General features: G+C 42.7%; 1 protein-coding gene, 1 long non-coding RNA gene and 2 pseudogenes across 9 annotated transcripts; 2 read left to right on the forward strand and 2 right to left on the reverse strand.

Moving 5' to 3' along the window:
- The first annotated feature begins 3,791 nt into the window (after nt 1-3,791).
- LOC116529418 lies at nt 3,792-4,383 on the forward strand (annotated as a pseudogene). Its single transcript, XR_004259498.1, has one exon. The product of XR_004259498.1 is annotated as a U6 snRNA-associated Sm-like protein LSm6 pseudogene (transcript).
- Nucleotides 4,384-11,161: 6,778 nt separating this feature from the next.
- On the reverse strand, nt 11,162-20,410 carry PDP1 (pyruvate dehyrogenase phosphatase catalytic subunit 1). 7 transcript variants are annotated; one of them, XM_032249137.1, is made up of 3 exons: nt 20,146-20,311; nt 19,281-19,315; nt 11,162-15,243 (listed from the first exon to the last, which is right to left on the reverse strand). In XM_032249137.1, the coding sequence occupies exons 2-3, from the start codon at nt 19,309-19,311 to the stop codon at nt 13,586-13,588; spliced, it is 1,689 nt and encodes a 562-aa protein (XP_032105028.1). In that variant the 5' UTR covers nt 19,312-19,315; nt 20,146-20,311; the 3' UTR covers nt 11,162-13,585. The 7 variants fall into 7 exon arrangements, with proteins under 7 accessions (XP_032105028.1, XP_032104999.1, XP_032105005.1 ...); XM_032249108.1 differs by lacking the exon at nt 20,146-20,311 and adding an exon at nt 20,008-20,113; XM_032249114.1 differs by lacking the exon at nt 20,146-20,311 and adding an exon at nt 19,867-19,883.
- A 1,514-nt stretch (nt 20,411-21,924) lies between these two features.
- On the reverse strand, nt 21,925-23,134 carry LOC116530780 (annotated as a pseudogene).
- A 7,213-nt stretch (nt 23,135-30,347) lies between these two features.
- On the forward strand, nt 30,348-41,802 carry LOC116530787. The gene is made up of 2 exons (XR_004260128.1): nt 30,348-31,162; nt 41,327-41,802. It is a non-coding gene; the product is annotated as an uncharacterized LOC116530787 (long non-coding RNA).
- The last annotated feature ends 30,287 nt before the right edge of the window (nt 41,803-72,089 follow it).

Consider the following 72,089-nt stretch of genomic DNA (forward strand, 5'->3'; position numbering starts at 1 on the left):
ATGATAGAAATAAAGCCTAAAATTTCGTTTTTAAATAGGCTGAGAATAATCAATCACAGTGCACCTGGAAATTAAAATAACATTTATGCCCAAATCTAGATTTTACTTTTGGCAATCAAAAAGATGAATTCTTATGCCTATCTTTTTAACATAAAAATCTCCATTGCTGGAAATGTTTACAATTTAAACTTATTTACTTCAGATTTGCTTCTCCTGGAAAAAAAAATAACAACTAATACTAAAACTATTTTAAAAAGTAGAAAATTACTGGATCATACCTTTAAGAAATTGTAGGGAGGGAATATCCATTAGGAAAAATGTTAATAAAACTGAAAAGTCTTTCAATTTTGTGGGCGTGTTCTGCAGCCCAATTAGATCTCAGGGTTTAGAATACCTTGGACATAATTATATAGCTCCATCTTAGAAAGATGACTCAATTTTCTTTTTTTCTTTCTTTCTTTTTTTTTTTTTTTTTTTATTGAGTCTCTTTCTGTCATCTAGGCTGGAGTACAATGGCGAAATCTCAGCTCACTGCACTCTGCCTTCCAGGTTCAAGCAATTCTCCTGCATCAGCCTCCTGAGTAGCTGGTATTACAGGTGTGCACCACCAGGCCCGGCTAATTTTTGTATTTTTAGTAGAGACGGGGTTTTACCATGTTGACCAGGCTGGTCTCAAACTCCTGACCTCAGGTGATCTGCCCGCCTTGGCCTCTGAAAGTGCTGGGATTACAGGTGTGAGCCACCGCACCTGGCCTCAATTTGCTATTTTATAGGGGACTTTGCCAACAATGATAAGATGTTTCGCTTAACAAGCAAAAAATAAAAACTGCATTCAACCAGATAAGGACATAACCAATCATATTCTTCCACTATCAGCCCTCACCAGAGGACTCTAGTCATAAAAAGATCAGGCCTTCAGCAGCTCCAAATGGCCAGCTTAACTGACACGGTCTTGCTGTCACTCATGATAAGAACTTGGAATCTGCCACTGAAGCCTCTGCCACATTAAAGACTCTTCCTTGAAAGTTCTACCAACCGCCCTACCGAGACCAGGAGATTATCTACATCTTCCTAGCGCTCCCTGGACTGGTTAACAAGTCCTGTTCTTTTTCAGTCCTAGTTCTCCTATTTCTTTTCTCTTGATGTTAAATTACTTGATGATTGTGGGATGTTTAATCTATTACATTTATATATTGATTAGGGGTACTATTATGTATGGTCTACAATGTTGAGTGACTTGTGAAGTGGCTTGAGCCTTGCCCACAGCTCCGACTCATGAATGAACAAGTAAGTACTAATCACCTCTTTGGGAACTCCATGCCTTAGCTTGTGGCTTTTGTGATTGAAATAGCATCAATAAAAGTCTTACACTGAGGGAAGACACAAATGTCTGTGAACCTGGTTATCTCTAACCTTGCACCGCTCATGAAACTCAGGCACTGGGCTAAGTGCCAAGGAATAAAGAGGGGGAAAAAAAAAATCTAGCACCTGTGACCACAGGTGCTTCTAATCTGTGACTATGATCTATGACTACAGAAAGCTGAATTAGCTTCAACTCCATTCCCCATTACCAGATATTTCCAGGACAGGAAGTCTAGAAAGCTCATTAAATGAGTAATTAACACTAGATTTAAAAAGATTAAGACTCTTTTTTCTTTCATGGAAAACTTTCTCTCAGTGGAGGCCTTTGAAATTGAATAGATGCCCCTATTTCTGGGATGCAGTTCATCCTACGCAACTTGTTACTTTTAGGTTGTATCTTCCCAGCACTGATTTTAATTTGCCTTTCAAAGAAAGTAAAAAAAAAAAAAAAAAAAAACCCGAATGACTCAAATAATTGTCATACATATAATGTGATGAAACAAGTTAAATCGGGGGTGGTGACGATAGGTAACCTAGTAGCTGGGGAGATGAAGAAGGAAAAATGAGGAAGCTCGGAGTCCATTCCCATGCGGTAGAAACTACAGTGTGCTTTAGTTTCCCAAATTATCAGGGAGAGGGAACATATCCCTGTAACCAGGCAACAGATGACGCACTCACATCCCACCCAACCCCCACTCCCGCCTACCCCACCCCATTTATAGGCACAGAACCCATAATGGGAAACATCAAAGGGGACATAAGGAGCCTTGAATGTTAAGGAGCCTGGGGAATAAAGGGAAAGGTTGACTCGCCGTGACTGACTGACCGGCTTGTGGGAATCTGTGAGGTATTGCCTGGATCCGGCCGGAAATAACTGGAAGACACCAGTAGAAAGACAGCTAATTTGGCAGGGTGTGGTGGCTCATGCCTATAATCCCAGCACTTTGGGAGGCCGAGGTGGGTGGATCACTTGAGGTGGAGAGTTAGAGACCAGCCTGACCAACATGGAGAAATCCAGTCTCTACTAAAAATACAAAAAAATTAGCCAAGCGTGGTGACATATGCCTGTAATCCCAGCTATTTGGGAGGCTGAGGCAGGAGAAGCACTTGAACCCGGGAGGCAGAGGTTACAGTGAGCCAAGATTGTGCCGTTGCACTCCAGCCTGGGCAACAAGAACAAAACTCCATCTCAAAAAAAAGACAGAGAGAGCAAGCTAATTTGCAGCACTCAAGTTCAGATCACACTTCAGGTATAAAAATGACACAAGAGAAAATGTGCTCAACGCCTTTGGTTGTCACAATGAAACACCATTTTATACCCACTAGAGTGGCTGAAATAATACGAAGACCATCTAGTGTTAGTGAGGATGTGATGCAATGGTCACTCTCATATATTGCTGATGGTGTTGTAAAATGGCTCACACATTTGGGAGAACTGTAGTTTTTTTAAAGGTCCACATACATCTACCCTATGACCCAGCAATTCCATTCTTAGGTATTCAGCCAAGAGAAATGAAAACATATGCCCACAAAATGACGTATGCAAGAGTATTATAGCAGCCTTTTTCATAATAGCCAACAACTGGGCAACCCAAATGTTATCCAGAAGTGAGTGGATAAACAAAGTGTAGTACAGTCAAACAATGGAATATTACTCAACAAAAGGAAAAAATTATTAATATTCACATGTATACATCTCAAAAACATGATGCTGATATAAGATTCCATGTATATGAAATCTACTTTTTTTTTAGTCGGAGTCTCACACTGTAGCCCAGGCTGGAGTGCAGTGGCGTGATCTCGGTTCACTGCAACCTCTGCCTCCCGGCAGAGTGATTCTCCTGCCTCAGTCTCCCAAGCAGCTGGGATTACAGTTGCCCACCACCACGCCCGGCTAATTTTTTTTTTTCATTTTTTTTTAATAGAGAGGGGGTTTCACTATGTTTGCCAGGCTGGTCTCGAACTCCTGACCTCGTGATCCACCCACCTCCGCCTCTCGAAGTGTTGGGATTACAAGCATGAGCCACCACGCCTGTGATGAAATCTAATTTCTACGGTGATAAAAATCAGCATGTGTTTGCAGTTTCAGGAGAAGTGAACTGACTGGAAAAGAGCACAAGGGAACTTTCTGGGACCATGAAAATGTCCTGGATACTCAGGGCACAGTGGCTGTGAGAGAGTCCTGCTCTATTAGGAGCAGTAAATAAAAAATAAAAAAATAAAATGTCTTATATATGATTTTGATGGTGATTATATAGGTGTATAACATCATTGGAACATATCGATCCTCTAAGATCTGGGCTTTTTTATTGCATATTAATCTTAACTCAATTTTAAAAATTATAATGGAGGAGGCCGGGCTTATGGGGCACCTTGGGTGAGGGTTCTGGATCCAGCTGGCAAGATGAGGAACCTGGGGCCATGAGAGGTGAAATGATGAGTTATCCAAGTCACACAGCTAATTAAGTAGCAGAGCTAGGATTAGAATTCAGGTTTCCTGCCTCCCAAGATTGTTAAAATGAGTCTTTGGAAGCAAACCCCTAGTGACTTCTTAAATCACTGGACAACCAGTTGTGGTAAAATTATTCTGGAATGGATTATGGAGAGGTCCTGGCTTGCCTGATGAATATAGCCCTGGAGCAGACAGAAGAAGATGTAAGTGGACAACTGAAGAATAAGTATGGGGATGCACTTATCCAAGGAAGCAATGGGTTGTACATCAGTACGCAGAAGAGAAGGATGTGAAGAAACCAAGAGAGCAACACTTTTCATAGTTGGATATATTTTTTAATGATTTTTTTCTAATTTTTGCTTCTTTTGTGATGTAATTTGTCCTGTTTTTAAAATAGTTGGTGATTTTTCACTGACATGTAAGATAAATGTATACAATTGTGGATTTAATTGTGAAGCATTCTTTCACTTTTAAGTTTCAGTCATTTTTCTTTTACCTCTTTGACAGTGTACAGAATGCTAAAAGAATTTTTAAAAAGACAAAATGCATCTCTTCCTACAAGATTATTTTTTAAAAAAATTAGAATGACCTATGACCTTACTTTATAGTCACAGGCCAGAGAGGCCTGATGTTTACATTATATATCATTTATTTACTAACCATACTATTAGTTCCTGTAACAAAATGCTCCTTTCACCTAAAAATGATTTTGAACACTGTTAAACAGATGTTTTCAAATATTGAATTTTAATGTGTATATATACCTGCTGAGAATCTCAAGGATTAGTAACAGTAAATTAGCAGAAATTACCCAAAGTGAAAGTGATTTACCGGGGATCATGGGTTGGCTTGTCAGCTGCTCCTCCCCGAGTGGAATTCCCTTTCACTGACAATCTAGAAAACTGGAGCAGCTTTTTTTAAAAAACATAAATAAGACCATAAGGCCAGGCACCATGTAATCTAGCACTTTGGGAGGCAGAAGGATCACATGAGGTCGGGAGTTCAAGACCAGCCTGGTCAACATGGTGAAACTCTGTCTCTACAAAAATACAAAAATTATCTGGGCGTGGCGGCACACACTGTAATCCCAGCTACTTGGCGGGGGTGGGGTTAGGGTGAGGCATGAGAATCGCTTGAACCTGGGAGATGGAGGTTGCAATGAGATTGCAAGATTGCACCACTGTGCTCCAGCCTAGAGTATATTTAAAAAAATAAATAAAATAAAAATAAAGACCACATTATACAATTTGACCTCTTCCGCTAAATACGTCTCCAAGTTTTTTCATGAGAGTACATGTAGATCTACCTCCACTTCTTTGAACCTAGGTGGCCTTTAAACATGTGACTTATTTGGTCATCGCACATCTTGTTTACCAGATAATACCAAGCTGGAGACACAGTCAAATAATCAGTGTCTGTGTGACCAAACTGTAAAATTCTAAAGAGTGTAACAAATTAACTCAAATCTTAGCATCTAAAACAACAGTTATTTCTTAAACAGTTTCTGCGGGTTTAGAACCTGAGAGCAGCTTTTCTAGCTCCAGGTCTTTCATGAGGTCACAGTCATGCTGTCAACTAGGGGTGCAGCCATGAAGATGACACTTGAACTGCAAAATCTGCTTCCAAGTTCACTCATGTGATTGCTGGAAGGATTCAGTCTCTTTCTCCATGGGCCTCTCTAGAAGCCTGCACACAGCATGGCTCTTCCCAGTCAGTGATCCAAGAGCAAAACAGTGTCCAAGACAGAAGCTGCAGTGTCTTTTATAATCTAATCTCAGGAAGGCCATCCCATTGCATCTGCTATACTCTACTGGTCACATAAACCAATCCCGGAGTGTACTGACTACACAGGATGTAAATACCAGGAGTCAGGGGTCACTGGGAGCCATCCTGAAGGCTGGTTACCAGATATTCCTAATACCTAAAACTGTGAAGCAGTCCAATAAACACTTGCTAGATTGGACTGAACCAATCTGTGACTGGTAATTCAATCCAGCCATCATGGTCCAAGACTTTGATGGATGGCTGGTTAGGTTACCCGAGTTCAATAGCTTTTAAGTTGCCCAGTACCTGAATAGTGTTCAGTAAGTGTACTACAGTAGCCAAGGAACTGAGAGAAATGAAAATATGAGTATGCTTTGAACTAAACACCAGGTTACTAAATTTGACTGCAGACACATGAATGACTAATGGCAATATGCAAATCACACAGATGTTCTCTTGTTGAACCACCAACCCCTCCTCACTTAAATTAGTCTAGGCTCCTACCTGTGAGTGGCTAGAAGCCAGATCTCAGCCTGGCACAGGTCCAGCTGACCTTCCTTTGTCCTTCTTCCTCCAACCCTGCTCCCACCAACTCTTGCATCTATGTTTGTCTTGGCTGGCCTTTGCGTTCTCAAGCAGTCCTGTCTCTAAAGGTATGCTGGCTACAAAAGTGCTCCAGAGTGACTGTGTATTTGCTTCAGGCTCTTCTGTGCTATTCCTACCCTTCCACCTCATCACCCACCATGGCTCCCCGCCAGTGCATGTTCTACCCATACGAAAGGCACTCAGAGCTCTTCAAACACAGTGTTTTCACGTGTCTGTGCCTTAACACGAGTTCTGCCTTCTTCCGAGAAAGTCATTCCTGGATTTTCTTCTCTTTTTTTTGAGATACAGTTTTGCTGTGTCACCCAGGCTGGAATGCAATGGCGCAATCTCTGCTCACTGCAACCTCTGCCTCCTGGGTTCAAGCAATTCTCCTGCCTCAGCCTCCCAAGTAGCTGGGATTCCAAGTTTGTGCCACCAGGCCCAGCTAATTTTTTGTATTTTTAGTAGAGATGGGGTTTCACCATGTTGGCCAGGCTGGTCTCGAACTCCTGACCTCAGGTGATCCACCTGCCTTGCCCTCTCAAAGTGCTGGGATTACAGGCATGAGCCACTGCGCCTGGCCCCTGAATTCTTTTCTGCCTGGCAAATCCCTTTTCCCCTTTCAAATCTCTGCTCAAGCACTGTCCCTTCTAATGAAACTTCCCTGACTCTCTAGGGCCTGCCTTGTCACTATGGCACAGTAGGACAGACTTAGTCACTCTTTTTTTGGATTATTGTTGAAATTTTGCACTTAACTTCTGAACCATCCTTAATTAGCAAAGGGTAATTATTATTTTATTCAATAGTAATTTTCCCTCCAAACTATGAGCTCCTTGAAGGCAGACCCTACCTTTTAACCACCTTTCACTTCTAACACCTATCCTCAGTGCCTGGACTATACTGACAAATAAATACTTCAACAAGTGAAACGGGGAACTAAGAAACATGTACCTGTGTACTGCAATGTACTGCTAAGTGAGAAACATCTGGTTCTAACCTGTAAAACCACAATTCTGTTTTTTCTGCACCCAGCTCACTCCTTCCATGTGTTGGGGGCTCCATTCCCTCTGTGCTAGGTTAACTGCTGGGCTATGTCAATCTTCATCTCTGCTTCTCAAAGAATCACTTGCTTATTGGCCACTTAGGCCTCAGGCTTTCTCGATTCCAAAGGAATCATTCTGGTAACATAGAGAGGCCAGGCAGCGTGCTGTGGTGATTAAACATACAGACTTTGAAATGCACAGACATGAATTTGTTTGGTGCGTGATGCTGGACGAGTTACCTAGCCTTTGTGGTGGGTAAAATAGGGGATATAATACTTTCGCTTGCTTTGAAGCTTATATTGGTCAGGTCTCAGCAGGAAACTGACTTTACCCTAGATGTTTCAAATGAATGGATTTCTTACAGAGGTTTGAACAAGGTAAAGGAACAAACAAAGGGTGGTGGGGCAACTGGAGACTAGCAACAGTGGGAAGTCATTATCCTCCCTAAGGCCGAAAGGACAAGAAAAGGAAATAATGGTACCTGAGCCCACTGAGGCCTGGAATCAGCTAAGGCTGGAGATGCAGCCCACCGCATGGATGGAATAAGGAAGAAATATCCCAGCCTCTCTTTCATCCCACCCTCTGATCATCTGCTGGGGTTACCTGCTGGTTGAACTAAAATGGCAATCAGGATGCAAAAGAGCCCTGGGAGCTACAGCCTGCAGGGTCTGGCTTCCGAGTCCACAGAGCAGGGCAGAGACAGCCAGAGAAGGGGTTGAAGGGCCAGGCACTAGCAGGCACAAGGATAAAATGAGAAAATGTATATGGTATACTTTTCACAGAACCTGGCACACAGTAAGTACACAAGAAACAGTAGTTGTGGTTACTGTATTACTATGGCTGCAACAAAGTGTGTTTTCTGGTTACACCCAGGGCCACAGGGCTCTGACTTCACGGTCAGCAAGGCCCTGCCTTAACAACCATCATTCTCTGAGGTCTGCTCAGTCTCACAGCTGTTTCTCCTGACACCAAGGCCTTAATGATCCCATCTCTGTTTTCGTCAGGCTAAATTAGGCTATTTATCTACAGGTTTGGAGCAAAGAAAAATACTTTCTAAGCAAAGTTCTCTGAAGAAAACTATCCTTCTGGGTACCACAGATCCCTTTCCATATGGTCAAAGACTCTCCTTTTTGCTTACCTAATGGACCAGGACTAAATGGCCATGATAATGTCAACTGCTGCTGCCCTATCATAAAATATGTGTGCACATAAGGGTTTAAAAAAAAATTTGAGACGGAGTCTCACTCTGCCACCCAGGCTAGAGTGCTGTGGCATGATCCTGGCTCACTGCAACCTCCACCTCCCAAGTTCAAGTGATTCTCCTGTCTCAGCCTCCTGAGTATCTGGGATTACAGGTGCATGCCACCACACCCAGCTAATTTTTTTGTATTTTTAGTAGAGATGGGATTTTGCCATGTTGGCCAGGTGGTCATGAACTCCTGACCTCAGGTGATCTACCCGCCTCGGCCTACCAAAGTGCTGGGATTACAGGGGTGAGCCAACACGGCCGGCCAAAAATGATTTTTAAAGTCCTTTGCCTTGCTACCATTTAGCTCACTGCTGTCTTTCCTGTGCTTTACTCTCATCCCTGTCACGGGTACAAAGTATTAGGATCTCAGGCTCCCTGACCCCATTACTGCCTCTCTAATCACTACAGCAATTGCCAATGCCATTCTTTCCCTTCCTTCACTTTTCTTTTGCCTAGCTTAGGTCTCGTCACATTTCCCATTCTTCTCAGCATTCATGCCAGAAGGCTGGTCTCTGAGGCAACACTGCCAGCAAATAAAACAGTTCCTGTCCTTCAAAAAGACAATCTGGTTCATCGCCACAGATTAAAATCTTTAGTTGGCTCTTATTGGCGGCTTGTTGCTAGTGCCCAGGGTTTGAAGTTTCTGAAAGGCTGAATGTGATCACTAACCTCACACTTGAGTAAAGTTTGATTGTGCACTTTGGTTGAGCATGTGCTACAAACAGGAAGTCAGTAAACTGGATATGTTTTAGAAAAGCAGAGAACTCATGAGTTTGGGCAGGAACTTGGATGGAAAACTGTCTCCTCCACCCACCTTTGGGTAGGGGTAGTAGTTAAGATGAATCAGGATGAAATATCCAGTCCTTTTGGAGCTGGGTACCTGATACAAACAGCAGCTACAGTTCCTGGTGGACCCTTAAAGGAAACTTCTCTCAATCTGCACATAGAGAGTCGAGGGTTGGATAGGGACCATATATGAACCTAAATATTGGCTAAATGAGCCTAAATTGTGTGGACCGTAATATACATGCACTGGATAACCATTTCTAATGCCATACGGAGTACACAAATTTCATCATTTCTATTATATTCAATTTGAAGACTTGTAATTTGAGGGCTATTTAGAAAACAATGCTATGCAGTGTGATTCAATCCAGGGTTATAAATTATATTGTCATAAGAACTTAATCCGTAACAGGATTAGCTTGGCTTTTAGAGTACATTCTGAAAGGAAAAAAGGAAATGATTTTCATACCGTAACAAGCCAATTCTGATGCCATTAAGACGTCTTCATTTATTCAGCTTGTTTGTGTAGTAAAGGCACCACTGCATCAATTTTAACAGAATCTAGCTTTTGAAGGTCTGAAAAACTGTACAATAAATAGCAACTGTTTTATTATTCATGAAAAAAGTCAGAATTAAATATGTCAACCTACGGAGAGGATAACAGTTACCTAGATCTTCTTGCTATACCCAAGGACAAACTAACAACCCATATTGAGGTTATGTGTTTGACTAGTGAAGACAGAATCTCATTCTAGGAAGTGTTAACCTTGTTTAATAAAAGCAGGAATACTCAAGTCAGTCACTCCATCCCCGTCAGCACTTCATCTTCCTTCCTCATCCCTAATCAGAGCAATGGCCAATGCAGTGATAAACCCAAACCATCAAAAGCCAAGTTATATGAGCTGTGATCACACCACTACACTCCAGCCTGGGTGACACAGTGAGACTCTGTGTCTTAAATTCTCAACAGGAGAGGTACAGAGAGGCCAACAGCAAAGGGTCATGCCTTAATCCTACCAAACTTTTCACCATGAAAAATTCCCACCATTTGTTTAAGAGCATTAAAAAAAGGCTCCTACCAATAAAGCTTTAAACGTAAAACTTACCTGTAATCATTATTTGCAAGGTACACCTTAACCAAATATTATTTCTGAGAACTGTTTATCTAAAACTATCTTTATAGGGCACAGAGGGAGACTGAAAACGTCCATCAATAGACAATGGATAAACTGTGATACATTCCAACACTGGAATGCTATTCAGTAATAAGGAACAGATTAAGAATACATTCAACAACATAAGTGAATCTCCCAAATTGAGCAAAAGTGAAACATAAAAAAGTACATATATGGGCCAGGAACAGACTGTAATCCCAGCACTTTGGGAGGCTGGGGGCAGATGACTTGAGGTCAGGAGTTCGAGACCAGCCTGGCTAACATAGTGAAATCCTGTCTCTACTAAAAATACAAAAAGTAGCCAGGTATGGCAGTGCATGCTTGTAATCCCAGCTACTCAGGAGGCTAAGGTGGGAGGATTGCTCAAGCCCAGGAAGCAGAAGCTGCAGTAAGCCCAGATCATGCCACTGCACTCCAGCCAGGGCAACAGAGCAAGACACTATTTTCTTTTTTTTTTAAGTACATGATTTATATAAATTTCTAGAAGCAAAATTATGGAGAGAGAAGTGGAACGATAGTTATGAGGGGAGGGATTAATTGGAAAGGGGCACGGGAAATTTTCTGAAGTTTCTTTATTGGGGTGTTACCAAATGTTACATCGCAAATTTTAAATCTGTGCATTTTGTTTAAATTATACCCAATTTTTACAAATTTGAAGTACTATGTATCTACTGGATCCTAAAGTTAATCTACCATGCATAGGAAGCATCTAATGAATCTTGTTATTAAAAACAAACACAGGACATTCAGAAAGCAGATATGAAGCTTTAATTCACCGTGAACATTTCTCCAACCATTCTGTACATTCAACTTGCATGTCTTCACACACATACACCTTTTATAAGACAGTTGTCTTACCAAGTGCTCTGTACCACACCAACATTCCATTTTACTAGTTAAGGGTGTATTATATATCATGAACCACTGATTAAATAGAAATACAGAAGTTAAATACATGTTAGAAAGTTTAAATTTTAAAAAAATTTAAGGCTAAATACCATGAAAGTTTACATGTATTCTTTAATTCTAGACACCATATCACAGTGACAGCCACTTACCATAAAATCACAATTGCTTTTAGATGACAGTACATTCAGATTTCTAATACCCAATTATTTCATTTCCACAATGTCAACTCCATGCTGCATTTTCATTTTTACAGACAGCAGACCAGCTTTCAGACTGCAGACCAAGTTTCTTGTTTAATAATATTATCTTAATCATGACCACAGGAAACCAATTTTATATTCCCTGTACTACACAGAGATGAGACAGTATTTGGTGTATAATACGGAGCTCTTCAGGGATGGTGTTCAAGAATATTTGAATAGTAGCTGAAAATAGGGTTTGCTAGAGCAGTCCACATATTTCATCGAAAGAAAAAGGCCCAGTCAAAACATTTAGAAATAAATATATAGTACAGCCTTTCCCAGTCCCAAATATTGCCCAGGAAAAAAGTTACAAGCTGACTTAAAAAAATAAAATAAAATAAAAAATAAAAACAAAAACACTTCAAAAAATAAACATTATATTTCAAGCAGCAATCTTCCTGAGTCTATTTTCAATTGAAACAAATTCTGCAGCCAATACTACAGTGATTCAGTATCCACAGTCCAGGAGTCGTCCTTGAACATCTAGTTCATATCCCACAAAAATGTGAAAAGACTCCTAAACACCCAAGTTATTATACAATGGAAAGCTGATATTGGCTTGTATTAAAATCCAGGTGAATATCAAACATAATCACAGCCATTTTTTTAACCATGATGCTAGAATAAGTGATGAAAATATATGCACAGCTGTATACAGGTCACTATTAAACACAGGAACAAAATGCCATTTGATGCATATCAAATAAGCTCCCAAAAAGCCAATTCAAATATATTTATTTTCATTTATGTTGATACAGTATTAGAAGGGACTGAATATAATTATGGAGACTGCTGCAAACAATGTTTGACACCACTAAGTGTTCTATTAAGCATCAGGCATGCACGGCAGCTACCTTTTAAAGTTTCTCATGTATATATCTTAACACATATATCTTAAGCTACAATATGTTTAAAGCATTTAGTCAATTTAAACCCAAATATTTTAATTGATCTATGTCTAAATGGAGAAAAACAAAAACTTTCTCTTGTCTTAACACCCGATGGTAACATTAAATCTTACTCCCAACATTGATATTTAAACTTACTTTATATGTCATCTTTAAAATTTCAAAAATGATGAAAATTCTTATCACTACTAAATAAGAAGTACAATTCCCCAGCAGCAGTCTACCCCACACACACTTACAGCATGCCAAGCCTTTGGAGATTACATAAGAGTGGTGTGCTGGTGGCTACAGATGACAATAATTGAAGAGATCAGTCTCTTCTTTTTATTCTGGATCTCCTTATTTCAAACTAAAGCTTTTCATTAATACAAATAAAAAATCTTTTTTTCTTTATTTAACTTCAATAGAAGAGTAGATAAAACTAAAAACCCTTATTGTCTTCAAGTGTGTGGCAAAATAGAAAATGTTTCAATTACATTAGGAATCGGGTGGATAACAGAGTATAGTTATTCCACTTAAGATGCATTCCAGTCAAATAATCACAAAAACAAATTCAGATTGCTTGGATCTTGGTCATTTATGGCTTAAAGTATTGGATTTGAAAACCACTTCAGGCTAAAATAAATGTATATGAATAATGCATAGACTGTGTACCTAGAAAATCATGCAATAAATATATGTTCTCATGTACACTGGAATCTCAGTGAAGAAAGGGGTCTGCGGGTGTGAATAGTACTGTTTCTTCACTTTAACCAAGAGGCTACACATAGTAAGATAATTGCTTTTGGCCTATTCAAGATCTTATTTGCCAGGTCATCCTAATTTTCTCAAGTTGGTAAAAGAAGCAAATGTTTCAAAACACCTGTGATAAGGAGTGACTTGCTTCAAGTGCAGGTGCCATGAAATCTGAGTTAGGCAGAACCAGACTCTCATGACCCTGCCACCCTGCTGCAAAGTCAATGTGGAGTACTTGACTAGCTAGGGTATCAAATGAGTAAACACTTAGAATGACCATGACCAACTGGAAATGTTTATTATAGTAGTATCTTTTTAAAAAATCTGCCCTTTAAATATCTATCATTTGAGAATTGCCAGTAAAAGAGCCACTCACTATTCTTGGTTTTGATACGCCCCTACAACATGAGAATTGAACTGAACTACAATGATTGTGATGTCATCTCTGTACATTCGAGCAAGCTCTTCAGGAAGACTAAGCATTTTGGAGAGACGCTCATGATCAACAGTCCCAAACTCGTTGTTGCCCACAGCGTGGCGAATGAGATGGGTTGCTGCATTCTGATCCTCAAATACCGAGGACATTTTGGTTCTCCTTTCTGTTAAAAGGCCATGCATCTGTCCCAGAGTCACCTTGTAGCCACCAACAGCTATTGGCTGTTGGTGATGCATGCCAGTTAGGTACTCACCCACAATCCTAACCACATCCTGCCTATGCATAGTCTCCCACAACCCATCAGTAGCCAACACCAGAAACTTATCCTGCGGCCTTAATCGGTGGTAAGTTACCTCTGGCTCGGCAGTGAGATAAGGAGGTGTGTGATAATTAGGAGGGATGAACTTGGTATATTCGTTGTCATTGAGCTGGTCTGGGCCAGATTCTATCACTCGCTTTTGAAGGTCAATGCTCCATTTGAACTTTACATCTCCAAAAGCCCTAAATGGCATCAGCAAGCCAAGCAGCCGATCCTGTTTTACCACACTCTTGGCCTCACTCTTTGGGTGTTCCAATTTCAGCCGTTCTAGTTCTCTTTCATTCTGAGCATTGTGGTCATTAGACAGCGTGACTGCTGACCACGAACCGTCCTCTTCCTGCACACCCAGCATGGCTCTGCTATCGCCAGTATTGGCCACATGAAGGTCAACACCATCCACATGGGCCACACAAGCAGTGGCCCCAGAAAATGCCACTCGAAGCACCAGGTAGTTGAGGAAGGAGTTGGGATCACCAACTTGAGCCTCCAAGGAGATGTCATTGTCAAGCCTCTTGAAAGCATTAATTAGAGCCTCCTTAACATCAATATCAGTTGACTCACCAGTGTTGAGGTCTATAAGCTCTTGCCAGTAAGTCCTCAAGCTGTTGAAGTACAATTTGGATGCCTCCTTACTAAAGTAATCATTAGGGTGCTTGTGCCACTGGAGAATGGGCAGCAGTGCCCGGCCACTCTCCACTGCATTTTCAATCTCTAGCAAAGTCTCATGGGGTAACAAAGAGACAGCAATATAATAAAAGAGTCTTTCACTGACTGCCTGGGAACAAGCACAGCCTGCATGGCCATCAAAAACCCCCAAAAGCATCCCTCTGGTCTGTAGGCAGGTTGCTGCACTTCTCCGATCCTCGATGGGTGCATTTGCAGGCAGCTGATTGCTGTCAAATCCAAGGATAGAACTGACATTTTTCCCATCAAATTCTGGCACTTTGAAACTGTATTCATTAGCTTTAAGGATGCTATTGACTTGCGGAGGTGTGAGGTAAAATTTCTGTGGTGTGGAAGCATATTTCCTTCCTTGGGTGTACTGCCACCAGTTCTCCTTTGGCCTGCAAAAGGTAGCATATGCTGGATGAGGTGTGTATCTCAGTCGACTCTGAGGAATGTAGGGTGAGGAACAACAGAGATGTTTGTGGTGGCAGTAACATGCAGTGCCATAGATCCTGCTCAGTTCACAGTTACGGATGAGAGGAAAGAACAGTTGAGTTGGTGCTGGCATGGCATCAGAGAACAGTGGCAGGCTGGAACTTCCGACTGGGATTCCTAGACAACAAATTAGACAGATGTACACAAAGAAAAGAGTTACATTGCAGATTAATCTAGCTTTGCTAACAAATATTAACCAAATCAATCTACATGCTAAGCCTTTGCTAGAAGGTACTACATTTTATTCATGCATCATGTACTATTTCTACAGGGTGTATTCTGGTAGGTACAACTCCCAATCATTCGTGGATCCAGGACTGAACTCCTGGCTCCTGTACGCAAAACTTCAATTTTCTCTTTTCTTTGTTCTTCTTTGTACAGTACAAACTGTGCAGAATGTACAACAGATTTGGCTGGGAAAAGCTGAGGAGATGTAGGTTATATAACATTATGCAGTAGCAGTCTACCTGACCAATCATCCTTCTCCCTCCCTATCCTTAAAAAATGCCTTGAAATCTCCCATTTTACACAGGGCCTTCTTCCATTTATGAAGATCCTTTACATAGATCTGTGGTCAATTTTTATCATGATTACACATGGTTATGACCAAAAGTGTTAAGATGCAGCCCAAACATATGTATATTTATGAATTACTTGTATATCATATACATATATTACTATAGTAATATGCATCGTGAGATATACTGAAAAATTTCTACATAATTAAATAAAAAAAGAAATTCCAATATTTTTTTCCTGTACCCCAGTAGATGGTCTTGCAAAACTTGCTTCTCTAGACACTATGGCAATGTGTCAGGCAAACGGGCATAGGTCTGTCACCAACTCCCAGATAATCTTGGAAAAGTCAGCTCACATCTTTGAGTCTCACTCTTCTAACCGGTAAATGACCAGAAGCGAGTAGATGCTATCTAAGGCTCTTCTAGGATTCATGTCTTTATGCTTATGGAAGTGAGGCTTTGAAATCAAATTCAGGTTTCATTTATTCACTGTTGAATTCTACCATGCCCTTCATGATAAAATAAAATAAAATAAAGAAAAGCCACAGAAGCATTTTTGTCTACTATGGAGCCAAAGTAGAATTAACCCCTAGAAAAAATGTTTTCTTGGATATGGTAATTATTCTGATTTGATCATTACACAATGCATACCAATGTATAATAAATGCACTGAAACATCACATGGAACCCCATAAATATATATTATTAAGTATCAATTGTAAATTAAAAATAAATTTTAAAAGACCAAAAATGTTTTCTCTCACATTAAAAAAAAAAAAAAAAAAAAAAAAAGTATCTATTTGCTCCAGGAAAGCAGTATAGTCAAATAATAGTCTAAGGTTTGGATTGAAAAGGTACAGCATTAGAATTACAAACTTAAAAATCGTATCACTCACTATATGACACTGAAAATAATTTCTGGGCATTTATTCAGAAACTTTAATGAAAATGTATCATTAATCTAGATAATTTATGCAAGAAAAAAAATCCCTCTTCTTCCTCAACAACATACATTTTCCCTGAATTCTTGAGATACTGCTTCAAAATAGTCATTTGGACTATAAAGAAACACACTTTGGAAATTCTTTAAATAAACAAATGCAACAAACAGAAAGGAACATGGAAAATAAAATCATCTGAGTTAATAGCAACTATTCCTCCCCAGGGCTAAACTCATTAAGAAGCAAAGGGATTAACAAATATCATAGCAAGTGTTAGTTATATGTTATTTTCATGTACCTTTTTTGAAGAGTAATTTGAGAAAAAGTGATAAATCGGGGTAGAGGGAAGCAAAGAAAACTAAACACTGAATAATCACCAATTCTTTTTTGCTTCTGTAATAAGCACTGCATAACCCAGCCACAGAGATTCTCTTTTTTGCAAGTGGTAGAAAAGATCATCATTTTAACTGCACTATCTAAGAAGGGATTTGTTTATGAAAATGAAGACAAGATCAGGTAATAGAAAGTGATGGCTATACTCTCGGAAATAAGAGTCCATAACCAAACAAGCATCCTAAAATGCACTAATGAAAAACAGAAATTCCAGAGAAACAGGAATCCATCAGAAGTAACCATTTAAATAAAAGCACTTCAAACTTCAAATGTGAAAGTCATCCAAAGGTTAAGTGTACATGGCTGAGCCAGAAGATGTGCTGGGCCACATGACAGTGGCTGCCACGCTTATAAACCATATCTCTCTTTGGGTTTGGACGCAGAAAGCATATCAACTCATTTTGTGCTTTGTATAAAAGTTTTCTATCATTAAAAATGTAAACTGATGTAATCTTAATGAAAACAATTTTTCTTCATAATTTTAGGTCTGCATTTGCTCTTTCTTTAAAACTTAAGAATCTCACAGGAAAAAAAAACAAAAATGTGCCTGTATGGAATGTAGATTGACTCAAAATAGTATTTGTGTGTGTGGGAAGGAGGACTGATAGATGCATAACAGGGTTCGATAGTCTAATTAAGGAATAACAAGTCCAGGAAACCTACACTTTCCTTAAATTCCTTTGCTTTGACTTTTTTTTTTTTTTTTTTTTTATTTGAGATGGAATTTAGCTCGTTACCCAGGCTGGAGTGCAATGTTACGATCTCAGCTCACTGCAACCTCCACCTCCTGGGTTCAAGCGATTCTCCTGCTTCAGCTTCCCAGGTAGCTGGGATTACAGGCATGTACCACCACACCCGGCTAATTTTGTGTTTTTAGTAGAGACGGGGTTTCTCCATGTTGGTCAGGATGGCCTCAAACTCCCGACCTCAGGCGATCCACCCGCCTCAGCCTCCCAAAATGCTGGGATTACAGGCATGGGCCACCACACCGGCTTGCTTTGACATCTTTTCTACTTTTGTAGTTGACTGCAAAATGAGTGAAATCTAGTGACAAAAAGCCAATGATTCACACAGCCTGTGCTCTGAAAAATACTTAAGTTCAAATATCAAACAATCCAATTCCCCATTACATTTTTCCTACAAGGCAAAAGTTATTAAGATTAAAAACAAAAATGAGAGAGTGAATTTTATTGACCGTATCTTTCAGTTACGCAGAGGCTTAGCATATGGACTGAGATTATATCCGAATGACCCAACCCCCAAGATGCCTTCAAAAGACAAAATTCCTAAGTAAGTTGGAATTTATGAAAACTGTGCTGTGATTAATGAGTGTTCTATCCTCATCGGTCCAGTATGATATATTCTCTCCATCAGATCAGATACCCTTTGGAGTCAAAGTACTTTCAAATGCTTTCGTAAACAATAAATGAGCACTGAAAAACTCTTAATATCCTTCAGAATATCCACTGATGCAATAACAACAAAACCCTCTACATCAAAACTTTTGGAGACAAACTTGTTAAATTAGTGTAGAAGGCTCTTGATCAGGCAATAAGAACAGCATTCAGGTACAACTGTTGGTAAAACAGAGCAGTGTCAAATTTTCAAGTTATTCCTGATCACAATTTTCACAGAAAAGTTCCTATTCCATGATCCAGATTCAGCCACATTATATGCAGTATCTTCGTCCCAGGCAGATTTGGCTGATTTTGCCAATGAATAATAAAGAGATGCACTGCAGCCAGAAACAGGAAAGAGACCCATCCATTCTTACTGATGTACTTAGCAGAGCCTGTGCCAAGACATTTCTTCCACTCCATCAACAGAACCATGGACCAAATTAATTAGCAAATGCTATTAAGGCACCCACTCCGGAGCCCTTTCGCTTTGCAAAGCTTCTGATGTAAATGAAAATGAAAAGCTATGCTAATCATTTAATGTGTCAGAACCCCAGTTTATGTAATCCGATTGCATTAAACACTCTACATACAGACCATCCGCGATTTTTCAACATTCTTCTGGAAATGCCTAGCCATTTCACAGCTCCTGTTATCTTTTTACATGAATGAAGATAGATACGAAGCACCATGCCAGTACTTGTTAGATTAGTTTCCTTTATCGCTATCTGAAAAACTGCACTCACAAAGGCATCAACGCTATCCCAATCCTAGAAGCCTTTGTCGCTTTTTCCAATCAATTTCATCCCTTAATACCATGCTGACCCACCTAAAACCATCCATACACAAAAAACTGTCACCATCCTTCCTGGGTACCCAACGCAGGTAGTTAAGTGAATACCTACCAATTCGTCTGGGCCCGGGACACACACACATTCTCCTGTCATCACAACACGGAGCCGACAACATCCACAACCCGCGCGGGCAGCAGCAGCGACAGCAGCACCGGCCCATTGAAAGCAAGGCAGAGATGCTCATTAGAGGAGGCGGCGGCGGGGAGGCGGGAGCGGAGGAGGGGCGAGGTCTTGCTCCAGCCCGGTGAATGGGCTGGGAGGGGGAAGAGGATGGAGGAGGGAAAAAGGGGTGGAGAGAAGGAAGCCAACCAAACCAACCCACCCCGTCGGGGAGGCGAAGCCACAGCCCAAGGCAGCGTGGCCCAGGTGCGAGCAAGAGCGCGCCCCAAGGACCAGCCCCTCCACCCAGCCGGGGCTCGAAGCCCTTGGGCGCGCACGGCAGCCCCGCCCGCTGCCCGCCCCCGACCCCCCTCCCCCCCCCGACCTCCCTCCCCCCTCGACCTCCCTTCCCCCAAGCCCCATAGGCGCCCGCTTCAGTCCGCCGGCGGGAGGCTGCCAGCAAGGCCAGCCCGGACCCGGGGTGCGTCAGGGAGACCCTCAGGCAGAGCCACAGCCCGGCAGCCTCCCCGGAGCTCACCCTGCCGCGGGCACCTCGGCGCCCTCAGTGCTGACACCCTGCGCGCACGGCCCGGAGGACCCGAGAGCTGCATGGCGGCCCCGCCCCAGCCCCCCGACGACCCCCGCGCCAGCCCCATAGCCCCGACGCCCCTGCGCGCACTCGGCGCTCCAGGGATCGTCCCGCCCTCCGCACGCCTGCGGCCGCCGCTCCACTAACACACCTGGCGCCCCCTCACAACTTTGGACGGGTGGGGATTCCGGACGGGGCGGCTCGTGGCCGGGAGCAGGGAATACTAACCGGGCACGGCAGGAGACCAGCTGGTTCTTCCCGACGAGGAGGGGGCGGCAGCGACGCCAACGCTCGGCGCTCCTTCCACGTACACCCGTGCAGCTCCGGGAGCACGGGCCCTCGCCCCCGGCCGGCCCACTCCGCGCCCCTACCCTGTGGGGCCGCCACCCTGCCCCGCCCGCACGTTCGGGCCGGAGCACTTCCCGCCTCCTGATTGGCTGCGCAGTGGCGAGTGGGCGGGGAGGTGGGTAGGGCCGCGGCCGGGGGAGGGGCGGGGGCGGAAGAGAAGAGCGCTGCCCGCCAGCTTTGTGACGTCACGGGGGTCAGACAATCCCTTCCATTCGGTGCGAGCCGCCCATTGGTTCCCCGGGCCCGCCTCACGTGACCCCTCTCTCTGGCGGGTGCGAGGTGTGGCTGCGCTGCCCTAGGGCGCGGTGGTCCTCTGGGCCGGGCGACTTTGGGGGAGCTGGTTGCGGGCCAAGGATGGGGGAAGCCTCTGGCTCGGCTCCAACGTCTTGGCGTGCGTGGGGCCCGAGGGACAGGCTGCTCCCCCGCCGTGCAGGCTTCCTGGAATTCCTAGCACCTCGGCAGGGATGCGGTGGTGTGGGTGGCCGGCCCAGCGGCCAAGCCTCCCCCGCACCTCGCGGCTGGGTGTGGGCTTCCCAGGGTAGGCTGCGGGCGCGGCTCCGAGCCCCACGGGAACCTCAACTCCCTGCAGCTCATCTTAGCCTGCGGTACAAGGCGTAGCAAAGAACCTCGAGAGTGGCTGTTCCTTCTTTCATTTGATACGTTGCAGATTTTAGGAGCATTAATTCCCATCTTTTTTTTTTTTTTTTTTTTTTTTTTTATCGTCCCAGAGAAGGAAGCAGGTGTAGACAGCAGCACGACGGAATTGTGATGAGGGAATTCTCTCTGTAGCCTAGATGTGTACTCACGTTTTCTGAGGAGTTTTCAATCAATACCGTCTCAGTTGCCCTGAATGGTTACCAGGAAAGAACAGTGGACTTGGAGTCAGAAGACCTTCATCCAAGTCGATCCCTGTTATAAGTCCCATTCCTGCTCCATGAGATTTTTTCTAATAGATTAGACTCAGATGAGATTAGATTTAAGGTGGCGTTGGTATTGGCTATGGTAAAACAGAAAACATCTCGAGGGCTCTTCAGTGATTTCCATCCATACATCCCTTTTGTGAGATAGTGGCTTCTAAAAGCTTCCTTGGAGATCGCAGGTAGAGCATTGCACTTGCCTAGTGTTCTCCAATAAGTTGACTTTATTACATATAACTTCATACTGGCCAGTCAGGTTCACAAAATGATGTGAATTACCTGATTTTTATGTAATAAAGGAAAAATGTTATATACCCAAACTGGTGCTTCATAACTCCTGGATCTTTCAAGTTGCTATATTCTCTGTTCTCCAAATAAACTAGAGGAGAATCTTTTTGCCCATCCCCAGGTTTCCCAGGGAACTTTTATGGCTAGTCTCTCTGGCCTTCATCCCAGTTTTCACAAGTCCATCTGCCTCCATCCTCTCCTTTTTGCTTCTTGAGTTTCCCATAAATTCGCAAATATTCTTCACGGTCCTTTTCCTATTATCTAATTTATGTATGTATCTGGTTTCTTCTTCATAGATGCATCCTATGCATAGATGTATAGGATAGTGTAGCCTAGTGATTAAGAGTGCATCTGGAGCCAGGCTGGCTGGGTTCCATTCCCAGCTCTGCAGCTTTTTTTTTTTTTTTTTTTTTGAATAGAAAAAAATAAAGCATTAAATTGTACAAATTACAAATCTGTTCCAAAATATACTTACATTAAATAAAATATGCATTCCAGTAAGAGATCTACAGTGAATGACTATGCATTCTGGGAAGCTTCACAACATCTAGGCAGGGCCAACATTCGTGAAAGAAGCTAAGAGATTTTGCATCCAATCACAGTTTGTAGTGGGTACCTTATTGCCAATCTGCAAGTTACACTGAACACATCATTAGCATCCCTTGGGGAGAAAACCAATTTTGTTGTGGAAAAGCGAAAGCAAGCTCTGGCCTCAATTTTGAGTTCATTACAACTTCTTAAGAATTTCACCAGTAGCCTATACAAGTTCAAAAAAGTAAACATATTAAGGTAAGCAGACAACTCTTCAGAAGCCCAAGCACATTTTCTTCCTGTATTTATGTTGAATTCTCCATCTACAATGAGCAGGCATGAAGATGGTCTTCTTCAGGGCAACATGGTCACAGGACTGGGGCAATCCAGGGGACTGAGAGCGAGCATGAGGACAGGAGAAGGGGCTACCTCCTGCTGTTTCACGTTAGAGACAAACTAACACAGTCCATGGGTCTGCAATCATCCCCTTTTATCATCTGGCATAAGGCTTGATGTAGTCATCCACTTTATTCCAGAAGTCCTCCTTGTCTCACAAATGATGTTCTACAGCTTCAATATTCAGTGGATTATCAAAATTCAAAAGATCACTAAACAAAGAGTGTAATCCCCAAACAACATCCTTTAATGTTCTTGTGGGAGCCCAGCCAGGGCTGTCAATTGAATGTTCTCTCAGTAAAGTCAGACATATTTCCCCTGTGTCTGTGATGTTGGGGTGCCAGAACTTGGTCAGGCATTTCACTTTGGGAGGCACCATGTTGTACGCATCGGGAACTTCAATTTCAAACTGAAATTTTCCACCCTGGTAGTAACCCTCATCTGCAAAAGAAACAGTACATCAGGAAGGTCTGGCGGTCAGTAGCAGTCCAGATGACGAGGCAAACAAGGTAAATTAGTTTCAAGTTCTGCAACTTCTTTAACAAGCAATTTGTCTCTCACAGAAACCCTCCAAGTGGAGTCGGATGCTGTGGCTGCCATCCGGGACCCTTTGAGACCATCGCCATGCTTCACTTTGCTTGCTGGCGTTGGCATTACTGCTGCCTTTACCCTGGGCTCCAACAGGTGAGGCGGGCCCGGTGCCCAACACCATGCCCGGCCGGGGCAGCTGCTGCGAGATGCGGCCCCTCACAGCCGCACCGGCTCCCGGAGCTCTGCAGCTTTCTATGTGGTCTTGGGCAACTCTACATGCCTCAGTTGTCTCAAATGTAAGATAAAAATTTTAAAGGTAGCTGGGCACAGTGGCTCACGCCTATAATCCCAGCACTTTGGGAGCCCGAGGGCGGGGAGGGGGGTGGATCACAAGGTCAGGAGTTCAAGACCAGCCTGGCCAAGATGCTGAAACCCCATCTCTCCTAAATACGAAACATTAGCTGGGTGTGGTGGCAGATGCCTATAATCCCAGCAACTCGGGAGGCTCAGGCAGGAGAATCAGTTGAACCCGGACCGCAGAGGCTGCAGTGAGTCGAGATCGCGCCACTGCACGCCAGCCTAGGAGACAGAGTGAGACTCTGTCTCAAAAACAAAAAGAATAGGGCTGTATTAAGAGAGTTGACATATATAGCTTGAGAATATACATAGCATGTAGTGAGTGTTGTGTGTTAGCTATTGTTGATATTATCGACATGTCCAGGTCAGTGTTTTGGATTAAGAACTCCTAGAAGGTAGAAGATCCAGGCCCCCAAGTGCATTATATTCTATAGTTAGGTACTAAGAAGCTATTAATAGAATGGAGAATCTTAGAACCTTAGGATATCAGTTTAAATTCATTTATGTGGAGGGTCTCTACTAGTAAGCCCTTACTTTGTGGACATGGAGACAACTTATCTGAAGCTATGAGTAGAATTTTAAGAGTTTCTGTTTTATGACCCAAAAATGAAGTTCATACTAGACTTCTCTGTTGTCTTATCAACTTTTTCCTGGCCAGGCTTATTCGGCTTATGCCTGTAATCCTAGCTCTTTAAAAGGCTGAGGCAGAAGAATTGCTTGAGCCCAGAGACCAGCCTGAGCAACATAGTGAGACCTCATCTCTACAAAAAAAATTTTTTTAAATTATCCGGGTGTGGTGGTGCATGCCTGTAGTGTCAGCTGTTCAGGAGGCTTGCTTGATCCCAGGAAGTCGAGGCTGCTGTAAGCAGTGATGCATCACTGCACTCCAGCCTAGGTGACTAAGCAAGTCCCTGTCACAAAAAAACAACCAAAAAAAAAGCTTTTTTTTAAATTGCATTTTAGGTTTTGGGGTACATATGAAGAACATGCAAGATTGTTGCATAGGTACACACATGGCAGTGTGACTTGCTGCCTTCCTCCCCTTCACCTATATCTGGCATTTCTCACCATGTTATCTCTCCCCAACTCCCCGCCCCCCGCTGTCCCTCCCCTATTTCCCCCCGACAGACCCCAGTGCGTGATGCTCCCCTCCCTGTGTCCATGCGTTCTCATTGTTCAACACCCACCTATGAGTGAGAACATGCGGTGTTTGATTTTCTGTTCTTGTGTCAGCTTGCTGAGAATGATGGTTTCCAGGTTCATCCATGTCCCTACAAAGGACACAAACTCTTCGTTTTTGATGGCTGCATAGTATTCCATGGTGTATATGTGCCACATTTTCCCTGTCCAGTCTATCATCGATGGGCATTTGGGTTGGTTCCAGGTCTTTGCTATTGTAAACAGTGAAAAAGCTTATTTGTTAATGGTTGTGAAATAGAGTAATAAGAATCCAACATCCAGGCCAGGCGCAGTGGCTCATACCTGTAATCTCAGCACTTTGAGAGGTAGAGGCAGGTGGATTGCTTGAGGACAGGAGTTTGAGACCAGCCTGGCCAACATGGTAAAACCCCATCTCTACTAAAAATAAAAAAATTAGCTGGGCATGGTGGCAGGCACCTGTAATCTGAGCTACTTGGGAGACTGAGGCAGGAGAATCACTTGAGAATCACCTCCACTAGGAGATGGAGGTTACAGTGAGTGAGAGTGAGACTCTGTCTCCAAAAAAAAAAAAAAGAATCCAACATCCATATCAAATGACCTCTTCAAAGCTGTTACCTCAGTAGCAACACTTATTCCACACTGACATTGCCATTATTCAGAGCACTTTTAAAATTCCCTTTTCAAATTGTTTTCAGATCTGCACAGGAAACTCCAACTTGTTTTACTATAACCAACACTTTGGTTTTATACCAGAATAGTATTGATTTCCCATCTTATTCTTCTTAGTTCTGAATGACCTGGATATTTCTTAAAAATAACACCCACTCTCAAAAAGAAACTGGTATTTGCCACCACTAAATATAGTCAAAAGAATTTTGACATAAGTATTGAATGCCAAGGTGTTTTTGAAATCAGAATAAAGCCTTCCTAAAAAGATGGCTTTGAAATAATCTCATTTACAGGTATAAGTTTTGTCCTCTGGTTGTAAAGTTGTATGGTTCAGTGATATGTACATTATAAATAAACTGTCCTTTTGCAAAGGTACCAACCGCTGGTACAACTGGAGGAGATTCTTTAGTATCTCAACCTTGATTCTCCTCTGGCCTGGCTTTGTTCCTGTTTCTAGATGGAGCTCCATTTAGCCACCCAATGGGCTTGCTTCACAAGTGCTGTTTGTTATCACATGCCCATCTGGCGGGACCAGGACAGGTCCTTGGGTTTACTGCTTTGATCCCAAACTGTTTTAGCCACCAGAGCACCTGTTGATACTTCAGCATTGGAAAGTGTTGAAAAGCAGCACTGAAACAACCCAGGATCGTTGTGGAGAAGGTAGGAGAGAGGAGGGGGCTCCAAAAATAGTATGGTATTAAGAAAGCACTGTGCAAAATCACCTGTTTACACAAATGCTTTCTGTGATATCAAGAATGCAATGACATTTCCTGAATGGGAACCTTAACATTTAGTGATCCATTTGCCCTAGGACAGACTTGAAAATGAGCAATGCTTGACCAGATTGGCCTGATGTTCTTGTGGGCAGGTGATAAGACCCTTAGGGGTATTAGAGGTTAGCTTTGACAACATGGAGATGACCCATGGAGTCTCAGTGGTGCCAGCCAAGAAGCTTAAAATAGACCTGCATGTGGGTCTGAGATACCTTCAGCCTGATGGTTACTGATTTATCGTGGCCTTTGCCAAAATCACCAGTCACAGGGAAAAGAGGCTGGTTTACCATACTCTTCTAGCACCTGTTTCCCTACAGCTCATGGCTAGGAAATCATCAGGAAATTGCTGAGTAACTAAAGAATGGCTCCCTGTTTTATTACCATCTCAGTGTCTGGGAGTTGCTTCTTTGAAATTAAGTTGTTTGGAGTTTGCAGTGCACTTTCACATTTGTCTCATTTTATATTTGAAAAGGCAATAGAATGTTCAAGGGGGAAAAAGCTTTATTTTCTTGTAAGATGAGGGACCAAAGGCTCTTGGCTGGCAGGCAGGAAGTTTCTGTGTACTAATTGAACATGACAAAGAAGACAAAATGTAGGTGTCTGAGGTTGCTTAATGATAGAATTCAAGTGCTTTACCAAGAGGATTGCATGCCTGTGGACCTGAGATTGGCACGTACTTCAGAAATTCCTGTTAGTGAGGCTATCCTCAAATACTAAAGAGGACATGTGTGGGCAAGAGGGGAGAGATGAAAGGGGGGTGTTGGTGTTATTATCTGGGGATCAGACAATTTGGCAAGATTAATTTTTTATTCAGTATAATTCTGTAGGTGGATTCCCCGAAGTACAGAGGGTACAAGGTAGGGGACAGGCTTCAGGGGAGCTGAGACATTAGGGTGTGTCTAGAGCACTTCTTACAATAGATGCCAGTCATGGTTGCCCCTGAAGCAGGTCCTGCCAATGTGCAGACTTCAGTAGGAGTCCCCAAGATGTGAACTCAGAAATACTAGTGGCTGATTTGCATACTTTTTAAAAGCTATAATTCTTTGCTTATCTTAACTACTTAGAGTATAAAGTTTTCAAGAACAGAGGACATGTCTTCTTATGCACCAATGGCCTGACATATTGTGAAAACTAACAGGGAGCAGATGCTTCCTTTCTAGTATCCTTTGCTCTAAGTGCACTGTCTCTGTATGAGGCAGGCATTATTCTTATATCCATTTCACAAGAGAAGAAAATCTCCATGAGGGTAATTTGCCCTAGGATCACGTAAGAAAGAAGTTGTGGAACCATCTACTTCAGAGTTGCACACTAACACACTATATTATAGTATAGTGGTCACTATGTGTAATAGGAGCTCACTGATGAATAAATGGACTTGTTTTAAATGAAGAGAAAAAATGACATGTTGCAACACGTGAGTGAAAATATTTCATGAATGAATAAATGAATACGTCACCTTTTATTCTATTCCTTAGGTTTCCAAAAGGGCTTATGTCAGAATTAGGATTTAATTATTCTAGCTTTGTGAAAACTAAAGTTTTATGTTTTCATTATGAGTTTGAGGGCAAACTGCATCCTTATAATTGGAGAATTTCCACCCAAGCTTATTGCGTCTGTAACCAGCAGCAAATTTTGCACAGCTAAGTGTATCACCACTGAATAGCCACTCTTGTTAGAGAGCTGCAGGGTTTGAGTATAGTTTATCAGGAGAAACAATGATAGCTTATAAAAGCATATTTTCCTTAGAAACCAGATACTATATTTGTAGGTAAATACTGTATTTAGTTTACATTCTAATATAACTATAGTTGATTATATGATATGAAGCAATTTGATTTGTTAAAAGCAGTAAGTTAATATTCAGTTTAAAATGTTACTTTTATGTTTAAATAGTATCAACTGGAAAGAGAAAAGTTCGAGGAGAGAAAAAGAAAAAAAAACCAATGAATTAAAGAGGAATGTTAATAATAGATATGGAAGGCTGGGCAAGGTGACTCACGCCTGTAATCCCAGCACTTTGAGAGGCTGAGACGGGCAGATTATCTGAGGTCAGGAGTTCGAGACCAGCCTGGCCAACATGATGAAACCCCATCTCTACTAAAAATACAAAAATTAGCTGGATGTGGTGGCGTGCCCCTGTAGTCCCAGCTGCTCAGGAGACTGAGGCAGGAGAATCACTTGAACTGGGGAGGTGGAAGTTGCAGTGATCTGAGATCACCGCACTACAGCCTGGGTAACAGAGCGAGACTTCATCTCAAAAAAAAAAAAAAAAAAAAAAAACTGAATCCAGTTTCTGCCAGGAACAACAGGCTCTGGAACCCTTATCAGAACATTCAGAGAAATACTCAGGTGCAATATCTACATTTTGATCTTATCTGTTCTAAAAGCATACTGGTTTTGTGGAATGAGTATGAGTTGGAGTGAGAGACACTTGAGTTAAAATCCTAGCTCTGCTTTTTATTTTCTGGGTTTATCCTTCAAAATGTACCCAATAACTTCAACCTTGTAAAAAATCTAATGAGTGTTGTAAGGATTAGGAATCAGCCAAATGATAACTGGCAAATAATGCCAAATATGAACATTTAAAAATGAGTTTCCTATTGCTGCTGTAACGAATGACCACAAATTCAGTAGCTTAAAATAACACACATATTATCTTTCAGTTATGAAGGTCAGAAGTCTGAAATGAGTCTCATTGGGCTAATGTCAAGGTGTCAGCAGGGCTGTTTCCTTCTGGGGGCTCATGGGGAGAATCCGTTTTCTTTCCTTTCTCAGCTTTGAGAAGCTGCCCACATCCTTGACTCATTGCTCCCTTCTCCATCGTCAATGCTAGCAAAGTAGCATCTTCCAACTGCTCTCTGACTTTGACTTCCTCCTCTGTCTTCATTTTAAAAAGATCCTGGCCGGGCGCGGTGGCTCACGCCTGTAATCCTAGCACTTTGGGTGGCCGAGGTGGGTGGATTACCTGAGGTCAGGAGTTCAAGACCAGCCTGGCCATCATGATGAAACCCCATCTTTAAAAAAATAAAAAATAAAAATAAATAAAAAGATCCTTATGATTACCTTGGACACGATGATAATCCAGGATAATCTCTTTATTTTAAAATCAGCTAACTAGCAAACTTCATTCCATGTGCATCCTTAATTCTCCTTCGACATGCAACATGGCATATTCACAGGTTCTGGGATTCTGATGTGGACATCTTTTTTTGGGAGAGAGAGGGCATTATTCTGCATACCATAGCATTTTTCTCCCTTAACATTCATGTATTTATTAATGCATTTATTAAAGGAAAATATGAATAATAAGAATATTTTTATCCTCAAGAAACCTAATATTTAGGTGGAGAGCTTAAATATGTGGAAAAAAAAAAAACATTAACCAACAGTACAAGGCAGCAAGCAACAAGTTCACCATGAGTCATTCAAATTTGTGTCACAGGCCGCACCTGGTGGCTCATGCCTGTAATCGCAGTACTTTGAGAGACCATGGAGGGAGGATTGCTTGAGCCCGGGAGTTTGAGACCAGCCTAGGCAACATAGTGAGAACTTCCCTCTAGAAAAAAATTTAAAAAATTAGCCAGGCATGGTGGCTCACATCTATAGTCCCCATTACTCAGGAGGCAGAGGTGGGAGGATCACTTGAGTCCAGGAGGTTGAGGCTATGGTAAGATGCGATAGTGCCAGCACACTCAAAAACAAACGCAAAGAAAAAAAAATAACACATTTTTGCTACAGGCTTTGCTGCTACAGAGATCACTTAGGTGTGTGAGAGAGGGAAAAAAAAGAGTCACTGGAAGTTTTGATTGTCTAAAAGCAGTAATGTAATGAGAATGCCCCCTTCCCTCTTCAAAGGTAACTGTGATTTTAGGTTGAGTTAGGAACAAAGGAGGTGATAGTCTCCCTCCATTCTGCCTTGCTGAATGCCCACCAAACTTTGAAGGGAAAAAAAAAAAAATCAACAGTGTAGCCAGAGGAGGGCTACCAGCAGGATAAAAAGTTTAGAATCAGAACATAGGAGTAGTTTAGAGATATTCATGGCATGCTCTTGAAAGACTTTAATGACAGTCATATGAAAAGACACCTAGGTTTGTCTTTGAAAACACTGGAGTTTGAAAAAACTAAGCCAGGCACAGTGGCTCACGCCTATAATCCCAGCACTTTGGAAGGCTGAGGTGGATGGATCGCTTGAGGTCAGGAGTTGAAGACCAGCCTGGCCAACATGGCAAAACCCCATCTCTACCAAAAATACAAAAATTAGCCAAGCATGGTGGTGTACACCTGTACCCCAGCTACTTAGGAGGCTGAGGCATGAGAATCACTTGAACCTGAGAGGCAAAGGTTGTAGTGGGCTGAGGTTGGCCATTGCACTCTAGCCTTGGCAACAGAGTAAGACTCTCAAAAAAAAAAAAAAAAGGAAAGAAAAAGAAAAAACTAGAATGAGTGTGTGGAAGTTAGATTTAAACTCAATATGATAACTTTAAGGTGGTTAGTTTTCTGAAAATGGAATGAGCTACCCCTTGAGATAATGAGTTTCCTGTTACTGAAGGTATTCAAATAGAATCTAGACAACAAATGACAAAGAATGTGCTCTCCAAGCACTTTGTTTGTGTCTTGAACTTTATACTCACATTATCATCATTTGCAGGCCAGTCTCCCTGTATAGATGTGACCTCTTCTGGGCTGAACCTATCATATTTATTTTTAACTTGGCTTAGGAGGTAACTAACAAATGTTGGCTAGGTGAATGGATGATGCATGGGTGAGGTTGAGAGTTGGAGAGAGTGACCATCAGAGCCCCTCCAACTCTGGGATTCTCAATTCTCTGAGCTAGGATCTGATCTAGGTTTAGTGAATTTAATTGAAATCCAGAAAGAGGGTTGGGGTGGTAGCTCATCCTAGGTAGGAATCACAGTGCAGAAAGACCCAGGAGGAGAGCAAATCTGAGGCAAGGAGCTGTGTTGGGTAAAGAGTAGGAGTTAGAGTTGGGGCAGAGTCTGGGTCTTAATTCTCGAAGGTCTTTAATTTCAAAGATGTTGGACTTCCTCATTCTGCACTTGGGACCCAGACTGACACTTGACTGAACTGTGATAAAAGAAGACAAAATTGCCCTAACAATGATATGCATCAAGGCTGATTGTCAATAACTGGACGTGATTGCCTAAATGTGGGTATGAAGAGTTAAAACGCAGAGTTAGGCGATGGCCACAAGGATGAAAAGGAGGGAACAGATAGGAAGAGATGTTACTAAAATATTAGGACTTGGCTGGCAAGGTAAATGAGAAAAGGGGAAAAGGGGGAAGGTATCAAAGAGGCCCAAAGCTTTGTGCATGGGTGGCTACGAAGATGGACATTTATGTCAAACTTTTTTATTGAGATGGAAGTAATATGGAAAAATATTCAAAACATCCAGGATTTTTCCCAAACTGTTGCCATTAAGTTCATGGCTGAGAGTAGGCTGTTCTGAATATGTATGAGGATAAAAAGTCAAGAGTATTAGCCTGTGAAGGGCAAACATTTTTAAGAGGTGAACCGTTACACTGGCAAAACCTGACACTGAATCGTAATAGTTATAGTAGCACCTTGTATGAGCCCGTTATGAGCCTGCAAGATATGAGACACTTTGTATGTATAATCCCATTTCATGCAGTTTCCCATGAGTATGAAGGCATCAGTTGTACTCCACACAGTGTCGGCTTTAGGGCAGCTCCCAAGAAAAATTCCCACCCATGTTAGTACTAGGGATAATTATAAGTCTCAGAAGTGATTGAATTCTTTTAAAAATTCTTGGACTCTGAATTGAATAAATAACTCTCTCTGTGTGTTTGAAGTGGTAGAAGAGGAGGTAAAAGGAATTACTCAAAGTTTTAGAGCCAGAATTGTGACTCAGTTATGGAATGTATGGAATACATTATTTTTTAAACCTCTTTCCTGTTTCTGTTTCATGTCTCCATCCTTGTTTTCCTGCCTCCCTTCTCATTTAATTTATGCCATCTTTTATTTTCTGTATCCCTAAAAGTAGTCATAAATTCATTCTGGAACAAAGGAGAGTAATATAAATGTATTTCTATTTATATTTGTCCTCACTTTATAGATGAGGAACAGAGGCTCAATTTACCTAACTTGCCCAAGATTAGAGTGGGTATATTATCTATTGCTGGATAACAAACCACCACCAAAATTAGCTTGAAACAACAAACATTTCTGATCTCACTCTGTTTCTGAGGGTCAAGAATCTAGGAGCAGCTCACCCAGGTGGATCTAGCTCAGGGTCTCATGCGTTTGCAGTCAAGCCGTCAGCCAGGGCTGCAGAGTCACCTGAAGGCTTGGCTGAGGCTGGGAACGTGCTTCCAGCTCACTCACATGGCTGAACATTTTCGTTTCTTTTCACATGGAGCCTTTCTATAGTCTGCTCACACCATGGCAGCTGGCTTTAGTAATCTGAGAGAAACAGACAATGAGAGAGAGACCAAGACAGAAGCTACATCTTTTACAACCTTCTTGGAAGTGACATATAATTACTTCTGTACACCGGTAAAATTTGAGAAAGAATTCCACAAAGGTATGAATTCCAGCAGAAATCACTGGAGGCCGTCTTGAAGCTGCCAGGTATAGTGAGTACATGATGCAGCGGAGCATGCATGATGCTGCTTTTGCAGAAGCGTTAGATTAGAATATGCCCAAGCTTGGTTCTCAGAGCTGTTTCCATTCCTTTCATCTTGAAAACTAGGGAAATAAACACCAGCAAATGGTGATGTTCTGGGTTTCTAGTTTTCTTCCTCCAACCCTACTTACAATTGCCAGTGCTGCTGCAATTACATCTTTACAGATGTAATTGTACCCTCACATCCCCATTTAATCACTACTAAAAGTAGGTCCAAATTTGAACCTCAAGTCCACGCTAAACAACTGAATGTTTGCATACCACTACGGAGTTAAAATAATAACTAATGGACCAGGTACAGTGGTCCATGCCTGTAATCCCAGCACTTTGCGGGGCTGAGGTAGGAAGAGGCCTTGAGCCCAGGAGTCTGAGGCTGCAATGAGCTATAATCGTACCACTGCACTCCAGCCTGGGTGGCAGAGCAAGACTCTATCTCTTAAAAAAAAGAAAAAAAAAATTCATGTCCTTTGCAGGGACATGGATCAAGCTGGAAACCATCATTCTCAGCAAACTAACACAAGAACAGAAAGCCAAACACTCCATGTTCTCACTCACAAGTGGGAGTTGAACAATTAGAACACATAGACATAGGGAGGGGAACATCACATACTGGGGCCTGTCAGAGGGTAGGGAACAAAGGGAGGGATAGCATTAGGAGAATACCTAACGTAGATGTAGGGTGACAGATGCAGCCAACCACCATGGCATGTGTATACCTATGTAACAAAGCTGCATGTTCTGCACATGTACCCCAGAACTTAAAGTACAATTTAAAAAAAAGAATAATAATATAACACAATGTATGCTGACATTCTCTGAATTTGTTAGTGTATGAAAAGATGGATTATAATTTTATTCCTTGTACTTTTTATGTTCATGGGAAATGTATGCATACAGAGGATACAAGTTTTTGGTGACTCCACCCTTCATAAGGGGAAATTGTCAATGTAACGAGAAAATCCATAAGGATATTTTTATGAAGCATATTTTTTACTGCATTGCTGAACTGTAGCCAGATTTTGTCAGGGAAATAAGAACTTGTTGTTTGCCTAGTTTCAGGGGAACTGCTGGTTCAGTGTTCAGTTTTCATTCCACAAATCTATGACTCATGAATAAATGACCTGGATAAATGAACACAGAAGGGTCGCAGCTGGCATTTACCTTACCTTTTGATGACACTTATTCTATTCTGCATCCGGAAATTCCATTTTCACTTTCAGTCTGTATAAATGGATGTCATCCTGAAGGTTTAAACACAACCCCTATTTCTTAGCCAAGACTGTTCTGAACAATGGTGTTTACTAATTAGCTCAATTTCAGTTTCAATTCTCAAGCCATTGCTATGTGCCTGTGGTATTTGAATGTTCTTTTTTTTTTTTTTTTTTTTGAGACGGAATCTTGCTCTGTCGCCAGGCTGGAGTGCAGTGGCGCAATCTCGGCTCACTGCAACCTCCGTTTCCTGGGTTCAAGCGATTCTTCCGCCTCCGCCTCCCGAGTAGCTGGGACTACAGGCGCGTGCCACCACACCCGGCTAATTTTTGTATTTTCAGTAGAGATGGGGTTTCGTCATGGCGAGAATGGTCTCGATCTCTTGACCCGCCCGCCTCGGCCTCCCATGGGATTACAGGCGTGAGCCACCGCGCCCGGCCCTTGCATGTTCTTAAAACTTTCTTTACCTCTCTGGGGCTTCCCTTCAGGGCCTGTTGTATGCCAGTTTGCAAATAAGGTGATCAGTTTTGTCTAGGGAGAGAAACTTCTCTTTACATTTGACTGAGTTATATGCAAACTAATTTGGATAAATACTTTTTGAATGCTTGTGTTTTAGGGAATTTGCTGTATTCTGCAAATGGAGAAAAGAGTAAGACACAGTCTTTATGCCTTTAAAAATTTGGCCAGGGGCAGTGGTTCACGCTTGTAAACCCAGCACTTTGGGAGGCTGAGGTGGGGCTGAACACTTGAGGTCCAAACTTTGAGATAAGCCTGGCCAACATGGTGAAACCCATCTCTACTAAAAATACAAAAAAAATTAACCTGGCGTGGTGGCGGGTGCCTATAATTCCAGCTACTTGGGAGAGGCTGAGGCAGGAGAATCACTTGAACCCAGGAGGCAGAGGTTGCAGTGAGCCAAGATCCTGCCACTGCAATCCAGCCTGGTCAACGAGCGAAACTCCGTATCAAAAAAAAAAAAAAAAAAAAAAAATTGTGGGCTAGCTGTTAGATAAACATTAACAGGAGTAATTATGAAACTATGTGATATAACAAAAGTATTCACAAAATGCTTGAGGAGAAAGAAGGGGATTTGTTCTGCCTAGTGGTAGAGTGGGAAGATTTCAGGAAAGACTTTCTCTCAGATCTGTGGTCCCCAAATGTGAATTCCAGAATAACAGAATTTTCCTTTTTTTTTTTCTTTTTAAAAATTTTATATTTTACTTACTTTAAAAATCTTTTTCTTTTTCTTCTTTTATCTTGATCCTAGGACTTTAGATAACAGAATTTTCAATGACTTGCAGCAGAATGAAAAAAGAAAAAAAAAAAAAAAGAAATGCAGTGATTTTTAAAAAAATCAAATAAATTCCATAAATTAACTTTATGATTTCCAAGAATTGTTTAGCCTGAAATTATGTTACTTCCATGCGTTTTTTTGTTATATTGCCCTTTATGAAGTCATGATGATAATATGGATTATAAAATGTTTTCTTTCACTGCAAAATGATACCACTAAGGAGTTAAAATAATAGCTAATGGACCAGGTACAGTGGTTCATGCCTGTAATCTCAGCACTTTGAGGGGCTGAGGTAGGACCATGCCTTGGAGTTTGAGGCTGCAATGAGCTATTGTCGCGCCACTGCACTCCAGCCTGGGTGACAGAGTGAGACTCCATCTCGAAAGAAAGAAAAGAAAAGAAAAAAGAAAAGAAAGAAAGAAAGAAGAGAGAGAAAAGAAGAAAAGAGAAAAGAAAAGGAAAGAAAGAAAGAAACAGAGAGAGAAAGAGAGAGACAGAGAGAGAGAGAGAAAGAAAGAAAGGAAAGGAAAGGAAATGAAAAAAATGTGTGCATGCTTCTTTTCTTTTCTTTTCTTTTTTTGAAAGGGAGTCTTGCTCTGTTGCCCAGGCTGAAGTGCAATGGCACTATCTCGGCTCACTGCAACCTCTGCCTCCGAGGTTCGAGCAATTCTCCAGCCTCGGCTTCCAGAATAGCTGGGATTACAGGTGCGCACCACCACACCTAGCTAATGTTTTGTATTTTTAGTAGAAACAGGGTTTCACCATGTTGGCCAGGCTGGTCTCGAACTCCTAACCTCAGGTGATTCACTCACCTTGGCCTCCCAAAGTGCTGGGGATTACAGGTGTGAGCACCTGGCCTGTGCTTGCTTTTTAAAACTGGTTTTGGATGCTTTTCTTGTATGTGTCTGGGGGAGTGAGTGGGAAGGTGAGTAGAAGGAAAGAAAACTTGTGCCCACAGGGGTAGAGAATGTGAACTGTAGTGTGGAAAGCAGCTGTTGTCAACACAGAAACGAAAATGATTTGGGAAGGATTTCCCCCCATAAAATCTTATACAGTTGAGGTAAAATTACGCCTGATGAATGCAAACCTTCTACTTATGTCTAGGAGTTAGGCTAAAAAATAAAAAGGACCTTTGTATATATGGGTCTTTTTTCCCTCTGATATTTTGCAAGGGGAAGAGAGAAGGAATGAGCCATTGGATCCGGGTGTCTGAGCAAGTCAGCAGTAATAGAATCTTTAACTTGGCCATGATGCAGGCCGACTGTGCCCAGTGTCCTTCGTTCATAGCAAAGCTTTTCATCGATTCACACACAAATGCCTCTCAGGAATTGAACTACATCCATACTCTTCTGGAATGTGTGATCTTTGAAGTGCAGTTCAAGGAGAACCACAAAGATGATAAAAGCACTAAATAATCAAAAAGATGCTGACGAAGAGTACAGGGATTCCTCTATCTGAACTCTGGGGCAGTAATCTAACAGGAGTTTATCTGTCCTGGGTTACTCCCCACATAAGCATTTTAAGAAATGATCAAAGATTTCCTTGAAAACTTGCCAGACAACAATAGTAAATAACAGGCTTCCATCTCTACCACGCATTGGACACACTCCTCATGCTTGTGGTGAAGCAGAGGGCTCTGAGGTCAGACCCGCTCCATCAAATCCTCACTCCACCCCTTGCTACTGTCAAGTCATAGCCTCGCTAAGCCTCCGTTTCCTACTCTCTATAATGGGAATAGTAGTTCTCATTTCACAAGGCTCTTGTAAATAGAAGTATTACACATACAGTACTCTTTGATATTTTAAGCAGTATTACTGCTGTTTCTTCTGGGAGGAGCGCTTCTTTCCTGCCCCTTCTGCCCTCTACTGTTCACTGGCTCCCTACCATCTTGGAGTCTAGAGGGTCCTGATTCATATGCACTGGTTGGTTCTTTCAGGTTCCTTGAAACAAAAGCGTCTGCACACGAACAATAAATGTGCTAACTGTCATAACGCAGATAATTCATTTTGGTTAACTGTCATATATTTAAGCAAATTGAAATTTGATACTGCACTATTTCTAGACAAAGTCATGTTGGGAAATTTTAAACAAATTGCACATTATTGTATCAACAGTGCTCAGGCTGCCCTCTCCTCATGACCGTTAGCAACTCAGCAATGAAAATATTGGGAGGAGGTGAGCTCCCCAGTGAGGACGGGTGAGTCCTTCCCGTTTCCTGCTTTGCAAAGAAAACAAGACACATGGCCTCTGGGAGAGCAGTCCTAACCTGATCTGGCTCACGGGGCTGTGCCTTGAAGCCTGTCTTGCCTGAAGTGACTAGCTGAACCGTTGGAGGTTGAGAGAGAGAAACTGAGAAGGGCTCCTTAATTGCCTTTTACACACTCCCCAGAAACAAATTTTGTAATTAAGTTAAAAGGAAGTGGAGGAGACATAAGGTGACATCTCTTGTTTAGAAGGTCTAGGGAAAGGTTGAATTGACCTAACCTTGAAGAGCACTACTTTTAGTCACTAATTCATCCAACCAATAATTATTAGACACCTAATGTGTGCCAGACACTGTTCTTGACACTGGAGATAAAACAGGACAAAGATCCTGTTCTCATGGAACTTGTGACCTAGAGGGGAAAATGATACAAAAAGAATTCCACAGGAATCCTGCAGCAGAGTCAGCCCCACGGTGGCACAGGAATGCTCTGTGGGTGGGCTTGGTGGGTTTTCCACTCCGACCACTGTATTTCAGACTCACTCAGAGACAGGTGTGCATTTTAAATGTTGTTACACTGATTACCAAAGCAGTAACTTCCATTTAAAGCAGAGAGTATTTTTGACCTCTCAAAAATGATTGACATGGCTTTGGAGATCTATTTTTGTTCTGCATTCTCAAGTTCACAGCCTTTGTGGTAGCCAGCAAGGAAGAGATCACCCTGCTGCTAGTGTCATGGAATAAGCTCTGTGTTAGCTGTGATACTTCGGCCTTGACATGCTGAGCAGCAAAACTTTGATTTACATAATGTCGTTTTATGCTTTCAGCCTTGGGGTTACCTACCTAGCATTTTGCTCTCTGATGTACTTACCTTTTTATATATATCACTTACCTTTAAAGATACACTTTACCTTTTATGCTTTCTTAAGTCTCCACACAAATTTTAATAGGGGTCAGAAAGCTTAGACAAGGCCAAAACCTGGATAATATTTTATGTGTACTGATAAAGACATGAGAATGACCTTCAGATGTCTGTAGGCTGGTGGCTTATACAAGAGGAAGGTTAGTTTTAACCTTAACCCAACCTCCACCCCTTTTAAAACACACACACACACACACACACACACACACAGAGTAAAAGGACATGTTAGGGGTTGCATTTCAGCTATGGAGAGATATCTAATATCAAGTCAATATTGTTCTTAACTCTGGATGTACTGTATTAAATGAGGGAGAACAAGTCTTCTCTCAAATATCTCACACAGATTATTGATTAATGACAAGGAAAAAGATACCTTTACAATGGGAATATCTGATAGTTACCACCATAATCAATGAATCTAACCTCAGTAATAAGGGTGATGATTGACTGACATCCTGTTCTTCCCAGTGAGATGCAATCACCTAGGTAATCGGCATCACCTAGTTAAAATACTTCCCAAAGAATATCTAATCTGAATCTAATTACAAGGAAACAAGCAGACAAATTCAGATTGTGGGACATTATGTAGGGCAACTGCCTTGGAGCCTTCAAAAATGGCAATATTGTGAAAGACAAAAAAATAGATAAGTAAAAATAAGGTGGGAGAATGCTCCAAATTAAAAGAGAAGAAAGGAAGAAAATACAAAGGACATTTAGGGGACGCTTGAAGAAATGCGAATATGATCATTTTATTAGATAATAATTTTGAACTGGTGTTAAACTCTTTGAATCTGATTGTTCTGAGAGTGTCTTTGTCTTTAAGAGATGCATGCTGAAATATTTAGTTATGAAATGTCATGAGATCTGCAACTTTCAAGTGGTTCCAGTCAAAAGTAAATACACATGGGATAGAGTACAACAGACATGGCACAATGTGAATCGGTGAATCCAGATGAAGGGAGTGTGTTCCTTGACATAGTCTCTCAATTTATCTTAGGTTGTTTTTGTTTTTTTGTTGTTTTTTTTTTTGAGACGGAATCTCTCTCTGTTGCCCAGGCTGGAGTGCAAGTGGTGTGACCTCAGCTCAATGCAACCTCTGCCTCCTGGGTTCAAGCGATTCTTCTGCCTCAGCCTCCCAAGTAGCTGGGATTACAGGCACATGCCACCATACCCAGCTAATTTTTGTATTTTTAGTAGAGATGGGGTTTCATCATATTGGCCGGGCTGGTATTGAACTCATGACCTCCTGATCCACCCACCTTGGCCTCCCAAAGTGCTGGGATTACAGGCGTGAGCCATGGCACCCTGCCATGGTTTTAGTTTTTTCCAAATAAAAAGTTGTATGTAGTAAAGGTCAGCAGACAAGAAAAGTCTATTTGAAGGAAATTATTATTATTCATATTATTATTATTTGAGATGGAGTCTTGCTCTGTCATCCAGGCTGGAATGCAGCGGCGCAATCTTGGCTCACTGCAACCTCCACGTCCCAGGTTCAAGCAATTCTTCTGCCTCAGCCTCCTGAGTAGCTGGGACTATAGGCACGTGCCACCATGCCCAGCTAATTTTTTAAATTTTTAGTAGAGACAGGGTTTCACCTTGTTAGCTAGGATAGTCTCAATCTCCTGACCTTGTGATCCTCCCACCTTTGGCCTCCCAAAGTGCTGAGATTACAGGCATGAGCCACTGTTCCTGGCCGATTGAAAGAAATTATAGAAATACCAAACAAAAATAAAAGACGGAGAAAACATACACAGACAACCGATGCATGAAGCTGCAGGGGAAGAAAGTTCTGGACAAAGGACAGAGCTCTGGAGTGGGGATGACAGGGCCTGTGCTCTCCTGTCTTCTCTGTCGTCACAGGCTGTGTGATCATGGACACTTGCCTAAGCTCCCTGTCTTCATTTCTTAGGACTGCCATCACCAAAACAATAGGTATTTATTGTCTCACAGTTCTGTCCGCCAAAAGCCCAACATGAAGGTGTCAATGACCCTTCCCTCCCTGAAACCTGTAGCTCAGGATTCTTCCTTGCATCTTCCTAGCTGCTGGTAGTTTTCCAGCAATCCCTGGCATGCCCTGGCCTGCAGCTGCAATATTCAGTCTCTTTTTCTGTCATTACATGGAGTTCTCCCTTCATGAGTTTCTGTTCCAGTGTTCCAGTGTTTCTTCTCCTCCTTTTTTTTTTAGACATAATCTCACCCTATTGCCCAGGCTGGAGTGCAGTGGCACTATCTCGGGTCACTGCAACCTCTGCCTCCCCCGGGTTCAAGCAATTCTCCTGCCTCAGCCTGCCAAGTAGCTGGGACTACAGGTGCACACCACCATGCCCAGCTAATTTTCTTTGTATTTCACTAGAAACGGGGTTTGATTGTGTTGCCCAGGCTGGTCGTGAACTCCTGAGCTCAGGCAATCCGCCCGCCTTGGCCTCCCAAGGTGGAGGGATTACAGGCATGAGCCACTGCGACAGGCCTTCTGCTCTTGTAAGGACACCAGTCATATTGTATTAGGGCCCACCCTAATGACCTCATCTTAACCTTGATTACCTCTGCAAAGATCCTATTTCCAAAGAAAGTCACATTCACTGGTACTGGGTGTTAAGACTTTAACATATCCTCTTGGAGGGCACAGTTCAACCCATAGCACTCTCCACCAGTTTCTCCAGCTCCCAAACAGGCATGGAGAATGCGGCGGAGGCGGTGAACTAAAATGAACCCTGAGGTCCCTTCAGCTGTGAGTCTGAGGTTCTGTGAATCCACCTGTTTTAAGTCCTTACATTCGTCAGCCTTGGGCTACTAAGGAGCCCAAGAGAGACTTGATGAGGAGGAGGTTCCAGGTTATTATAGAACAGATAAGCAATGTGGCCTTTGGAAAGCATGATTCATGTAAGTTCTTGGCATAGCAGGCTGTTCTATTTTGCTCGTCAGTCATCTTTTTTGTCCTCATTTTTATTTGTCTGAATTACTGTTGGTCAAAATGTTTTCTAAGCTGAACTGCCATCCTGTTATCCCATAAAATTACATAAAATGGGATGTTAGTGTTTTAAAAAATAATTATCACATCACAGACGATTTCAAATGTTGGACGCGCTGCCAGCTGGAGCAGATTAACAAGGAAAATCGAGACTCCTCTCTCTTTCTTTGTCCTTCAGGCTAAAAAAAGGCAAGATAAGAAGAGAGGACATTCTGTAATGAATAAGGGTGACTGCACCTTCAAACTGTCCCCGGCCCCTCCTGCTGGGTAAGCTGTAAGTATCTGGAGGAGAACACCCTTTGAGGTCCTCGGGGGACTTGCAAGCAGAGCAGGGGGTATAGGGAGAGCATAATGGAGATGAGAATCTGTTCACACTCTTTCCTGATGTCCCTGTGTTTTCAAAGAGAAAACTATGTCAAAACCAGGGAAGGGGAGGGGGAGGTGGAAAAGGACATTTTCCAAGAACTCCAGGCCTGCAGTTCTTAGTGCGACACCACCTGTTGTTTACAAAAATGCATCTGCCACCCTCCTGCATTTCCCTCCATGGACAACAGGTATGTAAACCAGGACAGGGTGGTGTCTTACCTGAGAAACCTCTCACTTGGGAGCAGGAAGCAAAAACCTCAGCAAAATGAAATCTTATCCCAAATTAAATACAGCAGTGTTTTTCTTGACTTTCAGAAATTTAGACAAACAATTTGTAATTTAATTATAATGTTATTATGAAAGCCCGTTCCATCACTCTGCCAACACTAGGTAAAAATGTTGGGGATTCACAACGTGTCATTATTATTCTAGTCTGTGTTTGCCATTCCTTAAGCTGTGGGAGTTATGGATATGTCAGCATCTCCATTATTGCCGCTCATATTCAAGGCCCCTGTCTTAGTCATTGACAGTTGCATCCGTACTGGATGGAAGCCTAGAGGTAATTTCCTTTAATGTTATGGCAGCTGCATTTTTTATGGCTGTGTGTGACTTTGCAAGTGATCTTAACATATTTTTATTTAAAAAATTAATTCATACATAAGTCTCAACTCTTTTTATACATATAGCTCTTACTCAAGATTAGGATATGGATCATGCAAAGCTAAAGTTTACAAACAGTGCACACGTAAGAAAGCTTGTGTACTTGGGGTACTTGGTGGCAACAGAACAAGGTATGGCCAAGAAGAAATAAGCTCCCTGTGTAAATAATCAGTCACATATCTCTGGGATTTTAAATGTAAAAGAGAGGAGAAGATAAGAAAAGTTATTAAATTATAAATTTAGATTACATGCATTACAGTTAGTGCAGACACTGGGATTTTTTCATCAAATCATATAATTTCAGAATCTGAAGAGGACCTCAGGTCTTATTTCATTAATCAATTATGGACGCTTATTCCATCAATTTCACATTCCCTCCTCTGCCCACCCAACAGTGCATGAGTTATCTGTTTCTGCCTTACAAATTAATCCAGAATTTAGTGGCTTAAAAAAGCAATTACTGAGTAGCTCATGATTCCAGGTGTTGGGAATTTGAACTGAGCTCAGCTAGGTGGTTCTTCTGTTGGTACCGCCTGGGCTCACTCATGTGGCTACAGTCAGCTGGCAGGTCAGCCAGAAGCTGACTGATCAGAGATGGCCCCACTCACAGATCTGGTGGTTGGCTATGGTACAAAAGCAGCTGTGCCCCGTGTCTGCAGCATCTAGCAGGTAACTCAGGCTACTGGCTACTGTCTTCCAAAAGAAGAAAAGAAGGCAGGTCCCATTGTAGAACTCTTTCCACGACTCTGTTTGTGTCACATTTGCCAGTGTGTCATTGGCTAGAGCAAATGACATGGCCAAGCTCATAAGCAAGGAGGTGAAGATATAAGACTAGCTCTCAGTGGAATGCAGCAATGTAAACTGAAGTTTGCACCCATTTATTTTTATTCAGAAACTAGTATCCCATCCTGATAGCCTCAGCCGGGATCTCCTTATTATTCAGTCTTGCCTCAAAAGAAACAGAAGGGAAAACAGTTATGGGTAGCCTACTTGTCCCAGCCTTGCCTCCATGAGCTAGCTGTACCCAAGCCTTGAGAAGAAGAGGCTGCAATGAAAAAAAAAAACCAAAACAGAGTTTCAGTGAAGTTTCTAGGGCAGACGTGGGGATTTAGAGGACAAAGGGAACATTCCTCATTCAAGTCTTAGAACTCAGAAGGTGCAAAGCAGCTGAACAGAGGCATGGGCTGAACCAAGCCTAGTTCTGGATCAGAGATGGCATGGGAGAGGAAATCAGCCCAGGCAGGCATCGGGGCCTTTGGCACAGGCCCTGGGAGCATGCCCAGGAGAAGCTCACAGCCTTAGCAGGTCAAGGAGGGAGAGAAGATTCATTCTCAGGTGTGCACAAGACATCATCCAATGCCTTCCAGAATGAAGTGGAGGAAATCAAGGAACTTCAGTTCTGTAGAGCAAACAAGCCTGGGGCCAGAGAATTGTTTTTTGGTGGCCACGATCTTGACTCTGTTTCTAGGTTCTGACTGTTATCCCTTGAGGAACAGGGATTAGAGCTGTTCCCTATAGATAGACCATCCTTTTTTAAGGTTTAAGCCAGGCCTCAAACTCCTGGCTCTAGGCAAACTGTATATTGTAGTTTGACTTTGACATGTCCTAGCCTGCCACATAGAATCTCTCTTTCTCTTTCTTGTTCGTATCTCCTCTATATTTTATTTACTGTCACAAAATACTCTGCTTTCCTTTATTTGACAAGTAAGTCCCCTCAGGTTTAAATTACTTTCCTGAGCTGGGAATATTTGCATGTTGATAGGAGATTTGTGATGATCTAAACTTCTTCTAGATCTAAAGAAATAAATGCTTAATAGAAACCTTCCGTTGGGACTGGTGGGAGAAGGAGGCGAGGGGGATGCTGAGCAGAGAAGCCTTCTGGAGTCCCTCAAATAGCACTGCATGGGTAGCTGTAGTCGCAAGGCTGTCCCCGCCTCCAGAAACCATGAGAACCAAAGGAAGTATGAAGAGGAGGATGTACCAATTTTGGAAGATGAAAGAAGCTAATGAACTTATATCCAATGTAAGTTATGAAAAATTTCAGAAACACAGGGTTTCAGTGGAAGAAAATATGGAAGAATTTAACACTAAACATTCATATACCCACCACCTAGATTCTATCACAGCATGTTACTGTACTTGCTTTATCACATATTTACCTATCTATTTATCCTTATCTATCAATCCATCTTACTTATTGATACATTTCAAAATGAGTAGCAGTCATCACTTCTTCCTAAATACTTCGGCATACATTTCATTAGAGTTTAATTTTATTTACAATTATTGTTAAGGTATGCATAATGATATGTACAAATTTTAAAGTGAACATCCTCTTTTTGACAAATCCATATATCTATGTAACTGCAACCCCTATCAAAATAACATAACGATCACCCCAAAATGTCTCATGACTCATCTCAATCTTCATTCTAACTAACCCAGAAAGAATCACTGTTCTAATTTTATTCACTACAGATTAGTTTTGTCTGTTATAGAACTTCATATAGTTGGAATCATACAGTGTAGACTCTGCTCATTATGCAAGACTTCTTCCACATTGCACAATTCAGAGATTTGTTTGTGTTATTGCATATGTCTCTGGTTTGCTTTTTTGTTGTTGTTGCTAAACTACATTCCAATTGTTAAAGTTGCTACAATTGGTGTATCTATTTTCCCACTGACAATATTTGGGCTATCTCCACATTTTGGCTATTGTGAATAAAGCTGCTACGAACATTTTTATATAAGTCTTTGGTGGACATACGTTGTTATTTTCTTGAGTAAATACCTAGCAATAGAATTGCTGGATCATAGGGTGGGTGTATCTATAATTTTAAAAGAAACTGCCAGGCCTTTTTCAAAAGTGGCTGTATCATTTTACAACCCACCAACAATGTATGGACGTTCCAGTGGCTCTATATCATCATCCACATTTAGCACCGGCAGTTTGTCTTATTTTAGTCATTTTGGTAGATGAATAATGTAAAAATTAGTGAACACTTAAAAATAAATTTTAAGAAAACCTTAGAAGGGCAATGAAATAAGCCATTATAGGTCTGTTTGTTTGTTTGCTTTTGCAGAGACAGAGTTCCTATGATGTTGCCCAGGCTGGTCTCACACTCCTGGCCTCTAGCATATGTGATTAAGATGGAGAATATCCCAAAGAATAATCAAAGGAAAACTCATGAGGGTAGATTAATGCTTTACTGAGAAACCTGCTCCTTTACTAAACACTACTTTTGCTGGGCACTCAGGCCTGTATTACCAATACTTTGGGAAGCTGAGGTGGGCAGATCACTTGAGTCCAGGAGTTCAAGACCAGCCTGGCCACCATGGCGAAACCCTGTCTCTGCAAAAAATACAAAAATTAGCCAGGTGTGGAGGTGTGCACCTGTAGTCCCAGCTACTTGGGAGGCTGAGGCAGGAGAATTGCTTGGGCCCAAGAGGTCAAGGCTGTAGTAAGCTGAGATGACACCACTGCACTCCAGCCTGGGTGACAGTGAGGCCCTTTGAAAAAAAAAGAAGCGACTTTGTCCTAGATCACTGTGATTGAGACATAAGAGGAATTGTAGTAGGATCACAAGAACTTGGACAGGAGAATATTCCCATGTGCCCCTAGAATCTCAATACTCAGAATCACTAGAGAAATCAAGCTACTTTAGCAATGGCATTTGTGAGTTGTTGTCAGAAAGTACATGAGTGGGATACGTGTGTGTGTGTCTAAAATGGGGGCAATAAAAAGCAGAAAGGAGATGAAGTCTCGAATAAAACAATGTATGATGTATAACATTTATTGATATGTGTTTGCTTATACATACTCTGTCTTGTAGAGAGAAGATTGGATGACTTAAATGGATACATGTAATAAAACTAGAAAACATAACTTTAAGGGTGAAACAATTTTTCCATGAGTGTTTTTTTAATGTAGCACCATATTAATGGGACAGTTGAATGACACATCCTTCTACCTACATAAAAGAAGCAGGTATCTGTTGTGTAAATTGGGTCCCTTCTGAGTTGCCACCTGGTGTGCAGCTGGTTCAGAATGAGTTCTACAAGCTCACCCAGTTTGGGTTAAGAAATAGGCTTTACTGGGGAAAGAGTAAACCTATAAAGTCAGTTACAGTGCTCTGCAAGACATGTAGTGTGAGTCCTTATTCTAACAGAGGAGCAATATCACCCTTGATTCTACCTTTTTTACAAAGCAAGCTTGAGAAAGCTGCCTTGTCAGTGAGGGGATACCTAGGCAGCTTGGTTCAGGCAGTCTAGATTTGGGGGCTTGGCTGCTTACAGGAGTATCTGGGAAAGTCAGCTGCCTAGCATCTGGGGATCTCGGGGTCCATAGGATGCTACAGTCCCACAGTGGAGAGGACACCACCAGTCTTTGAACTAGGGTGCAGCCCCTTCTGCCAGGAGAAGGAGTCTTTCATCCCTTCCAGCTCATTGTACTGGTAACCAGAGTGAGCTGCCATGGTTGTTTTCAGGCTATTTTGATCATCACACTACACTTCATGAGAAGTCTGCAGCTAGGAAGCCTAAAACTTGCTATGTGGACTTAGGAGAGTTACTTCACTTCTCTGACCTTAGTTAGAAGCTCTGGTACTTACCCTACTTTGTAGATTGTTATGGAATCAAATGAAAGTGACCAGCAGCCAAACAACTAAAAGAGGAGGCTGGCAGTATAGTCAGCAACATTTTTCAGCACTCAGCTTTTAGAATTAAACAGCAAATCATAGCCAAAGAAACAAATGTTGATCATTTGCCCAAAATACACCTTCCAAAATATATGCTAGTAGCCAATAAAAATTTAGCCTATTCTTCCAAAGCTTCTAATCCTACAGCCCATTTTAATGAAAAATTGAAGCTCACAGTTCAGTGAGCTGGAGTTATTTCAACATTCCCAGTTATCAGAAAGGCAGAATGTGGACCACCACACATGAAAGGGAGATTAGCCAAACATTTGAACCAAAAAACAATAAATAAATAAAGCTCTGACAGATATTTTCTGTTGATCACCCACCAACCAGCCCTCTTTCTCCTTGCTAATAGAACCCAAATTTTGCTTAATCTTCATGGGTTTAGGACAAGGCCACTCTAAACCTAAGGAATAATTCTTGGTTATTCTAAGCCTATCATAGCTTGTGTTGTGATTCTGGCCAAAGAGACCTGAGAGGTCTACGGGGACTTCTGGGGGAAGGGTCTCCTTGTTCTAGATAGAGGATGATGCATAAATGCCTTTAGACTTGCTGTGTGATGAGGGAATGCCTGGGCTTGTGGCACATTTTTGCAGCTCAGGAAGCTGCTGGTGCTGCTGAAGCCAGCTTTCTAAGATGTTACACTAAAAACATACAAATAATTTGGATGTAGGTGATATCACTGAACTACTGAAACTCTGACACCACCCGACTCTGGGCTCACTATTACGTAGAACAATAATCCTGATTTTTTAAGCCACTGAGTCAGGGTTTCTCTTACTTGTAACCAAATATATTTCTAAGTGACGCACTGGTTCAGGTGTGTTTATTTTTTAACCAGAAAATGTAAGTTAAAGATTTCATTCTAGTTAAATAAAGGATTTATTGTAATAGACATGAAAGAATCTTTTTAAAAAAGTTAAAGAAGTACTCTAAGATTTAATTTACTATGATTGTCGTTTTGAAAATCTGGCTCTTGATATATTGCCATTTTGGGGGGAATTATTTTAAGTACTTCTTTTTGCAATATATTGCCAAATTAATTCAGTTTGGTGAGCAACAGAAAAGTATTAAACATAGGTTAAATTGGAGCATTTTGCCAGAATCCAACTAGGTTCCACTACAGTAGAAATATATTCAATTATGCATGTTCAGAATTCTTGAGATATCCCCGATACCAATGGGTGTAGCGTAGTCTAACTCACTGAGAGGAAACCCAAAGTAAAGGTCATCTGTGTTGTATTTCATTTATTTCTTCTAGTTTAGAAGCAGCCTCAAAAGCATATATTGGAGGTGTACATAAATGGTTTACCACAAGATCTAAGATAGAGAAGGTGTCAATCATGGTAGTAGAACGTAACTGAGATAGCACGTGAGGGCATGAGCAGCATCAAGAGCCACAAGCTTTGAAACAAGTATGACTACCGCTGAGCCACAGCTTGAATGTTTTGGAAGAGGAAACTGTGGAAACAATGGAGTCCCCTGCCAGATGAAAGGGAAAGCCAAAGGCAGAAGGGGCCTATGCCCTACTTACAGTTTCGAAATCTGAGAGGAGCCCTCCTCACCAGGGAAGCCTGCAAAAGAGCAGAAAGGGCAACGTGGCATGGTCAGGCAGAGAAAGGACCTGCGCGTAATGTACAGGTGGTCCAGAGATTGCTGTGTGTCCTGCTGGGACTATACAGTAGTCTGAGTTGGCAAGAAGTGGGTTTGGGATGAGGAAAAGGCTCAGTACATAGGTTAATGATATTGGTGCACATTCAAAGGCTAGATGGGAATGGTTGTATCACCACTGAAGGTCAGTGGGACCCAGAGGATGTACATAGGCCAGTGATCCCTCTTCCGTGGATGGGTTAGGCTTCTCTAATACCTCACTAGCAAACACTGTCATTCCTGCAGCTGGGTGCATTGCTGCCCAAAACAAATTTAGAGGTTACTAAGAGAGGTGGAGGGGAGGGATACCAGAGGACAACTCCCCATCATGATGTCAACACAAGCTTCCTCTGTGCCTGATGCTTTCAGAGTAAAGGAGCAGGGAAGGAGGAAAGACCAGGGGAGGAGGAAGAATCTTAAAATACCATTTTCCTCAAATATAGTTCTGCTTCAAATACGACAGTAACCGAAACAATCACAGTTGAATGGCACTGGGGAAAAACAAAAACACCAGTTTAGAATGATAATAGCAGAATGAGATAGGCCAGTAGTCTGCCTTACACCTGCATTGTGCATTCTGGTGGCCACTAGCCACATGTGGCCATTGAGTACCTGAAATGCGTCTAGTGCAATTTAAATTTTATTTAATTTTAATTAAAACAAAAATTTAAACACTGAAACTTGATTCCAGTACTGGAAAACTTTGAAGCATGCTTGAGACAACTTAGGTTTGTGAGTCTACTTTTTTCTTTTTCCTTTTTTTTGTTTTGTTTTTGAGACTAAGTTGTTTTTGAGACTTTTGTTGCCCAGGCTGGAGCGCAATGGCACAATCTCAGCTCACGGCAACCTCCGCCTCCTGGGTTCAAGCAGTTCTCCAGCCTCAGCCTCCGGAGTAACTGGGATTACAGGCATGCACCACCACACCTGGTTAATTCTGTATTTTTAATAGAGACAAGGTTTCTCCATATTGGTCAGGCTGGTTTTGAACTCCCAACTTCAGGTGATCCGTCCTCCTCGGCCTCCCAGAGTTCTGGGATTACAGGTGAGTCTACTTTTTTCATTGTAAATTTTATGAAATCTGAATACAATATTTCAGAAGAAAATGTAGCATTCAAATTGAGATGTGCTGTAAGTATAAAATATACAAGGAATTTCACAGACTTAGCATGGGAAAAATGTAAATTACTTCATTAATAACTTTTTATATCAATTACATATTAAAATGATACCACTTGAGTATTCCTTATTTTAAAGGAATACTTTAGAAACATTCCAGAATTGTTTCAGATTTTGAATTTTCTCTGATTTTGGAATATTTACATTACCAGCTGAACATCCCTAATATGAAAACAAAAAATCAAAAATCCTCAATTGAGTGTTTCCTTTGAGTGTCATGTTGGTGCTGAGAAGATTTCAGATTTTGAAGCATTTTGAATTTTGGATTTTCAGATTAGGGATAGTCAACCTGTAATATGTTAGACACACTGGTTTTAATAAAACCTAAGATAAAATTCACATAATATAAAACTTCATATAATATAAAATTCATGGTTTAAAAATGTTAAATACAGTGGTTTTAGTATATTCACAAAGTTGTGAAACTATCACCACTCTGGAATTCCAGGACTTTTTTTTTTTTTTGAGATAGAGTGTCACTCTTGTTGACCAGGCTGGAGTGCAATGGTGCCATCTCAGCTTACCCTTATGAGTTGAAGCCATTCTGCCTCAGCCTCCCAAGTAGCTGGGATTACAGGCACCCACCACCATGCCCAGCTAATTTTGTATTTTTAGTAGAGACAGGGTTTCTCCATGTTGGTTAGGCTGGGCTCGAACTCCCAACCTCAGGTGATCAGCCTCCCAAAGTGCTGGGATTGCAAGTGTGAGCCACTGTGCCCAGCCTTTCCCCGCCACCCGCCAGGATGGAGTCTGGATCTGTCGCTCAGGCTGGAGTATGGTGGTGCGATGTCAGCTCACTGCAACCTCTGCCTCCCGGGTTTAGGTAGCTGAGATTACAGGCGCACACCACCTCGCCCGGGAATTTTTGTATTTTTAGTAGAGACGGGGTTTCTCCATGTTGGCCAGGCTGGTCTTGAACTCCTGACCTGATAATCTGCCTGCCTTAGCCTCCCAAAGTGCTGGGATTGCAGGTGTGAACCACCATCTCCGGCCTCCAGGATATTTCTACCACTCCAAAAAGAACGCTGTGCAGGTTAGCACTTACTCCAAGTTTGAGCCTGCCCTGAAACACTGGCAACCACGAGTGTACTTTCTGTCTCTATAGATTTCCCTATTTTGGATATTTCATATAAAGAGAATCATACAATATGTGAAGCATAGCCCTGACTGGACCCCCTTAAACTCCCCATCCCTTCTTATATCTAACCTATGTCTTGAGAATTTTATGCCACCACTACTATCTCTGTCATAGTAACTGAGACTAAACCTGAATTAAAATGATAAACTTATTCTGGACACTGGCTTATGCCTGTAATTACAGCGCTTTCGAAGGCTGAGGTCAGGAGTTTGAGACCATTCTGGACAACACAGCGAGAACCCAAATCTGCAAAAATTTAAAAATTAGCCGGGCATGGTGGCATGTGCCTGTAGTCCCAGCTAATCAGTAACTGAGGTGGGAAGATTGCTTGAGCCCAGGATTTCAAGGCTACAGTGAGCCCCATCTCTTTAAAAAATATATATACACATTCTTGGTCTTCCTGCTTGAAACTTTCCTCTCTCCTATCCAGCCTCCACACACATGCTGCCACCCAAAATAGCTTCAATCTTGACCTACCTTTTAGGTAGTCATATATTTAACTTCAAAATGAAGCCCAAGCTGCTTACCATGGTGTCTAGGCACTTCATGTTCTGGCCCACCATGAATCTTGCATCCTTCAGCCCCTCTGCCTTTGCTCATGTTAGTCTCACCACTTAGAAATGCCTTTTCCTACCTTCCCTACCTATGTCCCTTCCTCCAAATTCTGACTCTAATAAGGCCACCTACTCTTCTTTTTTTTTTTTTTTGAGACAGAGTCTCTGAGTGCAGTGGTACGATCTCAGCTCACTGCAGCCTCCGCCTCCCAAGCTCAAGCAATTCTCCTACCTCAGGCTCCCCAGTAGCTGGAATTATAGGCACCCACCACCACACCCAGCTAATTTTTGTATTTTTAGTAGAGACCAGGTTTCACCATGTTGGCCAGGCTGGTTTTGAACTCCTGACCTCAGATGATCCGCCCACCTTGGCCTCCCAAAATGTTGAGATTACAGGCATGAGTCACTGCGCCTGGCAGGCTACATACTCTTACATGGCCTTCTCCATTGCTACCCCATCCTCTACCCCGTATCAGAACTACTCTTTCTCTCCTTGGATGTGTCCCACAGCACAGGGTGCAGGACATAATCCAGCTTAAGTTGTGATCAGTTTAGTAGTGGTGGAAAAAACACGGGCTCTGGAGACCTGCCCCCAGGACCCTGGCTGCCTACGTGGAAACCTTTATCCCTCTCTTCCATAATTATCTGTTTACCTGCCTGTTTCTCCTTTTGTCTGTGCCCTGCCTGCAGGCCAGTCTCTGATCACCTGGTCTTCTCAGTCCCTGGCAAAGTGCACGGCCCATGACGCACCCTGCCGCTGTCTCCTGAAGGAATCGGAGTGGACCACTGAATCCCAGATGCTCTTCTTTCAAACGATGTGACCTTGGGAAAGTTACATAAACTGTCTGTTATGTAACTTGGTTTTCGTCCTTATACATTGGAGTAATAACACCTACTTGTAAACGTTACTGAGGTAATGTATGTTTAAAAGAAAAAAGCTGTAAATGGAGGAAGTGAAAATGAGGCAGAGTTTGTGTCCCGCGAGCGGTGAGGAACAATTCACAACATACCGATAATATCAATACCTAGAACTCCCTCGGTGGCTGCCCCTGCCAAGTGTTTTCTACCATTATCTCCTTCACTTCTCACAACACTTGGAGGAAGGCACTGTTGGACCTATCATATCATCATGCAAATTGTTGTACCCACCATATAGATAACAAAACTGAGACTCAGGAAGTGACACACTGGTCCGGGGGACAGAGCTGGGATTCAGAGCATGCCTCAGAGGCACTGGCATTTCCGTACCCATCTTGGGGGAGAGCTGGTAGCTGGCTCCAGGGAAGCCTCCAGCAGAAGACCTAGTCTTGGCTGTCCTCATTTGACACCTACTCTTTATAACCTGGAAGAGTGCTGGCACGGTGGGTACTGCAAAGGCCGGAGGAGGAAACCAACACAGACATCCGACAGACCTGGTGCAGAGCAGGAGAGAGGAAATGGGATTAGGTTTGGGGAAGTACCGACCAGGCTAACCACAGGGAGCTAATCCACAGCAAGGATAGAGAGGTCAGGAGAGAAATCAAAAGAAGAGAGCTGGGAGCCGAAAGCAGTGAGGCGGGGTGGCGGGCTGTAGCTGAGACGCTGCTCTGCAATGCGATGAGGCCGGGGAGGCCCCAGCTGCTCTGGGCGGCCCTGGTAGAGCCGCTGCGGTACAGAGAGGCCTTGCTCTCCTCTTCATGTTCACGGGGGTGGGAGGCCGCATTTGCGGCTCAGTGCGTGCGCGGGCCTGCGACACACACACATGCTTTGATGCTGAGCCCCATGAAACCCCCATGAATCTTTTTTACTTTCCTCCTAAGTTTGACCTATATATTTCCAGATGTCTCTAAGAGAAATTATGGGGATATTGCATTTATCAAATATGGAGTATAGATCAGAGCGGATGCGGAGGCAGCAAGGAAGAACTGAAAAAGCAGCGCTCAGCCACGCTGATGAGCTAGTCCCAAGTTCCAGGTCTCTCCTTTAGCCTGAAGCTCGCTTCCTTCTTATCCCTCTAGAAGGCAATGTTGCCTACAGGCAAGAGCCTGGGTTTATGCATGGCTCCTGCTTTCACTACCCATGTGAACTTCATTAATCTTCCTTATCTGGTTCAATGTCCTCAACTTTGAAACGAGAACAGTAGTAACACCTACCTCCTGTAGTTTCTGAGAAAATGAAACACAAAAGTGCCGCTCCTGTACAAAGTCGGTCCTTGGTAAGTGGAAATCATTATTGCCTTTAAATCTGTCCAAGGGTTTAATAGGAGCGCATTCACAATTTGTCTGCAGGCCTTTTATTCAGATGCCTTTAGATTTTGCTAAATCAGACATTGTACAGATTCACAGGTTGAAATCCATAGTGAAAAAAAGCTAGTTGAAGTGGTTTCTTCTGGAGCTGAAATAAAACAATCCTAATCTTTGGAAAGCTGGTTAAATAGGTTCAGAGCAGAGCATTTCTATGTATCACTCGGGCATTTCAGGCCTGGCAGCATCAGGAGGGTTCTCACACGTGGGTACCACGGCCAGCAAAGCTCGGTGGGGATTCTGTCTTTCCCTTTCCCAAACCTCACTGCCTGCCATGTCTCCTAAGGCTTGGTAGGATATTCAAACATGCCGCAGCTCTCTCTCCCAGCACACAGATTATGGCCATAGGTCTTCCCATGACAAGGTGAGGGGGAAATCAAGTGAGGGTTTCTGGGAGTTTTCTCTTTCCCTTTATTTGGGGGGCATAGTGCCTGCTGGGAGTAGAAGGACAGATTTGGACACCTTCAACTGGCTGATTTCTGGGAGGGGAAAAGGACATCTCTGGTCTTCTAGCCGGAAGGGCCCTCTGGGTCATCCAGTCCAGCTTCTAGAAGGCTTGAGAACCAGCATTGTATGTTTGTGGTCTCTTGTCAGAGTAAGTGATAGGAGGGCCTACTCAACACCCCCAAGACTCCTCAGCCAGTGCCCTCCCGCTACACTGCCTCTGGGAATGTAGGAGAGAGCAGCCACAGGGGATTCTTTTCCAAACCCAAGCAAGGAAAATCAGAGAGAAGCAAGTCAAATGCCATAATCTTCTCTCTGCAAAATTGACTAAGCAAAATTATGAGTAGGTCAAGAATGATCTTTCTACTGATTGATGAACTTGAAACTGTTCCTCTAGCATTTGATTTATTCAAGTAATAAAATATTTACATGCTCTGTTTTTTTCTTTACAATAAACAGATGTTTCTCCATAAAATCCTAAATAACTGCACTTTTGGATTGAGTGTCACCCTTTATGGGTGATTTTTAAATGCATATTCAAATGACTATAACTTAGCCTTTTAAAAAGTGTTTATCAATAAGGATTATAGTGGAGCCTCTTGATAGAGAATGAGGGTGACATCTTCACTCTCCTTAGTCTTTCTGCTTATTTGGCCAGTCTGCAGCCCTCTCAGACCCTTCTTTGAAAATTTTCTTTGCTTAGTTTTATCTGATGGAGATGCTGAGACTTTTTACCAGTTTCCAGGGAAACCAGTGGAGAAGGCAGAGTTGCTGCTGTTCAGACGCAGTGTTAGGAAGTGTATAGGTGCCCCAAAGAGCCAGTCAGCCCAGCATCTCGGGCATAGCATGTGCCCTTATGTGCTGTGCAATCCCAGGCAAGTCACCAACCTCTCTGAAGATCCACTTCCTTTAGCAATGGGGATATTCATAGCTGCTCTCCCCACCTTACATGGTTGTTGTGAGCATGGAATGGCCTAGGGTATGACAAAGGGATTTGTAGAGGCAACAAGCTGTACAGATGCAAGGGGTAATTATTATGCTGTTATGGCTGTCTACTCTTAACTGGAGCCCGTCTGGGGAATTCTGTCCCCCTGGGTGAAAATGTCTTTGTTTTCTAATTAAAATGGTTCAATTCCGTCAAGGTCTATAGGACAAAGCCATTGATCTTTGCTCTCACAATGGAAAAGTGGCTCTTGGAGACAAGTCTGAATTTTATCTGTGTACCCACTAGTACCAAACACATTTCTAGACATTATGTCCTTGGACTTAGAATTCCTCGCCCAAAAAAGTCCTTCCTTCCTCAGTTCTACAGAGCTATTCCACACCCACACAGAGCTGGCCAGTGTGCAGCTCATGCTCTCCTCCCACAACGCCAGACACAAGACTTGCTTGTGGTTCAAGAATAGTATCTCAGAAAAGATGCAGGAACTTGAAGGGGTGGAGCAGAGAGGACTTCACCATACTGACCACCAGTTATTCATAGAATTATAAATACTAAAGTTAGAAACTTATCTAGGCCAAACTCCTTCTTTTAAGATGAGAAAAATTATTACTCATAATAGATTCAGTAAGCAAAACAGGTTAGGCAATAGGTTAAATAATTACGTTGAGAAAACTGAGCTTTTTGATTTCTAGGCCAATGTTTTTCCCATCACATTATTAATAAGACTAACTACATCAACATCCACACCAACAGCTACTGTTTATTGAACAATGAGTATGTGTCAGGCATTGTGCTAAGCTATTCACGTATATTCACTTATTTAATTCCCACAACAAACCAGCCAGGTAAATATTATTCACATCTTACAAGTGAAGAAAATAAAACTCAGCAATAATCATTGCTTCCCAACATCAGGGCACTGATCTTCACAACCAGCCAGATCTTTATAATCAGTATAGAAAGCAAGAAGAGGAGTGTGTGTTGTGGTAACTGCTTTTGTTTGCATAGGGCATTATATCTACTTTTTTTTTTTTGAGATGGAGTTTCATTCCTGTTGCCCAGGCTGGAGTGCAATGATGATAGCTCAGCTCACTGCAACCCCCACTTTCTGGTTTCAAGAGATTCTCCTGGGTCAGTCTCCTGAGTAGCTAGAACTACAGGCATCTGCCACCATGCCCAGCTAATTTTTGTATTTTTAGTAGAGACAAGGTTTCACCATGTTGGCCAGGCTGGTCTCAAACTCCTGACCTCAGGTGACCTGCCCGCCTTGGCCTCCCAAAGTGCTGGGATTACAGGTATGAGCAACCACCCCTGGACTATGTCTACTTTCAAAAACCATTTAGAGGCTGGGTGTGGCAGCTCATGCCTGTAATCTCAGCACTTTGGGAGGCTCTTTATAGCTTTTTACAAAAAAAAAAAAAAAAAAAATTTAGAGATGTGAAATCATTCCTTACTCCAAATACCAAAGGGTCCTAGAAAATATACTCTGAGTTGAATTGTCACACAATTTCATCCTGAAGTACAGTCTGAGCCCAACTTTATACTGACAGGGGTTAACTGGAAATGAAGATGTGAGGCTTTCACGCCCTTCCGCATACCAAACTTTCATAATTCAGACATGAGATGAGTCATAAAAGAAATATGCAGGCTTTTGGCCACAATAGAAACACTCATTTCCCCAATTGCTCAGCAGCAAAACATCAAGACCAACTATTTTTATGTGCTAGGAATGTTAAAAGCTTTTTCCGGTCTTAGTGTTGCTTTTAACACAATTAAACCAACCTTTGCTGCTCCTGCTGTGGCTTCACTCTAAAGATCCTACACTCAGGCTTTTTCTCCTCTTGCCTAATGGATTGTGATGGGAAATTCACTAGGCCTAGGATCGTCAGCTGCCAAAATAAATCTGCCCGCTCTTTAAACTTGACATCATATTTTGCCAACTTCCATTAAAAAGCATAAGTCCTCTGTACTGTTTCCACAATCTGGTACAAGTTATAGAGCTTGAATTTTTAACACCCTGAACATGTATTTAATTCTAATTCCAAAGATCCAAGAACATTGTTCAGAAATTCTACCATCCCTTAAATGTTAACTTTACATTAAATTAGGCTATGAACAAATGTCCTGAAAGCACCAGAATAATTTCCTGAAATTTCTCCAATACAAAACAAAAAACAGAGGCCAGCAATCTCTGAAATTAGCCAAGGCTCTTCATGCACAAATGGAAATGAAACCGTCCCCATGGGGTTGATAAAAATTACATGCCTGATTCTGGATAGAAATATTGTTATGATTAAGCATTAGTAGGCTGCAGTCCACCCCGCTTCCTTGTTGCTAAAAGTCAAGTAGCAATAGATATTGACTGTTTGCATCCCCATTCTTCCTGTAAGCAGCATTTCTGACATCAGGCTCATAAGACTCCTTAAGAATTGGTTTGCTTCCTCATTGCTCCTCTCTTTTGATACAGGACTCGCTCCAGGTTTCATTTCCCATCCTCTGCCTGCTTCAAGCTATAAGCAAGCCTTTGTTTAAGGATCTTAAGATATTTTCCAGACCCCCAAATTCTAGCAACCAGTTTGAAGAATCCCCAGAGGAATGGAGTCAGCATGAGAATGCAGCTTCTTTCTCTCCCTTTCCCATAACTCCACCCTGCACCCTCTAAACCGTCAACCATCTCCATACTTTGGCCCACTTCAAAAGCCTTAAAAACCCTAGCCCCATGCCCCTCCGGGAGATGGAGTTGAGGCTTCCTCCAATCTCCTCATTTGGTGGCCCTTTTTCTCTGCTGCAACCCAGTGTCTCTGCCTATTGACTTGCTGTGTGCATCAGGCAATGAACGTATTACAGTTACAGAAACCGAATGAAACGCCACAAGAATAAAAGAAAAAAATCTTATGTAAGTAATTCCATAGTTGATTATTGGCTGTTACTGGAATGCAATGTCTACCATTGCTGGGGAAGAGAATCACAGTGCTCATTTAAGAAGACATTTAAAGAGGGGCATGAGCTGTGACCGGTGGGGTCTCTCTACCACTCCCGCTTTCTTTGTCTCCCCATCCTTCTATCCATGTTTTTGTATATCTGTTTATGCTCAGCATTTCGGCACTTAGGGCTTGAGTCCCTATTATATGGTAGACCCTTAAGATCCAAAATGGAAACAGCAAGACTCACTTTAGGCCATTCTTCTTTTCTAGAAAGCCTTCCCTGAAATCCCTTCCCTGCCTGGTCTAGGTTAAGCACCATGCCCGTGTGTTCCCTTCTGCTCCCACAGCCATTTGTTTGTTCATTGTCCTTGTGATATTCCTGCCCTGCCCTTGCCCAGGGCCACAGGAGAATGCACAAAGCCACTGTGGCTGTACTTCCTCTCTTGTGGTACAGGACTTGCTGCAGGCTCCATCCTCTGCTTGCTTCCATCCTTTTCTTGTCCGGAGCCTCCTAGCCTCCACCCTGTTAACAGCACTCACAGATTCTTCTTTTTTTGGGCTTTCATTTAACTTCTTCTCAGTGCAGTATTTTTGAATCAACCTCTTTAGCACCAGGCTCAACAGCCAAGGGCAACTAAAGGCCTGGTCTTGGGAACAACCCAATGGCCAGACCTAGGTCAGCCTCGTGCCCATGCTTTGGGGGAGGAGAGGACTTTTCAATAATATCTAAGTTTTCTTTCTGCAGCAGCCAGTGTCAATGCCTTCAGTCCTCCCCCTCGCCACGACCCAACACTGACTATCCTTTAGACCCTAAACTTTCAGTATCTGCATCTTCTGTGCCTGAGAATTTTTGGCCCCTTCTTTGCTCAGAAATGCTACAGCCCCAAGAGTGGCTCTCAACAAAAGCTGATGGGGAGGTGGTGTATAAATACTCCACCTCCCTCACCCCTCAGGTGGTATGATTCTGAGGAATGTGCTTCACACAGGGCTTCCCTATGCGTTAAGGTCTAGTGACTCCCTAGGGTGACCAACCTCATAACTCACACATTGTTGGCTGCCTTCCCTTCTCTGTCACTTTCCCGCTTTCCTGCCAGCAGTCCTTGCATCTCCCCAGTAAACCGCCGGTACTCAAGTCTCTATCTCAGAGTCTGCTTCTACAGGATCCCAAACTAGGACAGTTTCAAAGTATTTTCTTTGGTGGAGACTTGGAAACAGGGCCAGGACTAGGCGCTCACTCTCTGGGTGGTACAAATGCCAACTGTGCATTCACATGGCCCAGAGACTAAGTGCCTCCTTAAATGTGAGGCCTAGGTACCTCACTTACCTTACCATAGTCCAGAGGTATTCAAGTTTTTGGCTTCCTTCAGCCACACTGGAAGAAGAATTGTCTTAGAATATAGAATATAGAATGTAGAATATACTAACACTGGCCAGGTGTGGCGGCTCACTTCTGTAATCCCAGCACTTTGGGAGGCTGAGGCAGGTGGAATATACTAACACTAATAAGAGCTGATGAGCTTTTTTAAAAATTGCAGAAAAATCTCAAAATGTTTTAAGAAAATTTGCAAATTTCTTCAAGAGATTGAGACCATCCTGGCCAACATGGTGAAACCCCGTCTCTACTAAAAATACAAAAATAAGCTGGGGGTGGTGGTGTGCACCTGTAGTCCCAGCTACTCAGGAAGCTGAGTCAAGAGAATCATTTGAACCTGGGAGATGGAGGTTGTAGTGAGCCGAGATCACGCCACTGCACTTCAGCCTGATGACCGAGCAAGAGTCCATCTCAAAAAAAAAGAATATACTAACACTAATAATAGCTGATGAGCTTTTTTAAAAATTGCAGAAAAATCTCAAAGTGTTTTAAGAAAATTTGCCAATTTGTGTTGGGCCACAGGTTGGGCAAGCTTGCCCTAGTCCTGTCGGATAACTAACTCCTATTATCCACAATTGTCTCACCAGCCCTGAGTTGTTTGATCATTTTATATCCATGTGTTTGTTGTCTATATAAGTATCTTCCATTTCTAAAGGTAATCTCTGAGAGGGCTTATGCTAATTTGGATTGTTTGTAGATTACGCAGAATAGCATAGTTACGGATCAAATTGTGTCCCCCTCAATGCCCCAAATTCATATATTGAAGCCCCAACCCCCAATGTGACTGTATTTGGAGACAGGACCTTCAAAGAGGTAATTAAGTGAAGTTAAGTGAAGGCATAAGCACGGGGAGTAATCTGATGGGACCGTTGTCTTTGTAAAAGGAAGAGATTTCCCCACCCCCAACACCTGCACAAAGAAATCATGTCAGCACATAGCAAGGTGGTGGCTGTCCACCAGGCAAGAGAAGTTTCAGTTTGAAACCTACCTTGCCAGCATCTTGATCTTGTACTTCCCAGCCTCCAAAGCTGTAAGAAATAAGTTGTTGTTTTATTTTGTTTTGAGACGGAGTCTCACTCTGTCGCCCAGGCTGGAGTGCAGCGGCACAATCTCGACTCACTGCAACCTCCGCCTCCCAGGTTCAAGCAATTCTCTACCTCAGCCTCCCCAGTAGCTGGGATTACAGGCGCCCACTACCACTCCTGGCTAATTTTTGTATTTTTAGTAGAGACAGGGTTTTACCAACCTTGCAGCCTGGTCTTGAACTCCCGACCTCGTGATCCACCTGCCTTGGCCTCCCAAAGAAATAAGTTTTTATTGTTTAAGCCAGGGGTCTCCAACCCCCGGGCTGCAGACCGGCACCAGCCTGTGGCCTGCTATTAACCCAGGCCGCACAGCAGGAGGTGAGCCGTGGGCAAGTGAGCGTTACCACCTGAGCTCCACCTCCTGTTAGATCAGCAGCAGTATTAGATTCTCATGAGAATCTAATGAGATGCCAGCCGAAACTGCCAAAACCAAGATGATGACAGTTAGATTCTCATGAGAATCTAATGCTGCTGCTCATCTGACAGGAGGCACAGCTCAGGTGGTAATGCTGTTGTGAACTGCCCCTGCGAGGGATCTGGATTGCACACTCCTTATAAGAATCTAATGTATGATGATCTGAGATGAAGCAGCTTCATCCCAAAACCATCACCCACCACCATCCCCCCTCCACCTCCCACCACCCTCTGTGGAAAAATTGTCTTCCACAAAACTGGTCCTGGGTGCCAAAAAGGCTGGAGACCACTTGTTTGAGCCATTCAGTCTCTGGTATGTTGCTGTGGAAGCCCTAGCAAACTAAAATAGATATTGAAACCGCCTTCACAAAAATTGTAACAGTGAGAAAATTATGGCAGTGAAAGAGATGGGATTTTTTTTTTCTTTTTTTTTTTGGAGATGGAGTCTCTCTCTGTCACCCAGGCTGGAGTGCAGTGGCTCGATCCTGGCTCACTGCAACCTCCACCTCGAGTGATTCTCCTGCCTCAGCCTCCCAAGTAGCTGGGACTACAGGCGCATGCCACCACGCCCAGCTAATTTTTTGTATTTTTAGTAGAGACCGAGTTTCCCGTGTTAGCCAGGATGGTCTCGATCTCCTGACCTCATGATCCACCCGCCTCAGCCTCCCAAAGTGCTAGGATTACAGGCACGAGCCACTGTGCCCAGGATAAAAGACGGAATTTAACCAACCCTTACCTTTCCTTTAGCTGCCCTTAATTATTCCTGGGCTTGGGCCAAGCTAACTTTGTGGGCAGACTAGCCCTTTCCCAAAACTCAACTGCTTTTGTAAACCTAATGAGAGACCACCAGGCTAGGAAGATAGAGGAGCCTGATTTCGGGTAAGGTATAGACATAAAAGATTGCCAATCTTTCTTCCTTCTTTTCTTTTCTTTCTTTTCTTTTCTCTTTTCTTTTCTTTTCTTTTCTTTCTTTCTTTCTTTCTTTTTCTCTCTCTCTTTCTTTTCTTTCCTTCTTTCTCTTTCTCTCTCTCTTTCTTTTTCTTTCTTTTTCTTCCTTTTTCTTTCTCTCTCTCTGTTCCTTTTTGAGACAGAATTTCACTCTTGTTGCCTAGGCTGGAGGGCAATGGCGCAATCTCGGCTCGCTGCAACCTCTGCCTCCCGGGTTCAAGTGATTCTCCTGCCTCAGCTTCCCGAGTAGCTGGGACTACAGGCGTGTACCATCACACGTAGCTATTTTTTTATTTTTAGTATAGACAAGGTTTCTCCATGTTGGTCAGACAGGTCTCGAATTCCTGACCTCAGGTGATCCACCCACCTCGGCCTCCCAAAGTGCTGGGGTTACAAGCATGAGCCACCATGCCTGGCCCCCTTCACTGCCATTTCTGACTCTACTTTCTCTTCTCAGCTCCTGGATCCTCTCTGTCTTCTCTGGGCCTCAGGTGTACCCATTCCTTTTGTTTCCCGTATGGGCTTCCTAACGATCAGGATTTGGAGGTCGGGGAGACTGGAACAGGCTGCCTTGGGAAGCATTGAGCCTCCCGGATTGAAAGTGTGAAAAAGAGGCTGGATCCCACTCAGGGGATGGTGAGGCTGGAATTCTAATTATTACTGGAGTTTGTATTATATGACCTCCAATATTCTTTTCAAAACGAAAACACTGTCTCCAGTATGCCTCAGCACAGGCACACAGGAACTCAAAGACTCAAAAACTACTCTGTAGAAGAGAGGAATGTCTAGGTTAGAAAAATTTCAGCTTAGTGATATGGACCAGGCCACCTTCAGTCTCTAGTTTAATTCAGTGTCAGCTAGATGTGTTTGCTACATTTGAAAAGCTTAATGATTTAAAAAAAGGGGGGGTGCTGGAATGAAATATGTGAGTTTATATGCATGGAAGAAATCTTGAAGGGCGTACATCAAAATGTTTCAGTGTTTCATCTCAGATTGGCTGCTCTGAATGTGATCTGGGATGTCAGATCCAGATGGATGATTTCAATGTTTAGTTTTTGTTATTCACTATGTTTCAGATTTTCTGCATGAAAACAAGAATTATGTTTACAAACTACTACCCACCCACCCCATCTCTATCTCTATGTTGTTTTTCCCTTTGACAGCCTAGAATGCCAATGGCATTGGGACTGACTGGTGGAGAGCAGGTCAGAGATCCTATAAGCAGTGTATATCTAGCAGAAAATGATACTAAGGAGCAGACAGCGCTACAGACATTATGCTGACACCCAGGGCTAGACCCACAAGGAGATGTCTGGGGACATCAGCTATGGCAGAAAGACCCAAGGGGAAGCCAGGTGCCATGGCTCACACCTAAAGCTCAGCAGTTTGGGAGGCTGAGACTGAAGGATCACTTGAGCCCAGGAATTCAAGACCAGCCTGGGCAATATGGTGAGACCCCATCTCTACAAAAAAAATAAAAAAATTTAGCTGGGCATGTTGGCACACGCCTGTAGTCCTAAATACTCAGGAGGCTGAGATGGGAGGATTGCTTGAGCCCTGGAAGGTGAGGCTGCAGTGAGCCATGTTTGCACCACTGCACTCCAGCCTGGGCAACAGAGAGAGAGAGAGAGAGAGAGAGAGAGAGAGAGAGACTCTGTCTCAAGAAAAGAAACAAGGAAAGAAAAAAAAAAAAGGAAAGACCCAAAACTCATGGAGGTCATGTCAGAGAGAGAGCAGACTGGCTGTTTATCACACAGCTTGGTTTTAACTCAATGAAAGGAAGAATTCTCTCACCTCAGAGCTTGCAGAAAACCAAATGGAGTTCCCCGTAAAAAGTGATCTCCTAAGGAAGCCAGGACGTGATGATCCACTGGGTACACAGGAAGCAAATAGGTGTTTTGTCCTTTGCACACTTGAGGTGTCCCAAGGAAAGAGCAGGGGTTCCGTAGCATGGAGGGTTGACAAAGACAGCCGCACTTCCTGGCTGGCTTTCAGAGTTATTGTGATATTTGGCAGGCTAAGTGGGCCCAATGAGGAGATTGTCTTGATTTATCTAAAGTAGTTCCAACAAAATGGCTAAATGTCTAAAAAATGGTGACTGCAAAACATCTAAGCACAAGAGAGCAGCAAGGAAAAGGCAGAGCCGGCACTTCTCCAGTACTGAGAATTAGCTCTTTCTCAGCCACATTATGAGATAAATTCAAATCTGCTTAGAAGTTGGCCAAACACAGTTGAAGTGAACAGGAAGACTGAACTATGAGTTACATCTGCTATCGTTAACAAAAAATCAAGCTGGCAGGAAATACTATGTCTTGAGGTACTAGTGCATCATAATATGAGGCCGTCATGATTAAGCAGTTAGAACATTATTAATAATAGTATAATTATAATGAGACAAAGGGGGTGGATAGTACTAACAAAATAAAATTTGAGATCATTTCTTGAGTATTATACATTTCATCTTTATCTTATCATTTAAATTCTGGGTTTTGTTGTTGTTTTGAGGCAGGGTCTCACTGTCGCCCAGGCTGGAGTGCAGTGGTGCGATCTTGGCTCACTACAGCCTCCGCCTCCTGGGTTCAGGCAATTCTCCCACCTCAGCCTCCTGAGTAGTTGGGATGACAGGCACACACCACCATGTCTGGCTAATTTTTGTATTTTTTTGGTCGAGGCAGGGTTTCACCATGATGGCCAGGCTGAAACTGTTTTTGCAAATGCTTTGATACTATTTATATAGAACTCTAGACATATAGAGAGGAAGTACTCCTGCATATTAACATGTAATAGATTATTGACAGGTGTGCCCAGTGGAGCATAGGAAAGGACAGTGGATTGCCTCAGTGATTAGACGTGGGATCTCACATGCATCAACTGATAGGAGAGAAACAGCTAAGAAGCAGGAGGCTTGGAGATGAGTTCTGTCATGGAAGCTATTCAGACATAAGCTATGATATGTGGTCATTTGATGGCATGGTAGACGGGATTGTAGGAACGTTTGGGGATTTGGACTGGAAGACTTTTGAAGACTTTCCACCTTGAATTCTTTTTTTTTTTTTTTTTTTTGAGACAGAGTCTTACTCTGTCACCAGGGCTGGAGTGCAGTGGTGCAATCTTGGCTAACTGCAACCTCTGCCTCCTTGGTTCAAGTGATTCTTCTGCCTCAGCCTCCTGAGTAGCTGGGATTACAGGTGCCCGCCACTATGCCCAGCTAAGTTTTTGTATTTTTAGTAGAGACAGGGTTTCACCATGTTAGCCAGGCTGGTCTCGAACTCCTGACCTCAGGTGATCTGCCTGCTTCAGCCTCCCAAAGTGCTGGGATTACAGGTGTGAGCAATCACGCCCGGCTCTACACTGAATTCTATATTTCTATGATTCTTCTGTGTTTCCAATGTACTTTGGTCAACTTATTTCATGGAATTTATCTCATTCTACCTTTCATTGTGTTGATTTATATATTTATTTGTCTCTTCTGAAAGATTAAATTTTTTTGAGAGAAAAGGTTATTTTGTATTTCTCTTTATATCCCCAAGTTACCTGAAACTATGCTTTGCACATCGGAGGCACTCAATACATGCTTGTTAATTTACATAGTAAAATGTCATTTTAACAATGCAAATAGCATTGTCTGACTTCTTGGAGAATAAAATGATATATGAAATACTGGTGAAAGCAGTGATGGAAGTTGTTCACAGATTACCTTTTTAGATTGTTTTCAGTATTGAACGCAGACCATTTTCAGTATTGAATGTGCCACCGTTTATTAAAATGTTGTTTTTGTGCAAAGATGGTGGGACTCCTCCATCTTAAGTAAGTCATGGCACCACATGAAGTTTTTTCTCCCAACAATAATAAATCCGCATGTGTTTACTGAGCAGTTATCCTGTGTTAAAGCTGTGCTGTGCACTTTGTGGATAATACAATAAACATCAATATGGCTCTGTCTCAAAAAGCCCAGGATTCAATTCAGAAAACAACAGAGAAGAGGCACACATGAAGCCAAGAATGCTGAGATACCAGATATTACAATATCATAAATTGGTTCCAACTGAATGCTCTAGAAGTCAAGGGACGGCTGGGCGCGGTGGCTCATGCCTGTAATTCCAGCACTTTGGGAGGCCGAGACAGGTGGATTACAAGGTCAGGAGATCAAGATCATCTTGGCTAACACAGTGAAACCCTGTCTCTTCTAAAAATACAAAAACTTAGCCAGGCGTGGTGGCACACAGTTGTAGTGCCAGCTACTCAGGAGGCTGGGGCAGGAGAATCGCTTGAACCCAGGAAGCAGAGGCTGCCATGAGCTGATATCGCACCACTGCACTCTAGCCTGGGCGACAGGGCAGGACTCTGTCTCAAAAAAAAAAGTCAAGGGACAAGAAGATCTCTCCAGGTCAGAGCAATAGGGGAAGAATGACTTTAGCATAGCAGGACTGTGAGGACAGCATCCCATGTGCGGGACCAGCCCTTTCTTTGTCATCCATCCCGGACATTGGCTAGGATGCTGAATAGAATCTGAGCCACAAGTTAGAGAGCTTCCTTGTCAGAATCATCAGCTTCTTTGTTTGCTGCCACGATTAAGCCCCTAACCCAACGTTTTTATCTATAAATGTGGCAAATTGTGGTTGGGATGATGTTGAAAATGCCTTTCAGCTATAAAAAAAAAATCTGCAATAACATAAGAAAAGATAATTTCCTGAGAGAGAGATCCAGAGAACTTGGCCTTACCATACAGGTCTGTCAAGGTATTTCCTTCCTTGCCTGAGGAAGAAAACCAAGCCTGAGAGCTACATAGAAAAGAACACAGCCAGGCTGTCTTCATGACAGCTTGAGCTTCTGCATGACCCTCGCGAGCCCCCTGTGCCCTGGCCGTGCGACGGGCGTCTCAGGATGGGAGGCCCTGCTGAGGTTGTGCATGCTGACTTGGGCTTGGTAGCTGGCTCTGCAGTAGCGGCAGTGCTGCTGCAGCCACAGTGAAAATTGATTTTGTTCCATCCTTCAGTCAAATCCATCTCTGCTGCTAAACATAAGAGCTTAGCTCTTACGTCAGAGACTCTAAAATGACAGTTTCTGAAGGGAGACTTTGCCGTTAATGGATTAAAAGAGGAAGCTATTGTGAGCACAGCAGAACGAGAGCAAGTAGAGCTCAGGCAAGTAAAATCATTCTTCTATTTGTTATTATCAGGGATGAGAATGGCTACATAGAAAACCAACGATCAGAGGCACTTGCGTTTTTGTTTCTTGTTCTTGTATTAACAAGTACTAATTGAGCAGTACTTATTCATTTACTAGCTGTTCATTGGCTCATTAATTCAACAAACTTATTGCTGCTCCAACACATCAGGCACTGTGCTATATGTTTGCAATGTAGAGGCCATAACATCCTGTCATGCCTTCTCAGAGATACCAGTTTATGGGAAAGACAGGAGAGAACAATGCACTGTGACATGTGGATGTCAGGAGACCACAGAGAATGGGTGGTGGCAGCTCACGGTTTATCATCAGGGAATAATTCCAGGCTGAAACCTGAGTTAAATCTGGAGAGTTTGAAGGTAAAATAGAATCAGAGAATTCAGGCAAAAGGACCAGCTTAGACAGACACAGAGACAGGTGCGGTGAGTTCGCATATGAAAGTTATTCATTCAGCAAACGTGTATTGATCATCTATTATGTGCCAGACACTGTTCCAGGTACTGGGGATACATCACCGAACCCAACAAAGATTCCGGCCTTCCTGGAGCTGCTATTCAGCAGGGCAGACAAATAAGGAATAACAAACATAGTGAGTAAAGAATAGCAGCATGCTAGCAGGTGATAACTGTCTAAAGAAAGGGAAGAAAGAAAAAATAGAGCAGGGTGTGGGGTGGGGAATGCCCAGGATAGGTTCAGGCCTCTAAATGCAAGGGTCAAGGAGACCGCTCAGCGTTGTCGCTCTCCCTAACCTTCCAAGTCCTCCTCCCCAGTCCTTCTTCCAACTTGTGCCTGAGCCATCTTGCTGAAATGGATTATGTCCCTCCTCTGATTCGAATCATTCCGTAGTTGTTCCCTGGTTTCAAGTTCAGCTCTAAGCCCCTGAGCATGGCTCATGTGGTCTAGCCTCTGCCCACCTCAAGCTCCTCTTCTGGGGTTGAAGACATCTGTTCACGTCCTCCCCACCATCTATTTCTTTTGTTTTTGTTTTTGTTTCTTTTTTCTTGTTGACAGAGTTTCACTCTTGTTGCCCAAGCTGGAATGCAGGGGCGTGATCTCAGCTCACTGCACAATCTCTGCCTCCCGGGTTCAAGCGATTCTCCTGCCTCAGCCTCCTGAGTAGCTGGGATTACAGGCGTGCCACCATGCCTGGCTAACTTTTGTATTTTTAGTAGAGACGAGGTTTCACCATGTTAGTCAGACTGGTCTCAAACTCCTGACCTCAAGTGATCTGCCTGCCTCAGCCTCCCAAAGTGCTGGGATTACAGGTGTGAGCCACCCCCCCGGCCCCCACCATCCATTTCTCCCTCTATGCTTCCCTTTGGGATCCAGTGGTTCCAGGGAAGTTGGAGGCACCCCCAGAATCAAGCAGAGGCCAATCCACAGCCTCCACACCTGGCCAGTGTAACTGGTTGAAGGGGGCTTCAGATCTAAAGTGATCCAGTTCGGCTTGTTCCAGGAATGCTGGGGACACAGGGCATTTCTCATATTCTGGGCCATGTGGTAGGCAGATGTGAGACCTGGAGCTAAGGCAGGCACTTCAGCTCTCGAGAGGAGAATCAGCTTGCAGGTATATTGGAAGACAGAGGGGAGAAGCAAGAGACTGGGGAAGCAGAGCCCCAGCCCGGTGACACATGCACGGTCCAGGACACAGGGCTTTCAGAGCAACCTCGGCGTCCCCTAGCAGTGGCTGCAAAGTCAAGCCCTCAGGTCCCACCTCAGCCCTCCTGGGTCAAAAGCATGGAGTGGGGTCCAGCCAGCCGCATTTTCACAAGTTTTGCCAGCTCCTTAAAGTTTGATAACCACAGGCCGAGAGTAGTTGTCTCAGCCAATAAATCCGCATAATCTGTTCAAGGTTCATCCATGGTGCAGCATGCAGTAGAATTTCCTTTCTAAGACTAAGTAATATTCCACTGTACGTACAGTCTACATTTTGTTTGTGCATGCAGGCATCAGTGAACACTTGTTGCTTCCACATTTTGACTATTGTGAATAATGCTGCCATGAACGTGGATATTCGAGTATCTGCTTGAGTTCCTGCTTTCCCTTCAGGGAAATTCTTATCCCAGATTCACTTCCCAAATCCACTCTCTCTCTTTTCTCTCTCCCCTTGGAGTGAGAGGTGACCTGAAATTGGTTCTGGATACTTGGAATATTTTCTCTTGTATCTCAAAGCCTCAATCCAAATAAGCAACTCAGTATCCTGTTATACAACTGAAAACCCATGAACTGTTGCTAATCATCTGTGATAGCTCTGAAAGTATGAGTCATACATAACCTTACCATCAAAGAGGAAAGCAACTCACTTGTATTTTAGAGGCTGCCAAGTGCTCTGAAAAGGGCTTTACATGTTTTTATCTTATTATACTGGGTAATGACCTTGCCAAATGAGGATTCTTATCTTCTTTTACAGATGAGGAAACAGCTTCAAGAAGGCAAGTAGTGAGTTTGAGTTCCTACAGCCAGAAAATAGAATCAAAACTCAGCTCTGGGGTAGGCACAGTGGCTCACACGCCTGTAATCCCAGCACTTTGGGAGCCTGAGGTGGGTGGATCTCCTGAGGTCAGGAGTTCAAGACCAGCTTGACCAACATGGTGAAAATATGTCTCTAATAAAAATACAAAAATTAACTGGGCTTGGTTTGGTGGTGGGTGCCGTAATTCCAGCTACTTGGGAGGCGGAGGCAGGAGTTGCAGTGAGCTGAGATCACGCCACTGCATTCCAGCCTGGGCAACAAGAGCGAAACTCCATCTCAAAAAACAAAACAAACAAACAAAAAACCCACAGGTCTGTTGGTGTGCTAAGCATTTTCATTATTTCTTTATTCTACTGTAATTTATATCCTTTTGTTGTTGTTATTGCTTTTAAAACAGGGTCTTGCATGTTTCACTGCAGCCTCAAACTCCTGGGTGTAAGAGATCCTCTTACCTCCTGCATGAAGAAGGAAAAGATGGCAGAGCTTGCTGGGGCGTGGAAGTAAAGTATTAAGCAAAGGAGAAAGTCCAAAACAACACCAAGCTTTCTAGTAAGAATGATGAGAAAGAGGATCATGTCTACTGGTGTCAGACACTAAAAATCAAGAGGGAAAGCTGATTGTCTGGGGAGTGCAGAGGACCCAGGGAAGCTGTTAGGGTCAATTCCGGACATGTTGAATTTGGGAGGATGATAAGACATTAAAATAAAATAAAACCCACTTTGTTTCATACATGGGGTGAGTTGGACTTGACACCAGAGTATATGGGGAAAAATCAGAGTGCCCAAGAGAACACAGCATGAGTGGATTTGGGAGTGAACTGACAACAACACTCTTCATATAAAATGTTCTCATTGCCTGGAGTTAGTGGCAGAGAAACTGTGCACTTGTTTGACTGAGGAGGAAGCCACAGAGCCCCCGGCACCATGTCCTTTCTTACCTAGTCTGTATAGTACTGCACCAGGCAGAGTGTCATGCAGTCCATGCTTATGGCTGAAGGAGGGAAGCCTGTGTTTATAAAAAGCTGCTTGTCTTCAATGCTGGGGAACTCTGATCTTTTGTCTATATTCACCTCATGTGTCAGTTAATGTAATGCAAAGCTAATATAACAGCATTGATCCTCATGTGGCGATGCTGGCATTCAATGTATATTCTATTGAAAATTTCCTGAACACTTCTAGGTTGCTAAGATACTATTCAAAACCACTGCAGTGTATCTTACTTGAAACAGTTAATGTCAGTCCCCCAGTACTTTAAGTGTAACCCATTGCTTTAGGAAATTAAAATGGAATTAATTTGGTTTAACAATCATATGATTTTATCCTTCTCAGCTTTTTAGAAAAAAAAAAACTTATTTCAGCAGAAATTACCTAATGAAAGAGCTGTTCTGTGAGTGAAGATTTTCTCTTGATTTTAAATCATGTCTGACTATTTCCATGTAAATCACAGTGTTGATAATTTCTCCAAAGAGCCAGAACATCAGAATGCGGCTCATTTATTATTTGAATGAAATGCCATGCATCGTTAGTTGAATCCTTGAGGTAGGCGCCATCTTATTGCTATTGTGAGTTCAATCAGATTGTAAATGAAAGTCTAAATTTTATACAAACAATGCAATGTCTTTAAAAGTGCCTTCCAGGTAGGAAGGGAGTGAAAGGAGCAAGTTTCATTCTTGCTTTTGTTTTGGGGCTACACAGATGCCCAGTGTCAACTGGAGCATACAGATGTGCTAACAAACAAATGCCTGTTTGCACGTACAGACGGCAAATGCAAACCTGAAATTTTCACAACTCCAGCTTTTCTTTTCGGTGCATGTTACATTATCATAAGCTGGTAGGCCAGGTAAGTAGAGTACTAAGCATACAGAAGGATGTTTTGATTTTTATTTAGAGAATTTAAATAATATAATTTAAGATTTTCTGAGTGTACTCCCATTTTACTCTAACAGTCTCCGGCATAGAAACACTGGGGTGTGTTTATTTAACTCTTCTTCCATGAGATTTTTGGTTCTGTGAGGAGGAGACCGAATCTGCCTTGCTCACTATCAGATCCCTAGTATAGTTCTTGTGTCAGATTGTAATATGCATGCAATACATATGTGAATATCTAAATCCATGAACGATGGCAATTAATCTGTTTTATTTAACTAGTTGCATGGAATGCTAAGATATCTTTCTTGATTATATCAATAGAATATTTTACATGGCCTATCAGAATCATAGAAGTGGCTAGGTGTAGTGGCTAACGCATGTAATCCCTGCATTGTGGGAGGCCGAAGTGGGCAGATCAATTGAGGTCAGGAGTTTGAGTCCAGCCTGGCAAACATGGGGAAACCCTGTCTCTACAAAAAATACAATTAGCTGGGAATGGTGGCACATGCCTGTAGTCTCAGCTACTTGGGAGGCTGAGGCAGGAGAATTGCTTGAACCCAGGAGGCAGAGGCTGCAGTAAGCCGAGATCACGCCACTGCGCTCCAGCCTGGGCAACAGAGTGAGACTCCCTCTCAAAAAAAAAAAAATCACAGAAGCTTACAGCTATATAGGCCTTATAAGCAATTTAGTGCAGTGGTTTTCAACTGTAGATGCCCATTTGTTTCTGTTTTCTGAGACCGAGTTTCGCTCTTGTTGCGAG

This window comes from Sapajus apella, unplaced genomic scaffold, assembly GCF_009761245.1.
Source record: "Sapajus apella isolate SASKATOON/1434 unplaced genomic scaffold, GSC_monkey_1.0 scaffold3, whole genome shotgun sequence".
In the NCBI taxonomy this organism is placed as follows: domain Eukaryota; kingdom Metazoa; phylum Chordata; class Mammalia; order Primates; family Cebidae; genus Sapajus; species Sapajus apella.

Bases quoted from the DNA above. Each gene is read 5' to 3' on its own strand.
- PDP1 (XM_032249104.1), bottom strand. From the start codon at position 19,413: ATGAGCATCTCTGCCTTGCTTTCAATGGGCCGGTGCTGCTGTCGCTGC. The intron at 15,244-19,280 runs GTAGGTATTCAC...TTTGTTGTCTAG, and splicing joins TCCCGGGCCCAGACGAATTG to GAATCCCAGTCGGAAGTTCC.